This window comes from Callospermophilus lateralis, chromosome Y (assembly GCF_048772815.1).
Source record: "Callospermophilus lateralis isolate mCalLat2 chromosome Y, mCalLat2.hap1, whole genome shotgun sequence".
Classification (NCBI taxonomy): domain Eukaryota; kingdom Metazoa; phylum Chordata; class Mammalia; order Rodentia; family Sciuridae; genus Callospermophilus; species Callospermophilus lateralis.
The window spans coordinates 11,286,881-11,358,969 of record NC_135326.1 but is presented as its reverse complement, the minus strand read 5'-3'; the positions used below and the strand labels follow the sequence as shown (position 1 = coordinate 11,358,969).

General features: G+C 40.7%; 1 protein-coding gene across 1 annotated transcript; it reads left to right on the top strand.

Moving 5' to 3' along the window:
- The first annotated feature begins 32,045 nt into the window (after positions 1 to 32,045).
- On the top strand, positions 32,046 to 70,729 carry LOC143639803 (uncharacterized). The gene is made up of 4 exons (XM_077107863.1): positions 32,046 to 32,119; positions 32,300 to 32,360; positions 68,896 to 68,931; positions 69,352 to 70,729. The coding sequence occupies exons 1-4, from the start codon at positions 32,086 to 32,088 to the stop codon at positions 70,727 to 70,729; spliced, it is 1,509 nt and encodes a 502-aa protein (XP_076963978.1). The 5' UTR covers positions 32,046 to 32,085.
- The last annotated feature ends 1,360 nt before the right edge of the window (positions 70,730 to 72,089 follow it).

The window sequence follows — 72,089 nt, the reverse complement described above, 5'->3', positions numbered from 1 at the left end:
TCATTCTTCTGGTTGCACATGTAGTAGAGTTACACCAATCCTGCCATTATATATGTACAGAGGGTAATAGTGTCTGATTTATGCTACTCTCAGTCCTACCCCTGTGCACCCTCCCCTCCTCCAACTCCCCTCTGTCTAATACACAGTACCTCTATTCTTCCCCAGCCCACTCTCTGTGCCTTCCTTGAATTTGCATCTGCACATCAGCGAAAACATTTGGCCTTTGATTTTTGGGAATGGCATATTTTGTGCAGCATTATATTTTTCATTTCCATCTATTTACTAGCAAAGACTATCATTTTATTTTTTATTAACTGAGTAATATTCCAGTGTGTGTGTGTTCCAATTTTCTTTATCCATTCATCTGTTAATGGTTGCTAGATTGATTCATTTTTTTAAATGCCATTGATTCAATGATAGATTATTGTAATAATACTCAATAAGGCTCATATTTTATTAAATCATCATGATTTTAATAATTGTTTTGTAAATGCAAAATAAAGATTTATGAATAGATTTTTAAATTTGAAAAAAAGAAAACTGTACACCTCAAGTTGATCTAAAAGTTCTCTGTAGTCTCCACACTTGCAGAGAAATGAGAAGCTCCCAATATTCCACATACATTTGTGAAAAAAACAAACAAACTGTGAACCACTCTTTAAAATGCCTGAAAAACTCTATGAACCAAATGAAATTCCATCCTTTTTAAGATTGGGAGTCACCTCATGAAAAAGTTAAGAAAAGTTCATTTCTGTTTTGCTAAAAAATACTAAGATTTCTATTTGGTCTGACAACCTGTTTAAACTTGTTTGAAATTCCTGCCTGGGCTTTGAACTCACCCATGCCTGGCTCTCCTTGACAAGGTAACAACACTCCCTAAAACCCCAGCAGAACCTCATAAATTCTGATGTTGGAATCTCAATTCACTCCCTACCTTGATATATTAAGCCATGTAGATTATTAACCTGCTATCTGCCTTTGTATTATGCTTGCCAGAATTTTAACTGTAAATTTCCAAAGCACTCCTACACCATTGTTACTTTTGGAGCTATAAAACCTTTCACCTGAAGAGCTGGGGTTCTGATCTTTATCCTAGCTTTGGGAGAGACAGCCTCTGGTGGACAGCTTTTGTGTACACAATACAAGCTTGCTTTAGTTTGATTTGAAATTGGAGTTGGAGATCTTTTTATTGCATCATGGTTCAGCATTAACGCAGTGACATTAATGTTCACTAAAAAACTGCAGTGATAAAGCCATGAAGCTGTAGCTTGAGAACAGGTTCCTATAAACAATGGAAAGATTTGAAGATTGGACCATGAACACATTTGTGAGTAATTCATTTTAGCAATCAGATTGCAATCATCAATGAGGAAAGAAGTGTTTTCTAAAATGTTTCTAGGAAAGTTAAATGTTCATCTGAAATAGGATGAACCTGGAGCCCCAGCACTAGTCACACATTAAACACTCAGTCATCTTTGATCAACAAATATGTGAATAAAAGTTTGCCATCTCTAGGAATTAGAGAAACACAAGTGAAAAATACACTGAGATTCTATCTCACTCCAGTCAGGATGACAATTATCAGGAACTCAAGTAAATATAAATAAGAATCCACATTCTCATAAATTGTTGGTCAGACTGAAAACTGGTGCAAGGACTCTGCAAAGCAGTAGGGAGATTCCTTAGAAAACTTAGAATGGAACTACCATTTGACCCAGTTATCCCACTCCTCAGCTTATACCCCTCAAAATTAAAATCAGCATAGTTCAGTGATGCAGGCACATCAATGTTTATAGCAGCTGAATTGACAATACCTAAAGTATAGAATCAGCCTAGATGACCTTGAACAGAATAATTCAGAGAAAACACACACACACACACACACACACACACACACACACACATTAGAATATTACTCAGCTCTAAATAAGAATAAAATATGGCCTTGACTTGTAAATGGATGAAAGTGGAGTCTATCATGCAAAGTGAAATAAGCCAATCCTCAAAAACCAAAGGCTGAATATTTCTACTTACATGTGGATGCTTACACACAACCAGGGAAGGTGGGGTCGCAAAAAAAAAAAAAAAATAGAAGTCTATTGCCTTAGACTAAAGGGGAAGAAGGGAAAGCAGAAGGGGAATAGTGAAGAAAGCAGCCTTAATGGATCATCAATTTTCTATGTTTCTTAATGAATACACGTCCAAGGTAACTCCACATCATGTTCATCCACAAGACTGGGATCCTACTTATAATAAGTTGTAGCCTATTTATGCATAAAGGGTCAAAATACACTCTACCGTCATGTGTATCAAAAGAGAACAAATTTAAAAAGTGAAAAAAGATACACTCATGGAGCATTCAGAAATGAATATACTGAATACACTAGAATTCTCAGGGAAAAATGAGAGGAAATTTTGATGCTCTTGAAAGAGAATAACATGCCTTAGAAATTGCATCAAACCAAATCAAGAAAAAAAAAATTTATGAATACTCTTTCTTTCTTTCTTTCTTTCTTTCTTTCTTTCTTTCTTTCTTTCTTTCTTTCTTTCTTTCTTTCTTAATGAAGATTAAGCCCATGGGCATTTAAGCACTAAGCCACATCTCCTGCTATTCTTTATATTTTATTTTATTCAAAGACAGAATCTCATGGTGTTGCTCAGGGCCTCACTAAGTTGCTGAGGCTGGCTTTGAACTCACAGTCTTCCTGGTCCAGCCTCCTGAGCCACTGAAATTATGGGCATGTACCACCTCACCAGTAAGAACAGAAATTTTTTTTAAAGAGAGAGAGAAAGAGAAGGGGGAGGAGAGATAAATTTTTTTTAATATTTATTTTTTAGTTATCAGCGGACACAACATCTTTGTTTATATGTGGTGCTGAGGATCGAACCCAGGCCGCCCGCATGCCAGGCGAGCGTGCTACCACTTGAGCCACATCCCCAGTCCCAGAACAGAAAATTTGACATAAAGAATACCTCCTCTAATTTTTAAAAGAACATGAGAATACTTTCTATATTTAACCATCCCAGAATGTATGTGTACATCAAAATATAATTAATACATAATTATAGTTATTATAATTATACATACAATTTTTGGGTGAAAAAAATTTTAATTTTTTATTTTTTAATTAGTAGTATATTACATTAGAGTGCATATATGCACTCTGATATATCATAGTTGGATGAGATATCATTTCTCATTTTTCTGAGTGTACATGTTGCAGAATCATATTAGTCATGTAGTGAAATATATACATACAGTAATGATGTCTGTTTCATTCTCCTACTATCTTTCCTATCCTCACATCCCTCTTTCCTTCCTCCATCACTTCCCTCAACCTAATCTAAGTAAAGCTATTCTGCCCTAGAGCTCCCTCCCTCCTGAATTAGCATCTGTATATTAGAGAAAACATTCCTCTTTGGTTTTGTGGGATTGGCTTATTTCACTTAGCATGATATTCTCCAACTCTAACCATTTACCAGCAAATGCCGTAATTTTAGTCTATTTTCACCTTGACTGATATTCCCTTCATTATATATACCACATTTTCTTTATCCATTCATCTTAGGAGGGGCATTTAGCTAGGTCCACAGTCTAGGCATTGTAGATTGACCTGCTGTAAACATTGTTGTGGCTGCTAAGGAGGTCATACATGTGAAAATATTTTTTAAAAAAACAAGTTGCTTATCAGGAGAAAACATTTCACATTACATATTTAATCATTTCCTAGTATTCAGACTATAGAAGGAACTCTAAAGACTCCATAATAAAATGACTGACAAATTAAAAAATGAATTCTGAATTGTGAACACCTCAGATATTTCTGCTACTCTTTAAGGTGTTTCCTGAGAATAATTTTCAAAAATGCTAATTGTTAATTTTTGCTGGTTGACTGACATCTAGGAAGGCCACACCCAAGGGCAGAGCAAGAGAAGGGGACACACAAAAGTCATATCCCAAATAGGGTACGGGGTAATATCACAAAGGAACAGGTGAGCATAGCTCGACCCACAGGGATGTAGGAGGGTTCTCCTATGCACGAGGACACAGCCACAGGACTCCAAAGACTGGCGCTATCATCTAGGTTAGTTAGTCAACCAGATCACAGAGTGAACAATGATGATGCCACACCAATCAGAAAGGGTGACAGAGTCACATGCTAATTTGGCCTCCCACACACTGGGTCTCACTGAGTCTGGCTCCAGGGGAACTGAGCTAACTGGGCTGTGCAAACTAACCACACAAGGGGCAGAAATACCTTTTTCTATGGGGGTGCTGTGAGAGCTCCTCTGACCTTAAGATGAGAGGGGGAGAGAGAGAGAGAGAGAGAGAGAGAGAGAGAGAGAGAGAGAGAGAGAGAGAGAATTTGCTGAACCATTTTATTGAGGAGAAGTCATTCAAATGAGGCAAAGGGTCAGGTTTTAGGGGTCTGAGTCTAGCTTCCTGATGTCTGTGTCAGCATGTTCACTGACATCCAGGAAGGACACAGCCAAGGGCAGAGCAAGAGAAGGGGACACACAAAAGGCATATCCATGGAACATTCTATCCCAAAGAGGGCAAGAGGTAATACTACAAAGGAACACATGGGCATAGCTTCACCCATGAGGATATAGGAAGGCACACCCATGCACGAGGACACTGTCACTCAACCCTAAAGATTGGTCATACTTTGGGTTACATAAGCAACCAGATCACAGGGTGATCAATGATGATGTCACACACATCAGAAGGGGAGACAGAGACAGTCACATGGTAGTTTGGCCTCCCACAGACTGGGTCTCACTGAGTCCGGCTGTGTTGTTTTATCTCCCCTGTTTTCCCGAGGTTATCCACATGCTCTATGCAAACACCCAGCACTTCTGAATCCTGTGCAATCTGGGGTCCCATCTCTGCTCCCTGCTCAGGTGACACAGTCTGAGGCTAACATGAATGCTGAGAGCAGAGCAGTCATGTGATCCCACAGGAGCCAGGCAGGGGGCGCCCTTCGCACACACTTCCCACTCTTCTTGCAGGATTTCCTAATGCAGGAGGAAGGATGGAGTCTGACTCTCATTTATGCTTCCACTGCAAGTGAGGTTACAGAACAACTCCAAAGCTCTAGAGGACATATTTTAGTATCATGTCCAACTACAGCATCAACTAGTTATGAAAATTAAAGGTTTCCCTGGCTCATCAGAATGAGAGGATCTGGGAAAGGGCTGTCAGGGATGAGCCCTCATCTTATTTTCAGACTCTTTATCCATTTGTATCCCAGCAGTGACCCCTGCACATAGCACAGAATTGGACCTTGTTTTCATTCTGTCTGATGATCTCTACCTTAGGATAGGATTGTTCAGTCAATTGCCATATAATGTCACTATTGATGTAGTTCGATTTATGTCTGCCCTTTTACACTCTTTTATTTTCTTATGTCTTTTTTTCCCTGTGTTCCTCTTCAGGGTATTATTTATTTTAACTGGTCATTGAGCCCAGTGGTGCTGTAACACTGAACTACATTCCCTGTCCCCTTTAAGTTGTATTTTGAGAGGGTGCAGCTATGTTTCAGAGGCTGGCCTAGAATTTTTGACCCTCCTGGCATGGTTTGCACCACCATCCCAGGATACTGCTCTAGTTTTGTTTTGTTGTTGTTGTTTTCTAAGAAAGAATGCATTCAGTAATTTTTTTTCAGTTTTTTAATGTATTAGCCTAGAGATATGATTAAGTGTGAGAAATATGCTCCCTTGGCCAAACCCAAAGATGGCCTTGTTAGAGACCTGGCACTGTAAAACCACAACACAAGGAAAAGACCACAGCCTCCAATTTGTATGAAATTAAAGCAAACTTATATTTATGTTCCCAGGAGCTGGCCATGTCTGTCTCTCCCCAACCCCAGGCTAAAGATACACCAGCTCTCTAGGAACACAATTTTATAGCACAAAAGTTGTAAAACGGGATGTCTTGAGAACTTACAGGTCACAGGATTGGACAAGCCTAATACAAAGGTAGATACTAATTTAATAATCAACATGTCTTAACATTTCAACGTAGGGAATAAATTCAGATCCCAACTTCAGAATATATGATTTGCCACTGAGGTTTCACAGAGATTTGGTATTTGTTCAGGAGGACGCAGGCTTTTTGAAGAACCACAAAGATTCTAGAGAGGATTGTTATCTGGTCAGGGAAAGCCAGGCATAGGTGAGTAGAAGCCCTGGGTAGGGATTCCAAACAAGTTTAGAAATTGCAGTAATTTATAGAAAAACAGAAATTAACTTTTCCTGAGTTGATGATGAGATGGCTCCTAATCTTAAAATGGAATTAGGCTGGGGTCATCAGAGTTTTATTCTCAAATTTATTACATTTATGCTCCCACCCACGTTATTTGTACCACAATAAAAAGGGGCTGGGAGTGTTCCTCAGGATTACTATGCTCCTGCCATGGATTCAATGCCCAGCCCAGAGGGTGAAAAAAAAAACATCTGGATTTGTGTCCTCAGCCTTCAAAAGGTATGTGGCCACTATTCCACATTTGTGAAAATATGACTGTGCATTTTTTATCCCCACCCCCACCCCTGACATTGTCCGTGTGACATTCCTAGGTAGAATGAATTGGGCCAGTGTGCAGGATGTGAAAGACTTCACCAAGTCCAAGTTAAGAGAAAAGAATACAATTGTATTTACTTTCCAGGAAGGGGTAGATACTGAAGCCAGAAATAGACAGGCAGTCCTGACAGATAGGTAAATAGAATCAGGTCAGATCAGGAGGCCAATTTTGAGTGAGTCTGGCAAGTCGGAGACTGTCCCTGAGGGATTGAAATGTAAATTGCTTCAGTCTTTCCTCCACCCTGATGAAGAACCTGCCCTTGTTCCAACCTGTGGCCAGGGTAGCCTCTCCCAGGAATTCCCCCTCCCTACAGGGAGCTGTAAGGTTGTTCCTGTGTCCTTGTCTACTCCACCCTGCCCTTCCTCCTTCAGCCCACCTTTGGGCCAATCCACAGAGCAGTCCTGGGTCCACTGAAGTATGCAGAAAGGAGAAAGATAAGCAGAAAAGGAATGGAGAACAAAGAAATCCCAGGACTCATTAAAAGACAAAACACCTGGTTTCTGGGGAAACCAGGTACCAGCTGTGGCCTCCTTCTCCCTTGTGGGAAAAGTCTATGTTACTTCTTTTTAAATAAACCTCCCCAGTGACCAGCGGTATCAACACCGCAGGCCATATGTGCCCCAAGTGGGGTTTTACACGCAGGCTTTATGGGCCCAGCTGAGCAGGGTTATTGTTTCTTTCTGGTGTAACTATCAGTTGAAACCCAGGAAGTGAGAGCCCTGGGTCAGCATCTAGGGATATGGTGCTTACCAGGCAGGAGCAGGTGGGCTTGTGGCTTTTCTTGAAAATGTTGGTGCCTCTGAACCACTGACAAGGGAGGGGGACGCTTCCTGAGAGGTCAATTCCGGCCAGCCTGTGCAGTGGAGTGAAGTGTGTCAAGAGGGCACGTGACCATGAGCTCACAGACATTTTATGAGACCCACAGATGCCTGAAGCCACAGATGACACCAAACCTACATACAGTTTTCCCTCTACACACATGCCTATGACTGATTACCCTTTCTATAAAACCTGAGAGTCCTAGACAGCACTGAAGAGAGGGCTAAGGACATGGTGCCCTTGTGTTCCTGGTGTAGCTTCACTGATCAAAGTTCCTTTCCTGCTTTTCATCATGACCTTTTCTGTTTGGATTTTGGGTAAAAAGATGACCTGATGTGTGGGGTCACCAGAGTCAGGTCGCTTCCTACAACTCCCCTAATAGTGGAATGTAGAATATAGACATTAAGCACAAGGCAGCCATTTTATTTCCAGTGCACATTCCTGCCTTAGAGGATCGACTCCCCTTTCCTTTTTCCCCTGTTCCGCTGGGGAGAGAACACTGGGCCAAATCACCAACACCAATTACTTTCTTCCTAGCTCAGACTATATCCCCAAGAGTTCAGTGCCAAGAGGTGATAAGAATTACTGAAAAAAATTGTCAAACTGTTTTTATTTTTAGATATCACACGTGTGTGATATATGTGATATCTTTTAATATTGTTTCAAAGATTTTGAGACTATGTCTTGCTAAGTTGCCTGAGGTCGCACCAGATGATACTATATATGTACGTACGTATCTTTTTCTTTAAGGCAATGTGGAATAATCCCTTTGGGGCTTGACCTCTGAGCTACATCCCCAACCCTCTTTATTTTATTTTTAGCTAGTCTCTCCCTGTTTGTGAAGCCAGATTTAAAGAAACAATTTCTCTCAATTGCCCATTTTTTCCACTAAAGACCTTAGCAAACAAATGATATTTTATGACTCTGGTCTCATAATTAAAAATAACTTTTTCCAGGTTATAAATAATATGATATTTTCTGTCTCCTCGTATATCTTATGACTCTTAGATACGTTGTGAAAAAATTTAAAAATGTGAGAAGTTTTGAATATAATTACCAGGGTCATAGAATTGAGGGCAAAAGAAAATAAAGATTACTATCATCATCATCATCACCACCACCACCACCACCACCACCACCATCATATCTGAGGTGCATAAGCCCTGATCCCATCCCTACCCCTTTTTATTTATTTCTTTGTTTTTTTTTGTTTTAATTTTGATTGAAGCATTTTAAAAATTCTTTCCAAGGGCCTCAGTATGTTGGTGAGGCTGGGTTTGAACTTGTGATTCTCATTCTATAGCCACTGGGATTACAGATGTGCTATCATGCCTAGCTCCTAGATGTTTCTTGAAACTTTGATGTAAATCAATATATGCCTGGTTTTTGTAGAGTTTCCAAGTCTTAATTGATTCAGAGGCAAGAATTCCTTTTTACTGTGTTTATGTATACTAATGCCCTTAAACCTCTAAGATTCTAGAATGATTCTGAGCATCACAAAGACATTAATTCACAGCTTATACTCCAAATTTTTATATTTCCAGTTGGACTAAACTGAAGTCCATTTTGAAAAATTTTATTTTAGATAATTTTTGTTGAAAAGAGGGTGGGAGAATTGTTTTAATATTTCAGGGAAAAAACTATTCATTTGTATTAAGATCTTATGATAAAATGAAATGTAAGTCATCAATATGAGTATTACAGAAATTTTTTAACAAACATTTTTTTGTTCCCTCTGTGCACCAGACACTAGATAATCAACTTTGCAGAGTCACAGAGACTATGGAACGTGCCCTGGTGCTCATGTGAGTGTTCTCTAGAGCACCAAGTGAAACTACAAAAGCAAACACCTGAGAGGGCTGAGTTGTGCCACCCACACATGCACACTCATACCCACGTGAACACGCATGTACAGGGTCAAGTCACCCTTTCTCTACATATTCTCCCAAGTGCAGTTCTTTCATCCTCTCTGTGTAATGCAACTATTGATTTCTTTGATTTTTGCACAACATTGCTGCCCACTATTTTTTTTTTCTCAAAAATCAATTATTACGTCATGACTTCTCAACTTATTCTTTTGTTTCTTTCTAAAGTTTGGTTACACATTGTGTATGTGAGTTGAGGCCTGTGCACTCCAGCATTCTGTGCAGGTTGGCTAAATATCTCTTTTTTTTCCTCCTTTGATCCCTTGTTTCCTTCAGATTTCACGCAGGAGTTCTCCACTACTGAGCTTCCCCCTAGCCCTTTTATTGTTATTTTTTGAGATGGGGTGATGCTGGCCTCAAATTTGTGGTCACCCTGCCTCAGCCTCCTAGCAGCTGGGACCATAGAGATGTGCCCTTTTGTGCCCTGCTACTGGCCTCTTCCTTTTCCTTGGTGCCTTATTGTCCTGTTGATGACTCTGGGACCACCACTCTGTCACTTGTGTTTGTTCTAAGTCTCATGTGTTGTGGTGTATGTAGGCACATTTAAGGGCATTATAAAAGTTGTAATTTGTATGTATTGTTTGGAGAGGCATCTTCTCAAAATATACTTTGCCCTGTACTTAATTGAGTTGCTTTCTACTTCTACTCATTCCCTGTTGCCAGGGAACCAATCTTGCCTTGTGCCTGCTAGACAGGTGCTCTAGCACTGAGCACTCCCCTAGCTCAGGTGGTGAGTTTGCTGCTGCTGTGTGTGTGGACCCCACTGATGACCACGTCAGTAGATGCAACGCTGCAGGTTTTCCTCCATGTTTTCATCTGGTCCCTTTCTTCTTGAACATCTTTAACAGCTGCTGAGAGCCATTGTCAAGTAGGAATGACACATGGCAATTTCTTTGTCAGCCTACCCAATGTTGCTCAGAGGAAGGACTCTCCATATTGGACCCAGGTCATTTGCAGTGACATTGCATGTAAGGTGATCTTGTTCAAAGACCAGGGCAGATCCGGGTTTAGGGCGGATCAGGGTTTAGGGCTCTCCTTGGGTTTAGGGCGGTTCCAGGTTTAAGGTGTACCCTGCTGGGAATAGGGCGTATCCTGCTCCCTCAGGCGTGCCCGCTCCTGGAGTTCCCCTTGAGTTCTCCGGGATTCAGAGAGTATTTGGGATTTTGCCCCAGAACGTGTTTGTAGAGGGCCGGTGTGATTTCAGGAATAAAGAATTGCTGTTTGAATCTACAAAGCTGTGAGTGGCTTGTGATTTTGGGCCCAACCAGACTGCGGCAAACAGCAGGAAATTTTAACCACTGACATCCAATTTAGCTTTTATCACCATGATTAATACTTAGGTGGAATATGCTGGAAAACCCAGGCTGGACTTCTCTCTGTGTTTGGGGAACCTCAGTAGCCCTGGAACCATCCTGTGATGATTTTCTTCATACACAGCATGTGATCAAAACTAGGTAAAAAGAGCCCCAGTTAAATGTCCCAATGTATTAGTGCCCCCTTCTGCACCTAAGAATCTTAAGTAAGCTTCTCCAGAGACCCTCACCATTATTTTCTTTAAAACAAATATCAGAAAAAAGTTTTGCAAAGAACTCAATATGCGTTAGAATGAAGATGTAAAGATGCTACTTCTTCTTTTCTAGTAAAGCTTGGAAGACACGTGAATAATCTCAAAAATGATTAAAAATTCACTTTCTTGAACAACAAACAAAATTTTATGTAGACTCCTACAAAAATAAAAAATAAAAAAAAAACCCTCCACCCCCCTCCCTGGGTGTAAAGATGATGAAATTCCAACATCAAGGTACAGAAAATTTTAGGTGATACCCTTCTGAGCCCTGCTGTCAATGAGTCTGCTCCCTGAATCTTCCCCAGGCATCCAGCCTCATACACCCCACATCACTAATAGAGCCTCAACTGGCAAAAAATTTTACATGGTAGCCCAGAATTTTTCTTTTAACATTAACAGCAGGGTCTCTGATGGGATTCTGGAGCACTAGTTTCAAGGCTCCCAGACACTTTAGAGCTTCCTTACCAGCAGTCATGACCCATTTGAAGTCCACAGTGGGTGTAGCATCCTGGAGGTGGTCAGCCTTCATGAAGGCAATACCCCTCTTGTCCCTACAGCCAATAAATTTCCAGGATCCAGCTTTCCAGTGCTTGCTCTGTACTGCAAGGGGTTTGCATGTTTATATAAACTTCTGGGTGTTCTTGCTGTGCTATGCTGGGGTCATTGTGCCCAAGAGGCCTGGACACTGCTGGTCCTGGGGTCTATTAATGACTATGGAGCAGGAGGCACTTGCATGGATGCCCAATTATTCCTGGGTCTGATGAACATCCTGGGCCATGACCACCCAGTCGTGCCTGAATCTGCTCTTCACTGTCGCCTTCTCCCCTGCACTGCCTGAGCTCAGAGTCCCCTCAGTTCTCCACACTCACATTCCTCTTTCCTGATGGCCTTGGTGGGCACCAGGAAACATATCCCCTCTTAGCCTCATGGGCTCCTTCCAGACCCCTCTCTGCATAGGTCAGCATGGTGTATGCTGCAGGTTTGGCATCTCCTCCTGATGTGGAGTCTTGGTACACTGGGCCCCAGGGTCAACCTGGTCTGTGCCACAGGGTGGACAATTCCCCCTGTCCTGTGGAACCCTGGTATACTCTGCCTGTACCCTGGGTATCCTGCCAGGAAGAGAGACGGGCTCCAGCAGAAAACCTGATCTGCTGTGATATTTTGATTTAAGGACCTCCATTGACCTGTCCTGTGCCCACCCTAGGGAAGAGTATGCAGGGCACCCTGGATGTATTATGCTCCCTGGATTATGCTCCCAGGGAGAACTGTGTTTGTGTCATTTGTGATTGGCTGTGATTTATAATTTGCTTTTACTTGTAGTCTGAGGTAAACACAAATTCATTCAGCCAAAAGTGAGTTGACCAAATGGGAAAAGGGGTTGAGACAGATTTTTTTTCTTGGAGAGCATATTTCTTTCTTTCTTTCTTTTTTTTTAAATTAATTTTTATTGTAGGTTGTTCAAAACATTACATAGTTCTTGATATATCATATTTCACACTTTGATTCAAGTGGGATATGAACTTCCATTTTTACCCCGTATACAGATTGCAGAATCACATCAGTTGCACAACCATTGATTTACATATTGCCATTCTGGTGTCTGTTGTATTCTGCTGCCTTTCCTATCCTCTACTATCCCCCCTCCCGCCTCCCCTCCCCTCTTCTCTCTCTACCCCCTCTACTGTAATTTATTTCTCCTCCTTATATTTTTTCCCCTTTCCCCTCACTTCCTCTTGTATGTAATTTTGTATTCCCCTGAGGGTCTCCTTCCATTTACATGCAATTTCCCTTCTCTCTCCCTTTCCCTCCCACCTCTCATCCCTGTTTAATGTTAATCTTCTTCTCATGCTCTTCGTCCCTACTCTATTCTTAGTTACTCTCCTTATATCAAAGAAGACATTTGGCATTTGTTTTTAAGGGATTGGCTAGCTTCACTTAGCATAATCTGCTCTAATGCCATCCATTTCCCTCCAAATTCTATGATTTTGTCATTTTTTAATGCAGAGTAATACTCCATTGTGTATAAATGCCACATTTTTTTTATCCATTCGTCTATTGAAGGGCATCTAGGTTGGTTCCACAGTCTTGCTATTGTGAATTGTGCTGCTATGAACATGGATGTAGCAGTGTCCCTATAGTGTGCTCTTTTTAGGTCTTTAGGGAATAGAGAGAGTAGGGGAATAGCTGGATCAAATGGTAGTTCCATTCCGAGCTTTCCAAGAAATCTCCATACTGCTTTCCAAATTGGCCGCACCATATTTCTTGATATTGTAAGTGCTGCTGGGATTGAGACTGCATGATTTGGAGGGAGTATAAGAAAAGCAAAGCAAGTAAAAACATTGTGACATGAGCTTCTGAAAAGGTACTTTCAGCTGCTTCAATGGATAAAAATGAAAGTGGACCATTGATCTCAATTTGATGTGTTTTTACATAAGTAAAAAGGTCCTCCCATATTGAAACAAATTCATAATAGTTAAGGCTGCTTCCTTGTGAGGTGCAGACTCTGTTTTATTAATATAACATTATAGGGCTGGGGATGTGGCTCAAGCGGTAGCGCGCTTGCCTGGCGTGTGTGCGGCCCGGGTTCGATCCTCAGCACCACATACAAACAAAGATGTTGTGTCCGCCAAAAACTAAAAAAAATATAACATTATAGATAGGTGTTACAATTTTAGAAGTGTGGAACACAGGTAATAAAGCAGATGCTGTGGTGGCATTTTTGACACCTAAGAAAACATATCTGATTTATGTGTCATTCATTATCTCTCTTCCCTCTCTTTTTCCAAAATTTTAAATCAGAATAATTATGTCCATCTCATGGTAGGTGAGTCATTGACAGTCCTACAGAAAAAGAAAATGATAGATATTATTGTAGTATTATTTGGTTGTAAACAGTGTGTTTTTACTTGCTAATAACTAAGTTACTGAAGCATCATGATACATGAGGTTATCAATCTGATCTTTTTTCATGTTGATTTGAAATTACATTTAAAAAATAATTTACTTTTCTCAATTTTTTTCTTTTACTAATTATCAAAATTCATGTTATCATAAAATATCAATTGCTTCATAAATACTCAGAATTTTACCTAAATTATTTTACAATAGAATTGTCTATCCAAATTTGAAATAACTGAAGTTCATTAAAAGTTTTGGCTTTTACATTAAGGTAAAGATATATATATATAGTGCATAATTTTGTGCTATTAAGAGCATTCACATTGATGAATGACCATCCCTGCCATGCATCTTCAGAGGTTTTTAATCTGTCCAAAGTAAAACTCATGAAACACTCTCTCCCCTTCCCTTAGTCCCAGGGAACTTTCTCTCCAATTCCTGTCGCTAGTTCATGACTGGCTTCTGTCATGAAGTATAATCTCTTCAATGTTCATTGTTATTGTGGCCTTTGTCTCTGTGTACATTTTTGTCTCCACAGTTAGTTTACCATTGTGTATATGTATCACATTTTGTCATTCACCTCAGGATGGATGTGGCACACAGATAACTGTTTTACCTTTATTTATTTATTATTAGAATTTGTGTGTGTGTGTGTGTGTGTGTGTGTGTGTGTGTGTGTGTACGCACTCCACTGGTGAAAATATAAATTATTTATTAAGTCAAGGATTATTGTTTTGAGGAATCACTATACTGCTCAACACATTGGCATCACGATTTCAAATTTCCAAAAAACCCAGCAAAGCTTCAAGTTCTACACACATTTTGTCATTTATTTTTGAATAAATTTTTTTCTTGGGGATGTGAAATGTTTTCTCATTGTGAATTTGATCGTCATTTCACTGATGAGTACGGGTGCAGGACATGTTTTAATCTGTTTCTTATGCATTTGGATATCCTCTTTGGAGAAATTTAGTCTTCAAGTTCTTTGTTCATTTTCTAGTAGCTCTTTCTCTTTCATGTGTGCACACATAATACCACTTGTGTGGATGTTAATGTTTCATGATATGAGCTTTCCTCAAGTCTAGTGAACTTTGGCTCTAATATAATATATAAGCCTAAAAAGCACAGAATTATTGGTGGTACTTCTCAAAATTGTCCATTGATGAACTTCATCAAGACTGGAATCTTCTATACTCTTCTGATCTGCATATTCTCAGGATGACAGCTCCTCCTTCCACTTCCACAAGATCCGAATGACAGACCTTGTGTTCAAATTCATTTTTTGAAGAGTTCATAAAGCTATGAGTTTGGTGCATAAGCATCCCAGAAGTACAGAGACATACCACAAATGCTGTTTGTGAAGAGTTTGGGCACAGCTGGGAAGCTGCAGTGAACATAGGAATAGATGTCAGATATGGAAATGACATTCTACTGAACTCTGGAGATTGGATGAAAACCAAAAAGAGACTGTGTGGAGGTGAATAGTGAAAATTTAGAGTATGAATTTCTGTGACTTCGTATGTGAGGTCTTGGCAATAAGAATTCACTGTGAATTTTAGAACAACAACAACAAAAAACGATGTTCCCTGAATTAAGATATGCCGCACCTGGGAATGTTATACAAAAAACATTAAAGAAGATTAAAAAAAAACCCAACATTTTCTTACATTACATAATAAAACATAGAAATTTTGGAAGTAAGCCATAAAAATAAATATAGAAGAAATAAATGATGCTGTGATGATTTTAAAACATTTTGTAATATGGACCTCTATTGAATAAATTTAAATGAATTTTCTATGCCTATATTCTGGAAAAATAATTCCTTATGCTAACTTTTAAATGCATTAGTGGATACAAGACTTTCATATCCTACTGAAGTTGTAACAAATGTTATGGTTTACTAAATTTCCAAGTTTCTTAGAAAACATTTTGGTCATAATTAGTCTCAGAAAAATATTAATTTTTAAAGAAGAACATGAGATTTCTTTTTGACAAGTAAAAAAACCTGGTACTTAATTTAAGATGCACATATTTAATGAATAACATACATCCTGATTGCAGAAAGAAATTTTCCAAATTGACTTAATAATCATTATTCAACACACTGATTCTTGTTTCTCATACCAAAGTGAACCCTAATAAAGCTCTGTGGGAAATTATGATCAAGTGTCCATTGATTTTATCTTGTTGGAATTTTTTCCATCATAGAGAGTTAGGCTTGTTGGGCACAGTGTCACACACTTATAACTCCAGTGGACCAGGAAGCTGAGGGAGGAGGATGACAAACTTTTCCTCATCACCTTAGTGAGGCCTTAAACAACATAGCCAGACCCAGTGTCAAAATAAAAATTAAAAGTTCTGGGAATGTTGCTCAGTGGTTGTGCACCCCTGGGCTTAATCCCCAGTACCAAATAATAAAAAATATAAAATGGATTTAGTCTTTCCTCTTCATTTGCATTGCTCTCATCTTCCTAATGGCTCTAATTGACAGCCTGTCCATGATCCTTCTCACCCTCCTGGAAATCCTCCTCCACAAGTTCCTCTATTTCCTGCTTAGTTGGCTGTCCCTCATTGATGTAATTTACATCTCCTCACGTGTCCCTAAGATGGCGTTTGCTTTCCTAGTTCAGTAAATGTGAAATTCAGAGTTGCTCCTTTCTTTCTTTAATAAGTGGAGATACACTATTCCTTATATCTGTGTTATTTGTTGGTTTGTTTGTTTTGGTACTGGGGATGGAACTCAGGGGCAGTTGTCCACTGAGCCACAACCCCAGCCCAATTTTATCTTTTAATGAGAGACAGAGTCTCAGTGAGTTTCTAAGTGCTCACTTTTGCCGAGGCTGACTGTGAACTTGTGATACTCCTGTCTCAGCAATATAGAATATAAATACACATTTCAGGTCTGTACAAAATTGTCTTATAAACATGTGTAATTTGAAATAAGACTTTAATTGTGTATTGTCCACTACATATAAATGTGTGTATTTTCTGCTAATGTACTATCATAGAGGATATTTTTTTTTCTTTCTCTTTCTGAAACAAGATTGGAAATTTTCTACCTGGATTGGCATTCAGCATAACAATTTCAATATATTCAATTTGTCTTCTAATATTGTTAATTTATTTTTATGTACATCCAAAACAGGAAAAGAAATTTTGTTGAGTAATGGATCTAATCAAAAGCAGTACATTTGTGTTTTCTTCCCCACATTGTATAATTTAATCATTATCAATTATCTTTCTTTTAATTTAGAGAAATCATTACAGAATTCAGCAGAGAACTCATTAGAAATATTAAACTCTTCATTTTTGATGTCATATTTCAAACTAATGTTTTTTTGTGAAGGCTGAATGCTAAGCAAATGAACATCAATGAGGACTCAGAGTTGCCAACAGAGTTCAAGGGTGAGGGCAGGTAAGATATAATATGGACAGGCCAGGGTTCAGTCTGATGAGCCACATTAGATACATAGAGGGCCTACTACCATCCTCCCCATGCTCAGCACAAAATCCAGTAACATTCCGCATATCCACTGCTTCTTGCATATCCACACTGTATGTCAAATGACGCTTTACATTCTACCTCCCACTTCTCATACATTTACTGAAATGAGTGAGGAAAAGTGAGCACTTATACACTAAAATTTTCAGTCACACTTAGCACATTTTACAAGATCATCTTAAAAATATTTAATTTGAGAAAAAAAAGATTATTTTACCAAGGTTTTCTAGAATATTTCTAACTAGAAAAGGTTTGGTATAAATTTCTGATGAATCGTTGAAAAATAAAAATTTTATTATGCAAAATTCAAAATTCTCCAAAAGTAATTTATATTCTAATAATATGTAATTCTTTTTATAAATGAAATTCATATCATGCAGGTTTTTAAACTTCAAAAAGAAGCAACACACACACACACATATTGATATTTGGCAGTATTGAGTATCCAAACCACAGATGTGCACCTATGAGGCAAATTTTTCACCTCTAAGGTATACTCTTGGATGAAAATTTAAATACAAACTCATCAACAGTATTCATAGATTCTCACAGAGAAGTGTTCAGGAACTAGAGAGAAAACCAGCTTCTCACAAGTCTATTCTCACCTCTTGCACTGTTTTACACCGAAGAGAGGACTTTCCCAAATAAAACCAGACAATGGCTCGCATTTACCAGCAAGGCCTTTAAGGATTTCTGTGCAGAGAGGAATATTAAACATACCAGTGATATTCCTTACAGCTCTCAGCAGCAAGGAATAGTGAAAAGAGCCCACAAAGAGCTGAAGGCTGCCATATGAAAACAAAAGGAGGGAGACAGCACCTCCTCTCCGTCTCCCCATGGTATTCTTAAGACTATCCTCTTTACTCTGAATTTCTTAACAGTGCCTAAAAGTGATGACTTCCCACCTAGCTTCAAACATTGGCCTCTTGATAGGGCCTTCTCATTAACCCTTAGTACAATATAAAGACTCCTTTACCAATCAGTGGTAGGAGCCTTCACCACTCATGAAGTTAGATAGGGGGTTTGCTTGTGTCTCCCCAGAAAAAAATCCACAGCAAATCTGGGCCCCAGCCTGGCATATCTGACCCTAGATGCCTACCCAACATGATGGCCTGCTGCACAATATAAGAAGAGAGGATGCAAAAATGCAAGAGGGCATAAGGACCCCAGAAAGAGAACTATCACAGGATCACATGGGGGGATATAAAAGGACTAATTCACCAGGCCAAAAATATTGGAGAAAGCTGGGGTCATGGGGTCATTCTCCTGGGCAAGCCTTTTTTCTACTTTTATGCAGATCTGTAACCATGGAGAGTGCCATGGCCCAGGTAAATTGGGCCCCAGTCACTAGACCACCCCTTTTTGCTGTGGCTAATTGGGAAGGGGCTTTACCTAAGCTCTTTCTCTAAAAACTCCAAGCTTATTAACCCTGAGTTATCCATCCAGGAGGTGACTGTAACCTGGAATGCCAGCATTTCCAAACCTACTCTGCCCATTTGTATCTCTGTAGTAGACAAAGAAACCTATAATCCAATCGGAAGGGCTAAATCATCACAGTGAGGAAATATTCAAAAACACAAACTATAATCAGAAAAAAGTGAAAATAGAGGAAAAATTGATAAAGGAGATTGAACACTGAACAATAATATTAGTAGAAAACAGAGGAAATAAATTATTAATGGAATCAGTTCAAAGTGTTTACCATCTGAAATCAGGCATGACAACATTAAAGGACTTCTGAGACCATGGCAAGGTTGTCAAGATATTTTACTATTCATAATATGCAAGGAAAGACAATTTCTTCATGAGATTGTTGAGAGGCAAAAGTACCACAGGTACTGTGGATTTCAGGTTCTCACCAATAAACTGGAAGGATCAGGGAATTTTCAAAATAGAATATTGAAGCTAACTAGAATGTCATTTACACAGAGCCTAAAATAAATATTTTTAAAGCCTCTAAGTTTAAGTTCCCAGGACATTTTTCAAAATTATTTATTCATTCTGCTTTGTTATATATCACAGCAGAATGTATTTCAGTTCCTAGTACACATAGAGTACAATTTTTTATGACTCTGGTTGTACATAAAGTAGTGTCACACCATTTGTGTCTTTATACATGTCCTTAGGGTAATGATGCCCATTTCATTTCACCATTTTTTTTACCCCCATGCCCCTCCATTTCCTTGTATCTCCTTTGCCCTATCTAAAGTTCTGCCATTCCTCCCATGCTCTCCACCATCCCCATTGTGGATCAGCATCCTTATATAAGAAAAATAATCTGACTTTTGTTTTTTGGGAAATTGGCTTACTTCATTTAGCATAATATTCTCCATCTGCACCCGTCTATCTGCAAATGTCCTAATTTTATTCTCTTTTTATGCTGAATAATATTCCATTGTGTATATATACCACAGTTTCTTAATCCACTCATCTATTGAAGAGCAACTAGCCTGGTTTCACAAATTAGCTCTTATAAATTTTGCTGCTATAAACATTGATATGGCTGTGTCACTCTAATATAATGTTTTAAAATCCTTTGTGTATAAACCCAGGAGTGGAATAGCTGGGTCAAATGGTGGTTCCATTCCCAGTTTGACAAGGAATCTCCATAGAGTTTTCCATATTGGTTGCCCCAACCTGTTCTCCCTCCGGCAATATATGAGTGTCTCATTTTCCCCAGATCCTTGCCAGCACATAATGTGTTTTGTGTTTTTAAAAGCTGCCATTTTGACTGGAGTGAAAGAAAATTTTAAACTAATTTTGATCTCTAAGAATCTTTTAAAAATAAGCTGTGTTTCTCTAGAAAGAGAATAGTGAAGGAAGAAGATGTGAGCTAAAGGGACTCGGTGTCCACCAGGAGCCAGACAGGGCTGGGACCTGATTGGCTGCGCCTTTTATGTGAAGGGGCACCAAGGCAGAGCAGGCTTCTTAGACAGACATTATTCCAGGCTAGGGTACGTCCTGATGGGTGGCTTTTCCTTTCTGAGGTGAAGATCGTCAGGCAGTAGCTGCTCTCTGGATGTTACACTCTCAGGTCTCATTGTAGTGAAATGTGTCTGTGTGGGATCTAATTGGAGGCCACATTCTCTCTTCTCTGTAGAAGAACAGGATATTTTCCACCCACACATGGGCCACCGCCCCTAGTCCTGTTCACCTCCTGATGACACATGGCTGACTCCCGCTGTTGTCCTAAGTCATCTCTCTATGATCCTTGTCCCTCCTGTGGAACATGCATTTCCTGACCCTGATCTTTGTGCCAGAGGGCGCCTGAGCCTGCCAAGGGGGAGGGGTCTGCTGTGGTTTGAGGTCCAGTGGTCCAGCTTGACCCGCCTTTGCTCTTTTTTTTTTAAAGAGAGAGCAAGAGAGAGAGAGAGAGAGAGAGAGGGAGAGAGAGAGAGAATTTTTAAAATATTTATTTTTTAGTTATCAGCGGACACAACATCTTTGTTTGTATGTGGTGCTGAGGATCCATCCTGGGCTGCATGCATGCCAGGCAAGTGCGCTACCCCTTGAGCCACATCCCCAACCCCCGCCTTTGCTCTTTGTTTTCTGAAGAGTCCCTTGGGAGACCCTCATCCTTACAACCAATTCAGAGCCCTGGTTCCACAAGGTGATGGGCAGAGGCCAGCAGGCCATGGAGGAGCATCAGTGGTTGCTGAGCCCTTTCTCAAGTAGCTGGGCATCCTGCACAACCTGTGGCAGACATTGCTGCAGCCTTGCCATGGCCCTTTCACCCTGCGCAGGTACAACACAGAAGACCAAGGGCAGTGACCAACTGTGTGGAAAGAGCTGGAGCTTGGTCCAAACAGCTCCTTACTCTGTCCTCAGGCATTCTTTGCATGATGACGAGTGATTCCCCACATCAGCACTTAAAGTCACAATGCACAAACCACACTGAATGAAATGCACCCTCAGGGGCCACTCTGAGCACCCAGCAAAGAGACCAGAACTTCCTGCAATTAGAGGCTGAGACAAGACTCTAATCAAGCCTAGAGGAGACCACTCTTCAAACAGAAGGAGCTTCCAAATTGCACAGACTTGAAAGAGTAGAAGAGGAAAGCCCCACAGGACCAAGGTGACTCTGATAAGACATGGCACGTGACAAGAAATCAAATCCTTGCTTATGGCTTTCAGAAGCAACAAAGGCTCCACCCTCTGAACCCCATCCCTTCCCCAAAGCCCTTAATTCTTAACACCATCACCTTTGGGGTAAAGATTTCCATATAAGAATTTTGGGGGGAGTCCCATACTCAGGTCATTGCAGTGGTCAGAGGGCTGGTGTGTCACTGTATTAGTCTTCCTGGACTGCTGTAACAAAACAGCCAAGCCGGGGCTTGTAGAACACAGAACCTGACTGCTTATCAATGACCTCATGTCAGTCACCACCTGTAGCCACCTCCACATTTGCCTGATGGCCAAATCCAACTTCAATTCAGTGGATCTTGGGATAAAAAAGAAATGGCAGCTGGTCACCCCTAGGAGCCCTACTTCCTTACCAACTCCCATGCTTTGTGGACCAGAAAGCCAGCATATTGGCCAGTTCTTTCCCCTGTCACCAGCCCACCTCATCACTTCTAAGATCTTCAGCATCCTCTGGGCTGGGTCATCCCCTCCAGGTCCAACCACACACTTGACACTGTTGGCTTTGTAGCCCAAGTCCCCACAGAGGCTCCAAGTTCTTACCCCATAAGTGTCAAGGTATCAATTCTGCAAATGTATCAACAAAACTATATTTTAAAAATTATTATTATTATTATTATTATTATTATTATTATTAATAGAGGTAGTATTACCAGGGATTGAACCAAGGGCGCTTTAGCACTGAGCTGCATACGCATTTTTAGATTTATTTTGAGACAGACTCTAAGTTGTTTAGGGCCTTGCTAAGTTGCTGAGCCTGACTCCCAAGTTGCAATCCTCTTTCTTCAGCCTCCTGAGTCACTAGAATTATCGGTGTGCACCACTACACCTGACTTCAACATGATTATTGACATTGTGCATTAAAATAGGCTGGAAATCATAATGTAGAGCTTATGTTTTATTACATTATGATTTAACTGTTATTAGATAACAATGTTCTCTGTTTTGTGCTGTTTTGAACTTTCTCACCTTCTCCTATCTAAGCAACCTCCCTTAAGTACTTCTCCACAAGAAAGCAGCTCCCTCTGACCCTAGAGCATTTGTAACCCAGGATAATGCTCAGTACATTTGATAGTCTACCTAGCAGCACCCAACATACTTACTTACTGAGGTTCTATGACATCTCTGCTCAGAGGAACCAAGGTCTCCTTGATAAACATAGTCTTGTCTGCCGCAGTGGTGTACGCCTATAATCCGAGCTGCTTGGGAGGCTGTGACAGGCAGATTGTAATTTGGAGGCCAGTCTCAGCAATTTAGTGAGGCTCTGAACAACTCAGCAAAACCTTGTCTCTATGTACGATATTAAAAAGGCTGGGCATGTTACTCTGTGGTTTAGCACACTGAGTTGAATCTCTAGTACCAAAAAACACAAATAAATTTAAAAAATTGAATAAAAATGAAGTGGAAACAACCCATACAATGCACTGGGCTGTTAATCTAGGATGTTCGCAGGTGAGATTTGTGAAATGCATTCTGAACGTACAGTATTTGGGATTTCTGGATGTAACCCCATCTGTAAGTCCAGCGCCTATGGAAACGTGAATATTCAAATTTCCAAATTAAAACAAAGACCTTTTCTCCACCTCCAGCACCCTCTTGTGATTCCAACTCTGAATTGAGGCGGGTGAGCCTCCTGCATGCATTTTCAATCAATACTCATTCCCCAAGGATTTAGGGGAGCCTGGCAATACAGGAAGCTCTAGTTTTCTTTGGTAAAAATACAGAACTGATTTGGAATAGTGAAAACAGATTATCTGTCACAGCAGAAGAACCAGGGTCCTGCTGAGAGCACCATCACACAGGTCTCCAGTAAGAAGACACTTGGCCTCGGGTTTCTTTGGCTTAGCATGCAGATACCCCAGGCCCTGAGTGCATCCATGGAGGCTGGAGTCCAGCACCCTAGAGATTGCAAAGGCGGAGCCTGGTGGAGCAGAACACTCACTGATTCTCTGAGGCGGGTTATGCTATCCCAAGACTCTTGGTGGTGAGAAACTGATGTGACTCCATTTTTTAAAAAAAAATAGCCTCTACCTCAGAGCAGGACCTGTCCAAGGGAGGGGTGACTCTTGATCTTGGAAAACCCACAGAGCATTCCTAGGCAGGGAGAGAGCTATGTGCTGAGTTGTTTGTCTATTAATAATAGAGATCTGCAGTGCCAGGTGTCTCTGACTCAGCAATGCTACTTCCTGGAAAGACCAAACCGTGTTTTTGGCCTACACCTTGACCCTGAGACCCATAGAAAACCACTAGCAACTGCCAATCAGCAAAATACAGGGAAAATAACTGGAATGCCAGGTGACCCCCCTCCCCCAGTAGTCTCAGTGATCCAAAACATGTAAGGAAACCATGTAGTTTGGCGGGGCACACTCTTGCAACTCCTCTTGGCCCCACCTCTTGAACTCACCAATCACCCCTACTCAACTTGTTCTGGCCAGGGAATGTGCTAATCAATGTTAAGGGTTGTTGTTTGATTTTCCCATGGTGTGAAATGATTTGTGTGTGATTTTGTGACACGTAGAGTATCTCCCCAAAAACCTATAAAATCTCACTGAACAAAAAACCAGGACTCACTCCCTGGGACGGCTGTCTTGGAAATGGTTGTGAGTCCAGGCTCGAGCTTGCAGTAAAGACTCCTGTGTGATTGCATCAGATTCGGCTCGTGGAGGTGTATGGGGTCCCAGGAATCTGGTATAACAGTGGGAATAAAAAATGGTCCCCTCCACCGTACTCAAGCCCCACCCAGTTAAAAAGCTCCAGAAGCCACAAACTCACTAGGCCGCCAGAAAGGAGAACCTGTCCCCAAGGGCACCGCCCAGGTCAGAGTTTACAGGTTAATTGGATTTAGCCAGCAGGGCGGGCGGGACCAGGACTGAGATGCCAGCAGAGGTTGGGGTGGATTGTGGACCCTGGTTGGGGGACAAGATCCTGCAGCAGCGCAACCGGAGCCTTGGGATCCCCAGAGCAGAGGGGCGCTTGGCAACTCAGGCCTCACTCAGGCTGGGGGAGGGGTCTAGCGACGGCCCCTGGGGATGAAGTGGTGGTGTCCTGAGACCCAGAATCACCTAAACACAGCCCCAGGCGCCTTCTCCGCTTGGCCAGGAGAGCAGTGCTGGGGTGGGGCACAGATGGAGGTGGAGGGCCAAGCAGGAGGAGGGGGCTCAGCCCGAGCAGAAGGGGGAACTGGGTCGAGCTGCGGAAACTGCGCCTGAGGGTATGTTCTTTCTAGGGCTTGTGGCTTTGCTTGAAAATGTTGGTGCATCTGAAACCTTGACATGGAAACAATACACTGGAGGGGACTTCCTCCTGAGAGACAAAATGAGGTCAGTCTGTGCAGTAGAGGGACATGTGTCAATGGGGCAAGTGAGTGTGAGCTCACAGACATGAGACCCACAGATGCCTGAAGCCTAAATTCTAGAGATGATACTAAATCCTACATACACTTTTTCCCTTTATTTACATGCCTATGATTATCCTTCTACAAAACCTCAAAGTCCTTGTCAGCACCTGAAGACAGCATAAGGACAGGGTTTCCTTGGCTTCCTGGTGTAGCTGCACTGGTCAAAGTTTCTTTCCTGCTTTGCATCATGACCTTTTCTGTTTGATATTGGGGCAAACACCTGACCAGACCTGTGGGATCCCCAGAGTCAGGTCTCTGCATGAGACTTCCTAACAGTCGAAGTAGAACATCTACACTAAGCACGAGGCACCCATTTTATTTCCACCGCACATTGCTGCCCTAGAGGACTGCCTTCCTTCCTCCCCCACCCTCTCTGCTGGGGATGGAACCCTGAGCATCAGAGCCAACCCCAAATTCTTCCTTTCATAGCTCAGGCTGCCTCCTCAAAGCAACAGAGGCCAGGAGGTGATGAGAATTACTAAAATAGTTTTCAACTTGTTCTCATTTGTAGATAGTATGTATGGGTCATACATATGATATCTTTAAATAGTGTTTCAAAAATGTGGAGACTGTGTCTTTCTACGTTGCTTGAGGTCGCATCAGCTGGACCAAACAATATATATGTTCTATAGTTCTTTCTTTTTCTTTGAGGTACTGGGGAATAAACCCAGTGGGGCTTGACCTGGACCTCTGAGCTACAACCCCACCTTTTTCATTTTATTTTAAGAGAAGGTCTCACTGACCTTGGGCTCCTCCAGCCTCAGCCTCCCCCAGAAGCTATGGTTTGTTTTTGTGTTGAGGTTAAACCCAGGGCCCCACCATGCTGGGAGAGCACTCTATGGCTGTTGCACACATACAGCAGAGCCACATGGCACCTCCATCCCAGAGGCTAACCCAAGGCTTCCCACCTGGATTAGTTCCCAGCACAGCGGGGAAGCTCCGCCTGAAAAGGGCTGGTGCCAAGAATCTGCCATTAACCCAATTTCAGCCAGTGATTGGATGACGTTAGCTGTCAGTCACGATGCAGAGGCGGGTCTGGCGGCCATCCATCCGGGATGCTGGGGGGAACTGTCCAATCAGTGCGCAGAGGGAGGGGAAGGGCGGGCTTCTGCAATCTCTCGGGCTTTTCTTCCTCAGCGACTGGGCTACTCCTTCTCTGGCGCCTGAGTTCTCTCCTCAGTGAACCAGGTGATTCTCGCTCCCTGTGAACCCCAGGATCTTGGGTAATTGGAGGTTCCTCAGAGAACCCCGGTTCACCACGGAAGCCAAAAATGGTGAGTATGTGACCAGGGCTGAAGGTGCCGGGTGAGCACCTGCCTTGGGGCCCAGCACGCGGGTGAGCTAACAGAGGGTGGTGGAGTCCGCTTTGGCGGGTGGCCCTGTCCCCTGGTTCCCTGGGTTTGGAAGGGCGGCTCAGGTCCCTGGTGTCCCCTTTGCTCCCTACTGGTGGCCCACACCGACTCTTCCCAACGTGGAGGAAGCAGGGCCACAAATGCACCTTCCTTCTCCCAGGGGAGCTCCTCCGGAGGCTGCTGTTTGTCCTCCAAATTGCAGGCGCCTCCTGCCTTCTAAAACCCACCTTCCCCCCACCTCACAGCTCGGCCAGACGTTCGTTCTTCCCACTCGGTTCAAATGGACACCTTCTGCTAATTTTCATTATCACTTAGTGAAATATTGGAAAGAATCTTCCTTCCTTCCTCCCTCCGTCCCTCCCTCCCTCCCTTTCTCCCTCCCTCCGCAGCCTTAACTTGTGATCCTCCTGCTTCAGCCTCCCACATATCTGGAATGACAGCCTGTGCCACTGTCCTGGCAAGAAGGACAATTTTGAAAGCATTTGTTTTCTATTTGTGAATATTATACTTGAGGGGAAAGAATAATCACTTAACACTTCCTTGTGTTTGGTCCAAATAACTGCCTTAAAGGGAATAAGGAGGTTGTTTATAGATCCCAGGGATATGGAATCGTGGGCTTCATCAATAGAGTATAACTGCTCCCTTTTCTGATAGTCCATGATGTAGAGTCACCCCAGTCATGTAGTCACGTAAGCACACAGGGTAATAATGATGCAGGAACAAAGGAGGCAAGGCACTGAAGATAGCCAGAAACAGTTTTATCTGGCTGCAGCCAGTCTCAGAGGGCCCAGCTTTTGCTGTAATCAATCAATCAATCAATGCCCTGAACCCTGAGTTCAGGTGGTTTTAGGATTTTATACTCATCATGTAAGAGGAGTTGCTCAGAAGTTCACATTGTAATACTGAGACTCTCAAATAACTCTCAGACCACACAGTCTCATTCCAGTTAAGCCTTAATTGCTGGCTCTTGGCAGACACTCTGCTTTCAAAAGAATGAGATGGTCAGAGTGGTGCCCCTGCCTTCAGTTGGCTCCATATTTAAGCACAAAACCACAAAAGGGACATTTGGGGTTCAGGCAATGCAAGCAAGGCTGAAAGTTGTGGCCAGTTAGTCTCCAGTTGGCACCATAGATCATTCTGTGTTCTTGGGGGATTTTCATGAATAAAAGAATACAAACTTCCCCAGTCATAACTTTTTTGTGTGTCATGGCTAAGTTCAGAAAATGGAGTCACCATAGTCAAGTTGTCACATCACACACATAAAAGCAGCTTTTTCTTTCTCTGTTCTGACCAAGATAACCCTTCAAGGACAGTACCTGATAAGGGGAGAGCTTCTTCTCCCCTTTCTTTTCTCCCTCACCAGCTGTTTCCGTGAAGCCTAGTTGGTAAGTTCTTTGTGAAGCCAAGCTCAAGGCCAGAGGCCTTGTTTGCACATTTCTACAAACTACTATACTGGATACAAGTGTGTAAAAAACTAGTAAGGGGAGTTCGAGTCCAGCACTTGGAGTGCTAATTTTCTTCAGACTAGTGGCCCAGTCAAATTGGGCAACAGAAAAATAGGAAGTTTGTCTACACTGAACTTTTTTGTGGACACTGTTTTGTTGACAGTCCTAAAATTAGCCATGGTGAAGATTTCTGGAGAAACCCAGTTAACATTTTCTGTGAAAAAGGGAATGCCACTACAATAATGTCTGATTCATTTACTGTCCTTCATCCCCAGCTCTTTTCAATATGATTTTCAGAAAGGATCTGGGTAATTTGCCCAGCCTGGCCTGAAAGTTGTGATCCTGCTGCCTCAGCTTCCAAAGCTGTTGAGATTAAAGGCATTTACAACCCCAGCTACAGAAAATAGTTTATTTTAACCCAAATATTAATGACTATACTAAGGTACATGGATTCATATTACCCTGAATGATGTGTGTGTCCCTCCCTGGAAGAGATTACATAATTACAAAATTCTTTCTTTCTTTCTTTCTTTCTTTCTTTCTTTCTTTCTTTCTTTCTTTCTTTCTTTCTTTCTTCTTTTCTTTTTTTTTTAATATACCAGGGATTGAGCACAGGGACACTTAAACACTGAGCTACATCCCCAGCCTTTTTTATATTGTATTTTCACATATGATCTCACTAAGTTCCTTATGGTCTCACTAAGTTGCTGAGGCTGCCTTTGAATTTAGCAATCCTCCTACCTTAGCCTCTCAAGCTGCTGGGATTACAGTTGTGTGCCACTGTGTCTGGCCTACATGAACTTTTATAAAAGAAACTGTGTATCACTGAATTAACCAATTGCATTGGTAGGAACATCAGATTGTTGGGGTACAGAAAAAAATAACGAAAATTTCTTCTGTATGTCTGTTATTGCATTCTGAGCTTTGGTAGATTTTGGAGACGTCTGGTAAGGTTAGTGGTACATTCTGAGAAATTTTGAGATTGTGGTCTGATACTGAAATTAAATTAAATTAAGATGATTGGCTATTGAAGGGCTTAAGATAGCCAAAGATAATTTTGTTCTGTTCTCCATACAGAACCTGGTCTTTCTACCCTCATGGTGGTCTAGTTAGCTAAAATCAAGTACTCTGAAGGTTCTTTGATGTAGACGCAACTGTATAGAGAACTTGAGTTCACAGCTATAAAAATCTTGTGCTTCTCCTTTTACCTTCCTTAGGTGTAGACACCATATCAGATTTCTTGGGCAGAGTTTCCCTTTGGACACTTCACAGGGTCCCATGTCCTCAGCCACTATCCTCTCCTGGAGCTGCCACAAAGTGCCCACAGCTGCCCTGTGCCCTGCAGGGTGAACAGAACTTCAGGCCCTGGGCCAGCTCCTCCTAGGGGACAGCCTGAAATGTCGGGTGCTCCCTGAGTCCCTGCTAGTGCATCTATAATGTTGTCTTTTTTAATATGTTCTTGACTTGGAATCTTACTGCACTTGGACATTTCAAACTGGCTTCTCTCTCTTACCAGTCTGCCTTTAAGGGTGCTGTATCTTTCCAGAGTGCAGAGGTCATTTTCTGGGTGATGTTCTTTGGTGTGGGTATACTGCAGCTTGTCCGTTCAGTATTGCAAGGTGCATCTTCCTGTGTCTAGCTTTGGCCAGTTCTGGATATGGCTGCTGTGTCACTGTAGTGAGGGTTCCTGTGCCAATAATTTCCCAACCATTTGCATAGACACCTGGAGTGTGATGACTTAATTGTACAGTTTTTTACATTTATGAATATGAGCATCATTCATAGTTTTGTTTTCTATTTAACACTTTTCTTTATCTATTTAATTTGGATAATATGGTAACTTATGCCTCAGAAAGAATTAGGAGGTGTTAACTCAGCTTCTATGTTCTGGAAAAAAAAGTAGAAAATTGGTGGCAGTTCTTAAGTGTCTCATGGAAGCCTGTTTGAGATGTCAGGCCCTTGCCTTGCCTTTTTGGGTAGTAATTAGTTATTGAGTCTATTTTTCTCAGTAGCCATGGGCTTATCTGTTTTGTGTATTTCCCCTTGTGTGTAACTTGTATGAGATTGTCTCTCTCAAAGAAATGGTCCAGTTTTTGCAAGTTGTCTAATTTGTATCAAGCATGTTTATGATAATCTTGAAGTCCCAATGCATTGTTGACAATGATACTTTTAAATGTGTTACTAGGTTTTCAGTCTTCTTTGCTTTTTTCTTTAATGTTATTGTATATTTTACACTTTTTTTCTTTTTATGTGTCAGTGAGGATTGAACCCAGTTTCTCCCAAGCAGTAGGCAAGCACTCTTCCACTGAGCCATAACCCCAGTCCCTGTTCTTTGTATTCTTAGCCTTATGTCAGTTTATCAGTGATGCTGATGTTCATGAAGAGCTTGATATTGTAGACTGCAGATTTCCTGGTTGTGGTTTTAACCACACCTTCACTTACCTTCCTGTGGTTAATTTCGGTTTACCTTGCTCTTCTTTCTCTGTTTTTCTGAAGTGGCAGTTTCAATGATTGTTTTTAGCTCTTCTTTTCTGAAATGTGTGTTGGATGAACAACGAACATTTTCTGTATTAGAAAGCAATACAGCACCACCTCTGGTGTTCTCTAAGAATTTCCTATGATGGCCTTTTACATTTTTTTTTAAATGGTCACCTTTTCTCTTGAGTCCCCTCTTTGTCCTGTGTCTGTTTAGAGTCTTGTGTTTCACGTCCCCTTCCCTGGAGGCTTTTCATCTGCTTCTGATCTGATTTCTGCTTTAGCTCTCATGTTCTTTGAGCATACATGTGATTTCACTGGAGGTGTACTTGTAGGGGTGTGGTTTATGTCTTGTGCAGTGTTGCTGTGACCTTGAGACCTCAGTGTGCTTCCCATTTGCTTGAAGACCCATGAAACCCTCCTGCCTGCATTATTGTCCTGACAGAGTTGGGCTGATGTCTCTGAGTGTAATTGTGGATTCCTCATTGTTTTGGGGTACTTCTGTATGTTTTCAGTCCTTGAGTATGGTTCTGTGTCAGTGGCAGGGACATTTTCTTTTTGCCTTTCCGTCACTGTGCAGACATCATAACATGCTTCAGTTGTGAATGGTGGCCTTTTTCACACCTAGATTGTGTGGGGTAGTTCAGGATTCTGGGCTGCAAATTTGTTACTTTACCACATTCTGGAAGAGCTTTTGCTTTACTTTTGTTTGCACCACCTTTGCTACAGGCACCATGAATTTCTTTCACAACAGACAACCATTGCACATGTGGCCCAACCTTGATCAAAATGTCCTTGAGCGGAGTATTGGTATGTGTCTCATGACTGTACATTATGGTAGTGAACTGGCTGCTGTTAAGAACAGTTTGACAATCATTGGACACTTATTTTTACTATGAGACTTAGAAATGTAGTGCCTGCTGTTTATTAAAAAATTTTTTTGAGAGATATAAAACTTTGTAAGATTGTTGTTTGGACAAGGTGACATTTTTGGGTCATTGAGTTATTTCTAAGACACGTGCCATCATTGCGCTTACCCCATTCTGCTTTGACAGTAACCACAGGAAATTATCAAATTGTTGTGTTTATTAATAAATAAATTAATTAATAAATTAATAAAATAGAGAACTTTTGTTTGTTTTTGTCACTTAATAGTAAGCTAGTTGACTAAATTTGTTCTGGAGGAAAGCACTTGCAAAGTTCTAATTGTTCTCTGTATAATCACACAGGATGAACTCAATCTCCAGTTACCACATTGTGACAACCTGTGTGAAAGGTTGTCTAAATGTTGTCTATGAAGGAATCTCCTTATTGACCCCATTCCCAGAGGGCATGGGTGTGGGCTGGTTCTAGGCATTTCTTTAAGTCTGGAATGATAGACTTTCAGAGGAAACAAGACATCAGTAAATACCATGTTGTCTATATTAAACTTGTAGGTACAGGGAGTCAGTGTAGTTTGCAGAATCTCTCTCAAAAGCTTAGTTTTATGATTCCTGCTATTTCCTACTCATCACCTTTCTTTTCTAAAGATAAGCACTATCAGAATTGCGTATATTAGCTCTGTACCACGCAGGATGTTTCTAAGACATGTAATAGAGGTGCAACCAATAAAGAAGTTAGGAGTGATCTGGAAGCCTGTCTCACTTCCTGTGAACTCACCAAAGGAAGGGTATAAAGCACTAAAAAAGAATGTTTGCCTTCTGAATAGCCAATTTTTAGTGTTGGTATGGGTGTAAAAAATTGAGTACAGTAATGATTTGATGGATCAAATCATGGAATTAATTAAGAGGTCAGGGAATCATGTGAACATCATACATGTTGAGTATTGATTTCTCATGCTGTCAATCTCTCCTGGCCTCCACTATACATTTGTGGGACATTTCAGATCTCAGTGACCTTGGAGGATGTGGCGGTGAACTTCACCCAGGAGGAGTGGGCTTTTCTGGATCCTTTCCAGAAAAACCTTTACAAAGATGTGATGCTGGAGGTCCTCAGAAACCTGGCTTCTATAGGTAATGATGATGTTTTTAAAATTAATCAAATAGAGAATTCATGTTTATTTTGGTCATTTATGTAGAAGGTGAAAAGGGAATAAGTTGGTGAACTATTGCAGCATAAATGGCACCTAGGATTTGGCAAAACATTTCTAGCTCCTCAATATTCATAAAGTTTGTTCTGTTCTCTCATTTAAGGAAACAGGTGGGAAGACAAGACCACTGAATATCAGATTGAAAACTCTGGGAGCAATGTAAGGTAACTGTACTCACAAGAGGAATTCGTGAGGGAATCTGAGAACTGTCATATAATTTTTAAAGCAAACCAACTGAAAAAGTATGCATAATATAAAATGTATTTATTCTTATAATATATTTTACCAGAAATATATACTTAGCTGTAACCGATATTCAGTCTTTTCAACGTATTTGAAATGCAAAAAGTACTATAAAATTGCATATGTGAATATCACTATTTGGATAATAGCCATAGAGAAGCTGTGTTACAAAGGATTGTTTCCTTTCAATCTCTTTATTTTCAGGCAAGTGAACAAGTCAGAAAACCTAGCCTTTACCTGATATTGGTAGTAATGTAAGGATCTATAAATACATACAAAATTGTGAATGAATCAAGCATTGGTTATGTGCTGGTCACTTCTTCTTCTTTAAAGAAGTCATATGATAAACTCAAAGGCACAGAATAGTGTGGGAAAACCTTCAAATTGATTCCAATTCTTAATTGAACAAAGAAAAATTTTAATAGAGTAAATCCATGTCACTTCATTATGTGTGCAAAAGACTTCATATGACCTTCATTCCCTCATAGGCAGATCACATCATACTCTGGACACAAATACTACAAGCATGAGGAATGTGAAGAGAAGCCATGTGAATTGAAACAATATTGGAAATCTCTGGATTCTCTCAAAAGTGTTCACACACAAATGTTAATACAGACGGTAGATGGATCTTATGAAAATACAGTATGTGGGAAAGTCATCAGTTGTTCCAATGACATTGAAAGACATGAAGAAACTCATAGTGGGGGGCAATCCAATGAATATCAACAATGTGATGAAGCCTCTTCTTATCCCACCGGTGTTCAAAGACACATGATAACACACAGTGGAGGTAAACTTTTTCAATGGGACATATGTGGGAAAGCCTTTCATTTCTCCTCTTTATTTAGAAGACATGAAGGAACTCATTCTGGAAAGAAACTGTATGAATGTCAACAAGGTGTTCAGACCTGTATTTCACACACAAGTCTTCAAAGGCACTGGATCACACACACAGGGGATGCACATTTCAAATGTAAGATATGTGAGAAAGACTTTGATTATCCCAGTTTACTTCAAATACATCAGAGAATTCATACTGGGGAGAAGCCCTATGCATGTAAGCAGTGTGGCAAAGTCTTTTCTACATCCAGTCACCTTCACAGACATGGAATAATACATACTGGAGAGAAGCCCTATGCATGTAGGCAGTGTGGCAAAGCCTTTTCTACATCCAGTTCCCGTCATGTTCATGAAAGAATGCACACTGGAGAGAAGCCCTATGAATGTAAGCAGTGTGGCAAAGCCTTTGCTACATCCAGTTCCCTTCAGGTTCATGGAAGAAGGCATACTGGAGTGAAGCCCTATGAATGTAAGCAGTGTGGAAAAGCCTTTGCTAGGTCCTGTGACCTTCACAGACATAGAATAATACATACTGGAGAGAAGCCCTATGCATGTAAGCACTGTGGCAAAGCCTTTGCTAGATCCAGTCACCTTCACTCACATGAAAAAACTCATACTGGACAGAAGCCTTATGATTGTAAGCAGTGTGGCAAAGCCTTTTCTACATTGAGTTACCTTCAGATTCATGGAAGAATGCACACTGGAGAGAAGCCCTATGAATGTAAGCAGTGTAGCAAAACCTTTGCTAGATCCTCTAGGCTACACAGACATTTAAGAATACATACCAGAGAAAAGACCTATGAATGGCAACAATGAGGAAAAGCTTTTGCAGCATCCTGTCTGCTTCATACACATTAAAGAACAGATACTGGGCTAGGGATGTGGCTCAAGCGGTAGCGCGCTCACCTGGCATGCGAGTGGCCGGGGTTCCATCCTCAGCACCACATACAAACAAAGATGTTGTATCCACTGAAAACTAGAGAATAAATATTAAAATTCTCCCTCTCTCAAAAAAAGAACAGATCCTGCAGAGAAATTGTATGCATGAAAACAATTGGTAGACTTTTCTGTTATTACAATTACACTCATATACATGTAGAACGTTATTGGAGAAAAATCCTTTTGATGTAAAATCTGGTAAATCAATATTTCATGTCATCCTCAAAGACAAGAAAATCCTCACACTGCTGAAAATTGTGTGTGTGTGTGTGTGTGTGTGTGTGTGTGTGTGTGTGTGAGACAAAGACAGAGAGAGAGAGAGAGAGAGACTGGGGATTATGATGTCTGGTTGTGCTCTACACTGAGCTACATTCCAGTTAGTTTTAATTTTTAGACAGGGACTTTCGAATTTCTTAGGGTCTTCCTAAGTTGCTGAGGCTAGCCTCCAACATGGATCCTTCAGAATCCACCTCTCAAGTCTCAGTAATTAAAGGCAAACACCACCACATCCAACTGAATAATTCTTTAAATGTAAAAAATATCACAAATCATTCCATTTTCCCTGTTGTCTTCAAAGCCATTTTATTCACATTGAAAAAAAATACTCTGTAGGGGATTTTCTACATCCTGTCAACTTCCTATCCAGCCCTGTTTTCATTTTTATATATGAAAACCCTCACAGAGAGAAGCCCTGTGAGTGTGAGAAATGTGGGAAATCTTCTAGTTTTCTCAGTATTTTACTAAGGACTGGGAAGATTCTTTTGGAATAAAAAGTATAAATCCTATGCAAGTAAGAAATAAAAAGGGTTCAGCTGTTCTAGTTTTGTTCAGTTGTATGAAAGGACGCATAGTGTAGAAAATAGTGAGGATAAGCCATGTGGGGCAGTATTCAGCTTTCAGACTTTTCCTCAAAGATGTAGAGAATTCACATCTGGGAAGATCCTTTTACTCTCTTTAAAAATTGTAGTAAGACTTTCAACTTTCCAGGTCCCTTTGAACAGCATTTAAGAAATCACACTAGAGAAAAGCCCTGTACATAGAAATGTGGTAGGACCTTTGCTTGTTTCAGATCCATTTGAACTTGTTCAGACTTGAGGAAATTTTTATTTTTTTTCATTTTATTTATTTCTTTTGAGAAAACCACTGTAGGTGTGAGAAAAAGTGTGTGCCCTCATTTCTTTTTGTTATCTATTCAGAGGTAACAAAAATGCACGCTGGGTTGGAGAGGAGCATTGCATCAGCATGAAGATTTGAAAGCAACAAGTTTTTCTGGGTTAAATCTCTCTTATTGTTAGATTCCATTTTCCTGTATTTTAAGTATTTTGTGTCTCATGTTTCATTACATATTGTGTATGTTAGTTTAGGCCTCTCCACTCCAGCCTTTGGTACAGATTGGTGAAATGTTTATTCTGAACTTCTTTCCTCTCTTTCTTTGTTCAGATTTCACCCAGGAGTGCTCCACCACTGAGTTTGTCCACAGTGTTTTTAATTGTTATTTTTTGAGATGGGGTGAGGCTGGGAGCTGGGACCATAGGGATGTGTCTGTTTACCCTGCAGCTGGCCTCTTTCTTTTCACTGATTGCTTATTGATCTTTTGATGACTCTGGGACCCCACTCTTGTCACTTGTGCTTGTTCTAAGTCTCATGTATTGTGCTATATGTAGGCACATTAAAAGCACTATGATATCATGTCATTTGTGTATATTATTTGGAGAGGCACTTTCTCAAAACATATTTTGCCCTATGCTTGAGTTGCTTTCTCTTTTCTTTTCCCAGTTCTGTGGACACAATCCTGCCTTGTGCATGCTAGGCAGGCATCCTAGCACTGAGCACTCCTGTAGCTAAGGTAATGAGTTTGCTGTTGCTGTGTGTGTGGACCCCACTGATTACCATATCAGCAGATGCAGCTCTGCAGCTGTTTCTTCAACAATTGGAGATGGTCTCTTTCTTCTTAAAGATCTTTTGTACCAGTGAATTTTTTAAAAAACTTCATCCAACTTAACTTTTCTCCCCATGAATAATACTTAGGTGGAATATTCCAGAAAACCCAGGCTTGATTTCTCTCTATGTTTAGAGTAGTTCAGTAGCCCTGGGAAAATGAGTGCTGATTTTCTTAATACACACCACATGACCAATGGCTTGGTAAGGAATATTACAGTCTGATATCCTAATATAGTTGCCCTCCTTTCTCCACCAAAGAATCTTAAATAAGGTTCTTGAGAGATCTTCACCATAATCTTTCAACAGAATATCAGGAAAACAATTTTGCAAAGATCTCAATGTGGGTTATAATACAGACTTCTGTTTTTGTGTTAAAGCTTAGAAGAACTCTGAACAATCTTACAATTTGTACACAAACACTTTCTGTGAACTAAACAAAACAAAACAAAAAACACCTTTATGTATACCCCTACAAAAAATATAAACTTCCATCCCTGTCACACTGGGTGTAAATGAAGATCAATGAAATTCTAAGCAGTGATCTAAGTTTTTAGGTGATATCCCTTAGAACTCTGCATCTAATAGTCTGCCCCTGGAACATTCCTTGGGTGTCTAGCCTCATGTGCCCTACATCACTGATGGAGCTACAGCCTCCAACCAGGTGATGTTGTGCAGTACATGATGTGGAGAGGGCTATTTCTGCTCAGGCTAAAGAATTCAATGACCTGTCCTAAGGACTCAAAGCATCCTGAACAAAACCTCACCCACAACCTATTCAGGAATCCTGGATCTTCTGTTATCATTGTTAATAGTTCCTTACATACTTGTGTTCAAATTTTTAAGGTAACCAACATGCCAACGATAGGATGATTGTCACTGCTATCTCTCTTGCTGGCCTTTTGCTGTGTCTCAGTGTTCATTTGGAAAGGAAGGCCAAAGGAGTGTGCTGTGACACTTCTGTTTTTAATAAATACAGCTTAAGCCATCCAGAATTACTGTAAACTGTCTTTCCACCTACTGAGACAGTGTGGCAATTTCCTAGTTTTACATCTTTGATTTAGTAGGAATATTGCATACTGGTGTATGAGTACTTGATGCAATCTGGACTTCTTTGTAATAAATTCATTTGCCAAAGGCAGAAGTTGCAGGCTTGCTCCTGGGCAGTGTGAGGAACTGGAGTGAATGCAACTGTCCTAGGGTGCCGGCATTCTTTGTAGGAATTCAGTCTTGGTGAGTACATCAGTGCATTAATCAGACTCCTAGGAGGGCTATAGAATCTTCTGACAGGATCTGCCTACCCCTTTTGTTAATAGTGATGGCATGTGGACTGGCATGTGGATGGCCACCTTATGATCGGTTTGGGTTTTTAGGAGAGCAAGTAGTGAGAATATATAATGATTAAATGACAATTAAAATATTCTGTGTCATACTGAAGACATGATTTGGGGCCAAACACGATAACAAGTCACCTCTTGGACCTTGAATCACATATTTTCCCTTCATATATGCACTTTGTCACAAACTTTTGTAGTGTGATGCTTATGTGAAACAAACTGAGATGAATATGGAGAGGTTTATTTAATGGTACAGTATACTAGAAATTTTAAAGACTTGCAGCAGACTTAAATTCCACACCTGTTAAAATTTTATGAAAGACCTGAAATCCTCAAAATTCTTGTGATTCCCCCGGTTCTGTGGTATACACCTGAAATTGCAGTTGCTCAAGATTCTTAGGCAGGAGGATTTTGCTTTCTTTTCATTTTTTTTAAAGAGAGAATTATTACTTATTTTTTTAGTTTTCGGTGGACACAACATCTTCAATTTATTTTTATGTTGTGCTGAGGATTGAATCCAGTGCCCTATGCATGCCAGGTGAGCACACTACAATTTGAGGCCATGTCCCTAGCCCATTTATTCATTTTTTAAAAAATTATTTCTTACTTGTCAGTGAACATTTACTTATTTAATTATATGTCATCCTAAGAATCAAACCCAGTGCCTCACACATGCTAGGCATGTTGTCAACTACTGAACCATAATCTTAGCCCAAGTGTTGTGATTTGTAAGGTGACTTACCTGGATTACAAAGAGTAAAGAACTCAGTGTGATGCTGTCTCTAAAAACCTAACTCAAATAATAAATTAAAAAGAAGGCTGGGAGGTGGCTCAGTGGTTGTGTCCCTGAGTTCAATTCCCAGTACCTCCAAGAAAAATACATTAGGAACCAAGATTTAATAGACTGTATTATGGATGGATGGGCTTGTCCATTATACTGTTTTCTTCTTTAGATTCTCAGGCATGGTTTGCTAATTTAGGAACTCTGTAAAATTTACCAATTCAATAAAAAGCAAGTCTATGGTTTAAAAAAAATAATATAGCATGGTCCATAAGGGGCAGCTTCCTGCTCTAGGAACCCTCAGTAATTGGTAGTCATCACAAGTGGCCATAATGTCCTTATCATAAAGAATTTGTGGAAGCTTCTGTTGTGCAGGAGTTTCTGAAGGTGCTAAAAGTGCCTGTGTTTTCAGACAGTTGGTGGAGGAATTCCATATGGAGGTCTCTGATTTATAGATGATGTCATTGGGGAGCTCAAGTGAAACTGATAAGTGAAGAACACATTGCCACATGGTCCAGTGCAGTCTAAGAGGTGTCAGATATTCTTGTCTTTAAGAAGTGTGTCAAGGACCCTTGGAGGTGGAAGTCAGCAATTTAGGATGTGCTTTTGCAAAAACGTGATGTTGTGAGTCTCTGCTCAGGTCACTTGTGAATAGCTGATGAGTAGTCTGAAAATTTATTTGGTGCTGTTATTGATAAGGGCAATTTGCATTAGAATGCTATTGAAATAGAGAAAACAGAAAATATTGGCCAAATCTGAGGCCAAAATATATACCAGTTGTTAATTAGATAGGATTAGTAATTTTCATTATATTTGGTATTGAGCATGAATACTTAGACATGGAGCCACATCAAATTAGCAGTAATGTACCCCAGGAAAAAGTTGACATAGAGAATATCTGTGTTTCTGTAGTTGGCATTTCATTGTTTCTCTGTGATTGTCAGTGACTGTGTTTAAAGATTTCAGGATGCCTAGATATAATTCTGATTTTTCAATATTTAACAAATTGGAAAATATTAGACTATTAAATATTCTGAGAAGCACATCACATTTTATTGGAAATTTTCTTTTCCATACACCTTGTTTTAACGTATCAGAAAACATATGAAGTAATTTAATTGTAAATTGATGGTGTTTACTTTATTTATTTATTTTTGTTACTTGGTATTGCTGCGACCAATGTGGCCAAAGTAGTAGGTTCTGGCAAGGCTGATGGGAGATTGGAAGAAATATAGAGTAACACACACAGAACTTGAAGATAGAACAGCTGGGATCAGGTGGAGCACTCCTCTCTAATGGAGCAGCAGGTCTAAAGTATTACACCAGCAATCTTTATTATATATATCTCATTAATCAGATTAAAGACTATGCAAGCATTATTCTTTGTATTCATGAAAGTTACACAGTTAGCAACAGTATGCAGCTATTTCCTCAGTTACATTCCACAGTTGCAATGCACAATGTTATGAGCACTATGCAGGTCTCAAGAACGTCCATCATTTAAGGTTACTAATTTCTGGGCAGATCCAGGAGCAGTAGAACTGGTGAAACATTGTGGTTGTCTTAGCCAGGAAGTTCCTTTATTCCCAGGAACTGTGTGCCTGAGAATAAGTTCAAAGCTGAGAAGACCCTCACAACAGAGTTACCCCCATGGAGAGCATTGCCATAGCAACCAGGCATCCTATACTTTTGCATAGAAACCTTCCCAGTCACTGAGCATGGAACTGCCATGAAGTCATCAGAGACCCCAATCTCAGACACTGTCTCCCAATCACTGTCACTGGTCTCCACAGGGGATTGAACCCATGTCTGCTTTACCACTGAGCTACACCCTCACCAAAATTACCTTCATTTTTTTTCCCTAGACACAGTGTTGGACTCTGTTGCCCAAGCTGACCTCACACTAATCTACAACCGGAGCAATGTGGTCTCTGAACCTTTACCCCAATGGCAGTCACATTTGCAGGAAACTCAGTTGAAGTGATTAAGTTAAAGTAAATGACAGTTTAACTTAGTTATATAAGTTGTGACTACTGTTTCCAAACCCATTCTACCAAGCCTGGTAGAAATTTTCAAGTCCCTTTTTTTATGTCTCTAGATCATAAGAAAAAATATTTTGTTTTTCAAATTTTCACAGAAGTACCAATATCACACAGACCCTAAGTACTTGGTAATGAGTGTGGGGCCCATGAGGAACTTGTTGGAATTGTGTGAATACAATCTACTTTCTGATTTGTCTTTCTATTTTCTCTCTATCACTCTCTTTTTAGTACAACGGGATCTTTCTTAAAAAAGAAATATATATAAACAGAGAATTTTTAATATTTATTTTTTAGTTTTCAGTGGACACAACATCTTTATTTTTTAATTTTTTTATGTGGTGCTGAGGATCGAACCCAGCACCCCGCACATGCCAGGTGAGCGTTCTGCTGCTTGAGACACATCTGCAGCCCAGACAAGGGGTTCTTAATCACTAGGCCACATCCCCAGATGCACTGTTATATTTCATTTAGAGACAGGGTCTTGGTGAGTTGCTTAGGCCATCGCTTAATTCCTGAGATTGTATTTGAACCCATAATCCTCCTGTCTAAGCCTCTTGGGCCAATGGAGTTACAGATGCATTCCACTGCACCTGGTGCTTTTTCTTTTTTGATACAGGGTTTCACCAAATTGCTGGGGCTGACCTCAAACCAAAGATCTTCCTGACTCAGGCTCCTGAGTCTCTAGCATTATAGATGTGAGCCACAACAACTGACTTTTTTATGCATCTGTTTATTTGTTGCAGTACTGGGGATTGGGTGGATTGCCACTGAGCTGCATCCTCTCTCAGCCTTGCTACCTGTTTCAAGGTAAGCATTATTGTTTTTACTTTTGTTGAAAAAGGACTGAATCCACATCAGAATGTAGATAGACATGAACTGAGGGCACCCCTTCCTTTTCAATTCTTGAAGGCCAAACTTTACATGGACTCACATTCAAGCCTCAGCTTGATGAATGTTTATTTCTAACTGAATTATCAGTGCTCAAGACTAGGGAGAGTTAGGATGAAGCAATATGTTTCCAGCGAAATGGTAAGAGCATCACTACTCGGTCTTTTTTTTTTTTTTTTTTTTAAATCTTATTGTATATACTGGATGTTTTAGGATAAAAAATCATCAATTCAATGAATTGTGAAAGCTATGAACTTGTTTGTAAAAGACTTTAAAAACTTCCTGATGCATTTAAATTGAAATTGTTTTAGATTTTCTCATTTCAAACATTTTCTTAATGAAAATGACACTTCTGATAAGGCACACCAAGTCTTAGTGGCACTGGGGCACACACTCTAATTCTAGCTCCTCAAGAGGCTGAGGCAGGAAGATCATGAGCAAAGGTCAGACTGGAGAAGTGAGCAAGGTTCTATGTCAAGATCAGTACAAGGGACTGAATGGTAGAGTGCTTTCCCAGCATGTGTGACACACTGGGTGTGACCTCAGCCTGGGGTGGGTTGACATGCAGAATATCTGCTAATTAAGGACACTTTAGTCTTTGTGTGTGTTTTGAGTTTAAAGATACCTAAAAATATTTCAATTTTTAAATGCTTTTTACATTTTGTACCACAAAACTTTATTCATATATTGTATATATATAAAACTTAGTATGTGTTCATGTGTATTATACAACACATATGTTTATGTAATGATACATGTCTGAGATGATAATTGGGCACACTATCATTTTAGAGGAATCCAGATGAGATGTGGCAGCAGATTTCCCTTTTCTGTGTCTTCACCTTGAATTACTCTCAGCAGTGAAATAATATGATTAAATATGGATACATGTATCCCAGGCAGGGAGCATGAGGTCATAACTACAGAGTGATTCAGCTAACCAGAATCAGGTATTTTAGTGTTAGATGTACCCCGACAATACTTGAGGGGACTATCATTATTAGTGGGGCCCAAGCATAGGAAGGCCTCCTTGCTCATTGCAGGCTCAATAAAAGAATCAGTGTGATCATTTTGATATAAATTCACAGTTGTCATAGGTGTTCCTCCTGTTTTCTTTTTTTTTGCATTTTTTAAAATTTTTTTTCATCTTTCATACATTTGATTCAAGTGAGTTATGAACTTACATTTTTACCCCAAATACAAATTGCAGAATCACATCAGTTACACATTCACAATGTTTACATAATGCCATATTAGTGACTGTTGTATTCTGCTGCCTTTTCTATCCCCTAGTATCCCCACTCCCCTCCCCTCCCATCTTCCCTCTCTACCTCATTTGTTGTTGTTCAATTCTCTCCCTTTCCCCACCCCTTTCCCCTCACAACCTCTTATATGTGATTTCGTATAATGATGAGGGTTTTTTTCCATTTCCATGCAATTTCCCTTCTCTCTCCCTTTCCCTCCCACCACTCATCTCAGTTTAATGTTAATCTTTTCCTCATGCTCTTCCCCCCTGCTCAGTTCTTAGATGCTCTCCTTAAATCAAAGAAGACATTTGGCATTTGCTTTTTAAGGATTGGCTAGCTTCACTTAGCATAATCTGCTCTAATGCCATCATTTTCCCTGCAAATTCCATGATTTTGTCATTTTTTAGTGCTGCATAATACTCCATTGTGTATAGATGCCACATTTTTTTTTATCCATTCATCTATTGAAGGGCATCTAGGTTGGTTCCACAGTCTAGCTATTTTGAATTGTGCTGCTGTGATCATTGATGTGGCAGTATCCCTATAGTATGCTCTTTTAAGGTCGTCAGGGAATAGTCCGAGGAGGGCGATAGCTGGGTCAAATGGTGGTTCCATTCCCAGCTTTCCCAGGAATCTCCATACTGCTTTCCATATTGGCTGCACCAATTTGCAGTCCCACCAGCAATGTACAAGTGTACCCTTTTCCCCACATCCTCGCCAGCACTTATTGTTATTTGACTTCATAATGGCTGCCAATCTTACTGGAGTGAGATGGTATCGTAGGGTGGTTTTGATTTGCATTTCTCTGACTGCTAGAGATGGTGAGCATTTTTTCATGTACTTATTGATTGATTGTATGTCATCCTCTGAGAAGTGTCTGTTCAGGTCCTTGGCCCATTTGTTGATTGGTTTATTTGTTATCTTATTGTTTAATTTTTTGAGTTCTTTGTATATTCTGGAAATTAGGGCTCTATCTGAAGTGTGAGGAATAAAGATTTGTTCCCAGGATGTAGGTTCCCTATTTACTTCTCTTATTGTTTCTCTTGGTGAGAAACAACTTTTTAGTTTAAGTAAGTCCCATTTGTTTATTCTTGTTATTAACTCTTGGGCTATGGGCATCCTATTAAAGAATTTGGAGCCGGATCCCAAAATATGTAGATCAGAGCCAAGTTTTTCTTCTATCAGGTACAGGGTCTCTGATTTGATATCAAGCTCTTTGATCCACTTTAAGTTAACTTTTGTGCATGGCGAGAGAAGGGGATTCAGTTTCATTTTGTTGCATGTGGATTTCCAATTTTCCCAGCACCATTTGTTGAAGATGCTATCCTTCCTCCATTGCATGCTTTTAGCCCCTTTATCAAATATAAGAAAGTTGTAATTTTGTGGATTGGTTTCTGTGTCCTCTATTCTGTACCATTGATCCACCTGCCTGTTTTGGTACCAGTACCACACTGTTTTTGTTACTATTGCTTTGTAGTACAGTTTGAACTCTGGTATTGCTATACCTCCAGATTCACACTTCCTGCTTAGAATTGCTTTTGCTATTCTGGGTTTTTTGTTATTCCATATGAATTTCATGATTGCTTTATCTATTTCTACAAGAAATGCCATTGGGATTTTGATTGGCATCGCATTAAACCTGTAGAGACTTTGGGTAATATCGCCATTTTGATGATGTTAGTTCTGCCTATCCCTGAACAGGGTACATTTTTTCATCTTCTAAGATCTTCTTCTTCTCTCTCTCTTTAGGGTTCTGTAGTTTCATTGTATAAATCTTTCACCTCTTTTGTTAGGTTGATTCCCAAGTATCTTATTTTTTTTGAGGATATTGTGAATGGAGTGGTTTTCCTCATTTCCATTTCAGAAGTTTTGTTGCTGATATACAGGAAATACTTTGATTTATGCGTGTTGATTTTATTTTTTTTTTTTATTTTTATTTTTTTTTAAAGAGAGAATTTTAATATTTATTTTTTAGTTTTTGGTGGACACAACATCTTTGTTTGTATGTGGTGCTGAGGATCGAACCCGGGCCGCTTGCATGCCAGGCGAGCGTGCTACCAGCTTGAGCCACATCCCCAGCCCACGTGTTGATTTTATATCCTGCCACTTTGCTGAATTCATTTATTAACTCTAGCAGTTTCTTTGTAGACCCTTTTGGGTCTGTTAAATATATTATCATGTCATCTGCAAATAGCGATAATTTAAGTTCTTCTTTTCCTATTTTTATGCCTTTAATTTCTTTTGTCTGCCTAATTGCTCTGGCTAGTATTTCAAGAACTAAATTGAATAGAAGTGGTGAGAGAGGGCATCCCTGTCGAGCTCCAGATTTTAGAGGGAATGCCTTCAGTTTTTCTCCATTTAGAATGATGCTAGCCTGAGGCTTAGCATATATAGCTCTTATGATGTTGAGGTAAGTTCCTGTTATCCCTAGTTTTTCTAGTGTTTTGAACATAAAGGGATGCTGTACTTTGTCGAATGTTTTTTCTGCATCTATTGAGATGATCATATGGTTCTTGTCTTTAAGTCTATTGATGTGGTGAATAACATTTATTGATTTCCATATATTGAACCAGCCTTGCATCCCAGGGATGAATCCTACTTGATCATGGTGCACAATTTTTTTGATATGCTTTTGTATTCAATTTGCCAGGATTTTATTGAGAATTTTTGCATCTAGGTTCATTAGAGATATTGGTCTGTAGTTTTCTTTCTTTGAAGTGTCTTTGTCTGGTTTCGGGATCAGGGTGATGTTGGCCTCATAGAATGAATTTGGAAGAGCTCCTTCTCTTTCTATTTCTTGAAATAGCTTGAAAAGTATTGGTATTAATTCTTCTTTGAAGGTTTTGTAGAACTCTGCTGTATACCCATCCGGTCCAGGGCTTTTCTTGGTTGGTAGTCTTTTGATGGCCTCTTCTATTTCTTCCTTTGTTATTGGTCTGTTTAAATTGTGTGTGTCTTCCTGACTCAATCTGGTTCTTTGAAAAAATAAATAAGATCAACAGACTCTTAGCCATGCTAACGAAGAGAAGAAGAGAGAGAACTCAAATTACTAACATACGGGATGAAAAAGACAATATCACAACAGACACTACAGAAATACAGAAGATAATTAGAAAGTATTTTGAAACCCTATATTCCAATAAAATAGAAGATAGTGAAGATATCGAAAAATTTCTTAAGTCCTCCTGTTTTCTAAGAAGAGAAAACATATGTTTTTACCCAGGGTATGAATGTGTGGTCACTTAGCCACTGAGCATTTTTTTATATTTTATTAAGAGACAAGGTCTTGCTGAGTTGCTTAGGGTCTCTACAAGTTGATGAGCCTTGCTTTGAACTTACATTTTGACACATCATAAATAGATATAGTATAATTTCTTATTCTTGTGGTTGCACATGGTGTAGAGTTACACCAATCCTGTTATCATATATGTTCAGAGGGTAATAGGGTCTGCTTTATGCTATTCTCAGTCCTACCCCTGTGCACCATCCCCTCCTCCCACTCCCCTCTGTCTAACACACAGTACATCTATTCTTCCCCAGGCCACCCTCTGTGCCTTACTCTGAATTAGCATCTGCACATCAGAGAAAACATTTGGCCTTTGATTTTGGGGGACTGGCTTATTTTGTGCAGCATGATATTCTCCATTTCTATCTATTTACTAGCAAAGACTATCATTTTTTTATTAACTGAGAAATATTCCATTGTGTGTGTGTATCAATTTTGTTTATTTATTTGTCTGTTAATGGCATCTAGATTTGTTCTTTTTTTAAATGCCATTGATTTACTGATAGATTATTTTAATAATACTCACTAGTCTCACATGTTGTTAAATCTTCATGACTTAAAAAATTGTTTTGTAAAAGCAAAATAAAGATTTATGAATAGATTTTTAAATTTGAAATAAGAAAACTGTATGCCACAAATTGTTCTAAAAGTTCTCTGTAGTCTCCTCACTTGAGTAGAGATTGAGAAGCTCCCAAATTCCACATACATTTGTGATAAAAACCAAAACTGTGAACCACTCTTAAAATGCATGAGAAAATTCTGTGGTTTAATGATGAACTAAATGAAATTCCATCCATTTTAGGTTTGGGAGTCATCTCGTGAAAAAGTTAAGAAAAGTTCATTTCTGTTTTTTTCTAAAAAATACTAAGATTTCTATTTGGCCTGACAACGTGTTTAAACTTGTTTGAAATTCCTGCCTGGGCTTTGAACTCACTTATGCCAGTCTGTTTTTGACAAGGTATCAACCCTCCCTAAAACCCCAGGAGCACCTCATAAATTCTGATGTTGGAATCTCAATTTACTCCCTACCTTGAAATCTTAAGCCATGTGGATTTTTAACCTGCTATCTGCCTTCGTATTATGCTTGCCAGAATTCTATTAGCTGTAAATTCCCAAGGCACTCCTCCATTTTAAATTTGGAGCTATAAAACCTTTCACCTGAAGAGCTGGGGTGCTGATCTGTATCCTAGCTTTGAAAGAGACAGCCGCTTGTGGACTGCTTTGTGTACACAATACAAGCTTTCTTCAGTTTGACTTAAAATTGGAGTTGGGGATCTTTTCATTGCATCGTGGTTCAACATTAACTCTGTGACATCAATGTTCACTAAAAAACTACAGTCATCAAGCCATGAAGCTGTAGCATGAGAAAAAATTCCTATAAATGAATGGAAAGATTTGAAGATTGGATGATGAACACATTTGTGAGTAATTCATTTTAGTAATCGGATTGAAACCATCAATGAGGAAAGAAGTGTTTTCTCAGAGGTTTCTAGGAAAGTTAAATGTTCATCTGCAATAGGATGAACCTGGAGCCCCAGCATCAGTCACACATTAAACACACAGTCATCTATGATCAACAAATATGTGAATAGAAGTTTGCCATCTCTAGGAATTAGAGAAATACAAGTTAAAACTATACTGACTATCTCACTACAGTCCAGATGACAGTTATCAGGAACACAAAAAAATATAAATAAGAATGTGGAGGAAAAAGCAAACTCATAAATTGTTGGTCAGACTGAAAATTGGTGCCAGGACTCTGCAAAGCAGTAGGGAGATTCTTTAGAAAACTTGGAATGGAACTACCATTTGACCCAGTTATCCCATTCTCAGCTTATACCCCCCCCCCCAAATTAAAATCAGCATAGTTCAGTGATGCAGGCACATCAATATTTATAGCAACTGAATTGACAATTCCTAAAGTATGGAATCAGCCTAGATGCCCTTGAACAGAATAATGGGAACACACACACACACACACACACATTAGAATATTACTCAACTCTAAATAAGAATGAAATGTGGCCTTGACTGGTAAATGGATGAAAATGAAGACTATCATGCAAAGGGAAAGAAGCCAACCCTCAAAAACCAAAAGCTGAATGTTTCTATTTATAAGTGGATGCTGACACACAACCAGGGAAGTTGGGGACACAAAAAATAGAAGTCTACTGCTTTAGACTAAAGAGAAAGAAGGGAAGGCAGAAGGGGAAGAGTGAAGAAAGCAACCTTAATGAGTCATCAGTTTCCTATGTTTCTTTATGAATACACGTCCAAGGTAACTCCACATCATGTTCATCCACAAGACAGGGATCCTACTTAGAATAAGTTATAGCCTATTTATGCATAAAGGGTCAAAATACACTCCAATATCATGTGTATCAATAGAGAACAAATTTAAAAAGTGAAAAAAGATACACTCATGGAGCATTCAGAAATAAAAATACTGAATATACTAGAATTCTCAGGGCAAAAACAAGAGGAAATTTTGATGCTCTTGAAAGAGAATAACATGCCATGGAAATTGTATTAAACCCAATACAGAAAAATTTTATGAATACTAGTTCTTTCTTTCTTTCTTTCTTTCTTTCTTTCTTTCTTTCTTTCTTTCTTTCTTTCTTTCTTTCTTTTTCTCTCTTTTTTAATGAAGATTAAACCCATGAGCATTTAAGCACTAAGCCATATCTTCTACTATTCTTTATATTTTATTCAAAGACAGGGTCTCACGGTGTTGCTCAGGGCCTCACTAACTTGCAGAGACTGGCTTTGAACTCACAGTCTTCCTGGTCCAGCCTCCTGAGCCACTGGATTTATGGGCATGTACCACCTCACCAGTAAGAACAGAAAATTTGACATAAAGAATACCTCCTCCAATTTTTAGAAGAACATGAGAACAGTTTGTACATTTAACCATCCCAAAATGTATGTGTACATCACAATATAATATATAATTATAGTTATCATAATTATACATACAACTTTTGGGTGAAAAAATTATAATTTTTTATTTGTTTAATTAGTTGTACATGACATTAGAGTGCATATATGAACTTTGATATATCATACTTGGATGGGATATCATTTCTCATTATTCTGAGTGTACATGAAGCAGAATAATATTAGTCATGTAATCAAATATATAATACAGTAATGATGTCTGTTTCATTCTACTACTATGTTTTCTGTCCCCATATCCCTCTTCCCTTTCTCCCATCATTTCCCTCAACCTAATCTAAGGTAAAGCCATTCGGCCCTAGTGCCCCATCCCTCCTGAATTAGCATCTGCATATTAGAGAAAACATTCCTCTTTGGTTTGTGGGATTGGCATATTTCACTTAGCATGATATTCTCCAACTCCAACCGTTTACTAGAAAATGCCATAATTTTAGTCTACTTTCAACCTGACTGATATTCCATTAATTATATATACCACATTTTCTTTATCCATTCCTCTTTGGAGGGACACCTAGGTTGGTCCATAGTCTAGCTTATTGCAAATTGACCTGCTATAAACATTGTTGTGGCTGTTCAAAAGATCATACATGTGAAAATATTTCTTTTTAAAAAAAACAAGTTGCTGAGCAGGAGAAAACATTTCACATTACATATTTAATTATTTCCTAGTATCCAGACTATAAAAGGAATTCTAGTGTATCCATAATAAAATGATTGAAAAATTCAAATTGAATTCAGAATTGTGAACTCCTGAGATATTTCTGCTACTCTTTATGGTGTTTCCATGGTTTTAAAAATGCTAATTGTTAATTTTTGCAGGTTGACTGACATCTAGGAAGGCCACACAGAAGGGCAGAGCAAGAGAAGGGGACACGCAAAAGTCATATCCCAACGGGACAAGTGAGCATAGCCCGACCCACAGGGATGTAGGAAGGCTCGCCTGTGCAAGAGGACACAGTCACAGGACCCCAAAGATTGGGGCTATCATCTTGGTGACTTAGGCAACCAGATCACAGAGTGAATAATGATGATGCCACACCAATCAGAAAGGGAGACAGATAGAGTCACATGCTAGTTTGGCCTCCCACAGAATGGGTCTCACTGAGTCTGGCTGTGTTATTTTATCTCCCCTGTTTTCCCAAGGTTATCCACATGCTCTGTACAAACACCCAGCACCTCTGAAGCCTGGGGAATCTGAGGTCCCATCTCTACTCCCTGCTTAGGTGACACAGTCTAAGGTTAATATGAATGCTGAGAGCAGGGCAGCTGTGTGATCCCACAGGAGCCTGGCAGGGGGCGCCCTTCCCACACACTTCCCACTCCTCTTGCAGGATTTCTTTCTTTTTTTAGAGAGAGAGAGAGGAGAGAATTTCAATATTTATTTTTCTGCTGACACAACATCTTTGTTTGTATGTGGTGCAGAGGATCGAACCCAGGCCACACACATGCCAGGCGAGCGTGCTACCGCCTGAGCCATATCCCCAGCCCCGCAGGATTTGTTAATGCAGGAGGAATGATTGAGACTGACTCTCATTTATGCTTCCACTGCAAGTGAGGTTTCAGAACAACTCCAAAACTCTAGAGGACACATTTTAATATCATGTCCAACTACAGCATCAACTAGTTATGAAAATTACAGGTTTCCCTGGCTCATCAGAATGAGAAGATCTGGGAAAGGGCTGTCAGGGATGAGGAATGGGGACATGTGCTCTTTTCATAACCTTCCTGGGATCCCAGGAAGAGGCTCCCAGTTTTCCCATCTCATCAGAGCTGGAGGGACTCATTGGAGCTCCTTAGGCCCCAGCTTCACCTGCTGCTGAGGAAGAGGGTGCACCTGACCTTGTGTGAGGAGCTTCTTCAACTGACAGGGCTTTGACCTGCAGGCCAGGAGACTATGAGTGAGGTTGGGTGTTCACAGGGCCATCCTCAGAACCATGGGCTGGTCTCCTCACCCCCACAACTCACTGTGCTCCAGTTGTCATCATTCAACAGTGAGCACATGACCCTGTCTTGTGGAAAAGGGTCTCAAGCATCACCTGCCAACAAGTAGAAGAGGCCACAATTATTTAGCTTTAGGAAACCAGGAGGCCTGAGACTGAAGCCATCCAAGTCTCTCAGACCAAGCCCAAGGTAGGAGACAACCTTGAGCAGAGCATGGTCATTAGCACAATTCTGGTCTCTTCATCCAGAGCAGCACAGCATCACCTCATTCTCTGACCCCCCTTCACACAGAAGGAAACCAAGCCTCTTGAGACACACCCATCACAGGGGCCACAGATGGAGCCAGGATCCCTGTCCAGCTGTCTGACTTCTTAAACCCATGTGTAGTGTGAGCTTCCTCCAGATCAAGGCAATCCCCCTGCATTCAGTCTGTCTACCTTTCACTTTAAAACTAGAAAAAGTGGGCTAAGAGGATTCATCTGGGTGTTTTTCTGGCAGGCATCTAGTGTGGATGGGCTGGCACTGGGGTGGGCAGCAGAGTCTCAGTCCTCTCCTCCCACTCCAAATCCCCCTCCAGGGAAATTCCTGTGTCTAGGCTGTGGTGCTGCTCTTGGTGCCAGAGGACAGCCCCACCTCAACCCCAAGCCCTCTGTGGCTGTCCTGACATGGGAAAGCTGGTCATTTTGCAGGACTCCCGGACACCCATCTGAGTCTCACCTTCCTACTCGATTGTTTGAACAGGCCAGACCCCAAGGCTGTACGCACCCAAACAGCCAGAAAGAAGATCTGGAGCAGAGTTGGGTCTAATTCTCACTATATTGCTTGTTCTGGGCCACATGACCTGATGAAATATGGGGATGAGGGACTTAGGCAGGCCTGGAATTCTCACTGTCATGGAAACGGGTGTTGCAGAGGTCTGTGCAGAACCCCAGATCATATAGGCAACCCAGGTGGCCTAGTACCTGATCCCCAGTCCAAGACCTGTGTGTCACTCTTCCCTTGGCAGAAGCAGCCTCCAGATCTCAACCTTCACATGGGAGGACAATGTAGCACGTCTGTCATTCTGTCATTGCTTCCCCACTCATTGCCCTCCTGACTCCAGATTCTTCTGGTAGACATGAGGTCCTCTTCAGGTGCCATAGTCAGCTTGCATTTTCAGGTGACCCTGGAATGGTTCATATTGGTAAGAACGTGAAAGGAGGTAACATGTTGCTTTCATTTTCCAGGGAGGCTATGAGGGTGGATCATCTAACATTATGTGGACTCCACAGGCCTTTGCATGTCCTGGACTGTGTTTTGGGTTTCTGCAATAGCAAACCCAAACAAACACAGAACCAAATTCTAAACTCTATTTGACATCAAACTAAGGGCATACCATCTCATTAATGAAATATTTTGCTTTGTGCCAGGTGTGGTGGTGATGCCTCAATCCTAGCCACTAGGGAGGCTGAGGAAGGAGGATCAAAAGTGCACAGGCAGCCTCAGCGAAGTGTCGGAGACCAGCTCCAACAGGGGGTCTCAGGAGACGAACGGATGGTGAGGAGTCGGCGAAAGAGGGGTGGAGAAACAACACAGACACCAAAGTGCAGGTGTTGATCCCAATCTTTACTTGTGAACTTGATCATATATACTTTTCATTTTGGCAGGCTCACAGTACTTTGTGGTTACAAAACAGGAATCATTATTCAAAGAAACAAAATATTACCTAGCTACAATCAGAATAGAAGAATGTATCTTGGCTTATACATAAGCAAACATTTGTACTTTCAGTTCATGTTTTGCTTTGAGCTGTTTTTGCTTAGTTAACTTTTAATAATAATTACAAATGTCCCAAACTATTGGCCTATACCTTGACTATTCTTTCTTGACTTACTGACTGGAACCGGTGCCATGGTTATGGCAAGTGGTTGACTTGTTATTAGTTTTAATCAAACAAGAGTAAGAGCACAAACCATTGTGCACAGGAACAAGAACAAGTTGCCCAGTACTAAGCACTAATCTGTCTTCTTAACATTAATTTTTCTTCTCTAGATTTTAATTTAATTTCTCAAAAACTTCCTTGACAGGAATACAGGGAGTTTTTCATTAGACATTAACAATTTACACTCCACAGCTGAATCATTGCATTTAGAGCAAACAGATCTATTCTTTAGAAGTAGTTGTATTAATTGGGAAAGTCATGTTTTTTTCTTCATACTTAATGGTCATATGAGAAGTCACAACTATACTTATTAAAGGAATACAAAAACAAATTAGCCCATTCCCAGAAACATACTGCCCTCCTCCAGAGGATGGACGCCTTGCGCCATCCACCTCAGTAGGGCCTTGCCATTGCCTGAGTCAGGGGAGGGGCGCAGCAGCGAAGGCCAGGTGCTAAGCAACTCAGTGAGACCCAGGCTTTAAATAAAATATAAAATGGGGCTGGGGATGTGGCTCACAGATTGATGCCCCTGAGTTTATTCCTGGCACCAATGTGTCCCTCCAAAAAGAAAAGCCTACTCTTTTTTCCGATTAGCAGAATCACAGCCTCTGGGACAGTAGTCATTTTGCTGCTCCTTTGCTAGCAAACAAGTTTTTTTTTCCTTGTAATCTCACAGCTGTGTCCTCATTATTGGATTGGCATTGGGAAAGAGGATGGAGACTTCAAGAACACCTGTCTCTTGGCTGTTATCTCTCAATAAATTTTGGTTTTAAAATATTTTGCCTGATATTGGGGAGGTAGTATAGTAGAACTGTTTTCATAGTGTAGGACTCACATTCTCTTATTTTCAAATTTCTTTTATACATTTGTATCCCATCAGTGACCCCTGCACATAGCATGGAATTGGACCTTGTTTTCATTCTGTCTGCTGATCTCTACCTTAGGATAGGATTGTTCACTCCATTGCCATATAATGTCACTGTTGATGTAGTTCTATTTATGTCTGCCCTTTTACACTCTTCTCTTTTCTTATGTCTTTTTCCCCTCTATTCTTCTTCAAGGTGTTGTTTTTTAAAAACTGGTCATTGAGCTTAGGGGTGCTGTGACACTGAACTACATTCCCTGCCCCTTTTAAATTGTATTTTGAGAGAGGGTGAAGGTAAGTTGCAGAGGCTGGCCTAGAATTTTTGACCCTCCTGGCATGATTTTCAACACCATCCCAGGGTACGGCTCTATTTTTGTTGTTGTTGTTGTTTTCTAATAAATGATTTATTCAATGATTTTTTCATTTTTTAAATGTATTGGCCTAGTGATGTGTCATCATATGTAAAAAATATGCTCACTTGGCCTAACCTACAGATGGCCTTGTTAGAGACCTGGCACTCTTAAGCCACAACACAAGAAAAAGAGCACAGACTCCAATTTTGAATCAAACTAAATCAAAGTTATATTTACATATCCAAGAGCTGGCCATGTCTTCTCTCCCCAAACCCTGGGCTAGAGATACCCCAGCTCTCTAGGATCAAATTTTTATAGTACAAATGTTTGCAAAGAGGGGTGCCTTGAGAACTTACAGATACCAGGATTTGGACAAGCATAATACAAAGTCAGATAGTAGGTTAATGAACTACATGGCTTAACATTTCAAGGTAGGGAATAAATTCAGATCCCAACATTAGAATGTATGAGGTACCACTGAGGTTTCAGAGAGGGTTGTTATCTGGTCATGGGGAGCCAAGTATGGGTGACTTCAAGGCATGGGCAGGCATTCCAAGGAAGTTTAGAAATTGCAGTAATTTATAGTAAAACAAAAATTAGTTTTCATGAGTTTTGGAAAAGATGGCTCCCAATCTTAACAAGGAATTAGGCGGGGTTTCAGAGTTATATTCTCAAATCCATTATATTTATGGTTCCACGCACCTTCTTTGTACCACAATAGCAAAAGTGCTGTGGATGGAGCTCAGGGGTTCTATACCCCTGTCATGGAATCAATGCCCAGTACAGGAGTGGAGGAGCACCTAGATTTGAGTTCTCAGTCCTAGACGGGTATGTGGCCACTATTCCACACTTGTGGGAATATGACTGTTTATATGTAAGCCCCCCTCCCCATTGTCATTGATAATGTTGGTGGGAGACTGTTTTGGGGCCAGTGTGCAAGATGTGAAAGACTTCACCAATTCAAGTTAACAGTAAAAATGCAATTGTATTTACTTTCTGGGAAGGGGTAGATACTGAAGCCTTGTTAGAGACCTGGCAGTCAGTACAGACAGGTAAATAGAGTCAGGTCTGATCAAAGAGGCCAATTTTGAGTGAGTCTGGCAGGTTGGAGACTGTTCCCTGAGGGATCGAAATGTTAATTCCTCCAGAGCCCTCACTCCACCCTAATCAAGAACTGCCCTGGCTCCTTCCTGTTGCTGAGGTAGCCTCTCCCAGGAATTGCCCCTCCTTATAGAGAGCTATTAGGTTGTTAATGTGTCCTTGGCTGCTACATCCTGCCCTTCCCTTTACAGTCCCCCCTGTTTGTCACCTTTGTGCCAACTCACCAAGCATTCCTGGGCCTAGTCACCAAAGCAGGAAGGAGAAAGATAAGGGGGAAAGGAATGGAGAACAAAGGAAGCCTAGGACTCTTTAAAGGCTGAACACCTTGCTTCTGGTGATTCCAGGATACAAAGCTATGGTCCCCCCTCCCTCCTGGGGAAAAGTCTATGTGATTCCTTTAAAAATAAACCCTGCTTTGTGTACTTGCCTGGGATTGCTTCTCTAATGTTCAAATTTTAACATGTGAGGTGGCAGAACTCCTCACCAGTAACCAGTAACCTCAACAACACAGGCCATATGTGCCCCAAGTGGGGTTTTATATGCCGGCTTTATGGGCCGAGCTGAGCAGGGTTATTATTTCTTTCTGGTTTAACTATCAGTTGAAAGCCAGGAAGTGAGAGCACAGGGTCCGCATCTAGGGATATGGTGCTTACCAGGCAGGAGCAGGTGGGCTTGTGGCTTTTTTTGAAAATGTTGGTGCCTCTGAACCACTGATAAGGAAAGAACACAAGGGAGGGGACCCTTCCTGAGAGATCAATTAAGGTCAGCCTGTGCATGAAAAACCAGCCTCTACCTCAGAACAAAGTCTGTCCAAGGAAGGGGGTGTGACCCTTGTCCTTAGAAATACCCACAGAGCACTCCTAGGCACTTACCCACCCTGCTGAGTTGTTTATCTATAAATAACAGGAGAGATCTACTTTGCTAGGTGTCCCTGACTTAGTCAGGCTAGGTGGCTACCCATAGCAACCTCCTAGCAGCCACCTATCAGCATGAGACAGGGAAATACCTGGGATGCCAGATGACCCTCCCAGTAGTTTATGGAGGTTGATAACATTTTGGGAAACCCCAGAGTTCATCAGAAACACCCTTCTTGGCTTAAACCAATCAGTTCAAAGGAATGCCCCTCTTGTACTAGCCAATCACCCCTACCCAATTGTTCCCACCAGTGAATGTACTAATCATGATTTAGAGTTGTTTTATAATTTTCCTGTGGTGTGTGATGATTTGCTAAAAGATGCTATGATGCATGTGAAGTCCTTGCCTTCCCCAAAGAGTGTATAAAAGTGCTGCAAAATCTGGGTTCTGGGCCTCTCAAATTCACCAGTTGCTGAGTGCACATGGAGGACTGAGCTACCCTGCAATAAATACCTCTTTGCTGCTTACAGGGACCTTGACCTCTTGTGGTCTTTTGGGGGTCCTGAATTTGAGCATAACATGCAATGGGGTGAAGTGTGTCAAGGGGCACGTGATCATGAGCTCACAGAAATTTTATGAGACCCACAGATGCCTAAAGTCACAGATGTCAACAAAGGTACATAAAGTGTGCCCTCTACAAACATGCCTATGACTGATTACCCTTTCTATAAAATGTGAGAGTCCTGGACAGCCCCTGAAGAGAGAGCTAAGGACATGCTTCCCTTGTCTTCCTGGTGTAGCTTCACTGATCAAAGTTCCTTTCCTGCTTTTCATCATGACCTTTTCTGTTTGGTTTTGGGGTAAACAGATGACATGATGTGTGGGATCACCAGAGTCAGGTCACTTCCCAGAACTCCCCTAATCGTGGAATGTAGAACATGGACATTAAGTACAAAGCAGCCATTTTATTTCCAGTGCACATTGCTGCCTTAAAGGATTGACTCCCCTTCCCCGTTTTCCCTTGTTCTACTGGGGAGAGAACACTGAGCCAAATCACCAACACCAATTGCTTACTTTCTTAGCTCAGGCTATCTCCTCAAAAGATCAGTGGCCAGGAGGTGATGAGAATTACTGAAATGATTGTCAAACTTCTTTTATTTTTAGACATCACACATGTGTGATATATGTGACATCTTTAAATATTGTTTCAAAAATTTTGTGACTGTCTTGCTAAGTTGTCTGAGGTCGCACCGGATGATACTACATATGTATATAGGTATCTTTTTCTTTGAGGTTCTGTGGTATATTCCGTGTGGGGCCCAACCTCTGAGCTAGAATTCCAACCCTTTTATTTTATTTTCAGATAGGATTTTCCTGTTTGTGAAGCCAAATTTAAAGAGGAGAGTTTATGTAGCCAGGTTAATGCGGTGTAATAGGAACCAAAAAGAAAATGGAGTATAATCTGAGCCTGGGAAGCCAGAAAAACATCTGAGAAATTGAAATATTAATGCCCCATGACCCTGGGCAGGTCCTAAATAAGGGTTAATGAAGTAGCTCCCAGTAAAACAGGGAGATGCTAATCAAACCACCCTAGGCTGTTCCTGCCCAGATCTCTGCTCCCAGCCCCACCAGTCCACCAGTTTTTCACCCTTTGTCCTTCCACCTGCAGCCCCCATCACATGCACAATAAAGAGAAATAAAGGACAGGAATGTGGGAGGACAAAAGATGACCTTAGGTATAAAAGGGAGAAGACCTCCGTTTTCCAGGGATTTCTCTTTTCCAGTCCCCTTCTTCCTGGGGGTGGGGGTGAATCTTTTCTGCTCTCCCTTAATTAAGCCTTCCACTTTCCACTCTCTACGTGCTTCTCTGGTGTTATACTTCAGCATTTGGGGAAGCAGGGACGCGTCACAGTAAACACGGGTAACACTGTAGATCCTGACCTGAACCTTGGGCTCCTCCTGCCTCAGGCTCCTTAAGTGACTTTTTAAAAAATTGTTCTTTGTTTCTGTGGTGGAGTTCACACCCAGGGCATCACCCATGCTGGGAAGGCAGTCTCCCAGAGCCAGAGCTCAATCCCATCCTTACCAAGTTCCCAGCAAAGGCTTCTAACTGGGATTTTTTTCCAGCCCAGCAAAGACACTCCACCTGAAATGGGCTGGGACCAAGGAATCTGTCACTCTAGGGAATTTTAGGAAGTGATTGGATACCATTAGCTGTCAGTCATAAGGCAGAGGCGTTCCTGGAGGCGGCCCATTAGGGTGGAGCTGTCCAATCCGATTCCTGAACAGAGGGGAAGGGCGGGCTTTTGCAGTCTCTTGGGCTTTTCCTTTCTCACCGATTCCGCCCCTTCCTTTCCGGTCCCCACGTGCGCTACTCAGAAGGCTTAGGTTACTCTGATTCGCCTGTGTCCCCGAGATCTCTGGTGCCTGGAGCTTCCTCGAGAACACCAGGTCCCCAAGGAAGACAAAAATGGTGAGTTTGTGACAAGGACTGAAGTTCAAGGTCGTCAGCACCTGCCTTGGGGCCCCCGCAGACGGGTGAGCTGCAGAGCGTGGGGGAGTCGCCTCTGGAGGTTGCCCTGGGTCTCTGTCCCCTGGTCCTGGGGATTGGGTTGCACGGTAGAACCTTGAAGTCACCTCCTGGCGGCTGACCCTAAGCCTCTGTCCACTGGTCCCGCGGGTGAGCTGGGTGTTGCTTCAGAGGGTGCGGCCTAGTCCTGCATGGTGTTTGGCCCTGGGCTTCTGCTCCCTGGGCCTGAGGGGTGGGCTGGTCCCTGAGGTCAGCTCAGAGCAGGAGGCCCAATTCTCGCTGGCAGGTGGCCCTGGGCTCCATCCTGTGGCTTCCATTGTTGAATGGGCTGCTCAGGTCTCCAGCTTCCCCTCCCCTCCCCTCCCCTCCCTGCTGGTGGCCCGCCCCCACTCTTCCAAATGTGCAGGAAGCAGGATCCCAAATCCACTTTCCTTCTCCCTGTTCAGAGTCTCTGAAGGCTGCTGCAGGTGCTTCATTTGCAGTTGCCTGCTGCCTTCTAAAATGCCATGTTCCTCTCCACTTCCCATCACTCTCAAATGTCTGTTCGTCTTCCTGTGTTGTAAATGAACACAGTCTATTAAATTTCACTTTTCCTCTAGTGAAGTATTGCAAGGAATATTTTCTTTTTATATTGGGGATCAAAACTAGAGAAGCTTTATCAGTAAAATCCTCAGGGAACCCCCACACACCCTCTTTTTTTTTTTTTTTGTTTAAAAGAGGTGTATACCACTTGTTTTGGACACTGTCCTCCAACTTATGGTCATCCTGCCTCAGCCTCCTGAGTCTCTAGGATTACAGGCATGTGCCACTATCTCTGGCAAGCATAACACTTTTTTTTCTGTTTCTGAATATCATACTTGAGGTGAAAGAATCGTCTCTTAGCACATTTTGTGTTCTGGTAAGATAGCTGCTCTAAGTGAAATAAGGCAGTGGATTATTGGTACTAGGGATATTGAATCTTAAGCTACATCCTCAGCCCTTTTTTGTTTGTTTGTTTGTTTTTGGCAGAAGTTATTCATTTTACTTGCCTTTTATTGCTTCTACATGAGAGTAAAATGCATTTTGACACCTCATACATAAATAGAGTGTAACTTCCCCTTTTTCTGATTGTACCTAATGTCTGTTCACATGGGTCATGTAGTCAAATAGGATAATAATGTCTGATTTATTCTCTTGTCCTTCATCTCCAGCCCTTTAAAATTTTATTTTCAGATAGGATCTGGCTATGTTGTCTAGGCTCACCTGGAACTTCTGATCCTCCTGCCTCAGCTTCTCAAGCTGTTGGAATTAAAGGCACTGGCCACCAAACCTGAGGAAAATAGTTTATTTTGACCCAAATATTAATGTCCATCCTCAGGAACATGGATTTAATTTATCCTGAATGATATATGTGTCCTATTCTGGAAGAAATTACATCTTTTTAATCACAGGGATTGAACCCAGAAGTACTTAATCATTGAGCCAGATCCGCAACCCATTTTATGTATTATTTTGAGACATGATCTCACTAAGTTCCTTAGGGCCTCACTAAGTTGCCTAGGCTGGCTTTGAATTTAGCGGTCCTCCTGACCCACTCTCTCAAGCTGCTGGGATTAGAATTGTGCCCCAGTGTGCATGGCTGACAAGAATGTTTGTAAAAGAAACTTATGCATGAATACATTAACCAAGTGCATTGGTCGGATCATCAGATGGGTGGTACAGCAAAAAAAAAAAAAGTGAAATTTCTTTTGTAGGTCTGTTATTACATTGTTAGCTTTGGAAGATGGCGGTTATATGTCAGATAAGGTTGCTAATATATCCTGAGAAGTGCATTTGTTTGGAGAATTTTGGACTAATATAGAAATTAAGGTAATTGACTCTTAAAGGGCTTAAGATATCCCATGAGAATTTTTGCCATCCATCCAGAACCCCATTTTACTATCCTCATGATGGTCTAATTCCCCAAAATCAAGTGGTCTGAAGGTTCATTGATATAGAGCAAGTTCATAGAGAATTTCAGTTCACACCTGGGAAAATCCTGTGCTTCTCTTTTTATCGTTCTTAGGTATAGACAGCATATCAGATTTCTCTGGCGGGTTTTCTTGCATACCTCACAGAGTCTTATGTCCCCAGCCACTATCCTTTCCTGGGTTGCCACCATGTGCCCACAGCTGTCCTCTGCCCTGCATGGTACCAGGAATTTTATGCCCTGGATTAGCTCCTCTTAGAGGACAGCCTAAGTTGTGAGGTGCAGCCTCTTAGGGGCTCAGCTGAGGTCTTGGGGCTAAGGAATGTCCTGGAACATGCCTCATCTAGACAGCTCACTTCTTGGGATCTTGTTTTCCCCAAGCTCTGTTCCCATTCCTTGGATACAGTTGTACATTCAGCCTGTGCATGCTGGTGCTGAGGGGCCAGGTCACCAGTGATTCCTGACCCTTGCATTCTCTCACAGTGTGAAAGAGCAAAATCTCTCCCCAAGCATAAGGACCAGCCACCCCAGTGCAGTGCTGTGAAAATCTGAAAAGCTCATAGGGTGGAGTCATGGTCTAGGTCTCATGGGAGAGTGATCATGGAGTGTTTCAGTGAGCATGCCCAGGTGTGAGGATGTCCCAGCTGGCAGGGGGACCTTCCCTGCCTCTTGAGCCTGGTATATTTGCTCCTTCAGCCCCAGCCATCTGTGGTTATCACTGTGAAATGATCTGCTCACTTATCTGAGGCCCAAGTTGATTTATTCAGCACTAAAGATGATGAAATATGATGAAAGAGTGGAAAAAGAAGTGGACCAAAAAAAACCTACTTACATTTCCATTTAGAAAACATCCTAATTTATGGCAAGGTGCAGTGGTGCACAGTGGTACTCCTTACTTCTCCAGAGGCTGAGGCAGGAGGATTTAAAGTTTGAGGACAGCTTTAACAACTTAGTGAGACCCTTTGCAACTTGGTGAGACTTCAAATATTGGAGATGTGGTTCAGTGGTCAACTGCCTCTGGGTTCAATCCAAGGTATCAAAAAGAAAAAAAAAAAGGACTTATCCTTGGGCCACCCCTTTGGGAGCTGGACTGTTAGCTTATGAAATTTGGGAGTTACATGACTTCTCTCTGTCTACACTCACTATGATCACTACAAGATTTTCAATCATCTTAAACATGGTCTCCTTTTTCCATTATTAGAAGTAGGGGTTTTTTTCTTTTTAAGTTCACCAAGAAGCACAGCACACCTGGCCCTGGATTTCACAGAATTTTCTAAAATGCTCAGGGGTTTTCAGACAGTGTAGATCATGGGGAAGTTTAGTCTCCTTAATCTCCTTGGTAAGAAATTATATTGTCTTTCTATTAATTTCAATGTATTTTATGCCTCTCATTTTGTACCTTTCCTATTTTAATCGTTTTTTGTCATTCATGACAGGAAGTTTAGCAGAGTTATATATATATTTTTTTTGTGTGTGTGTGTGTGTGTGTGTGAGTGTGTTTGTGTGTGTGTTTGTGCCCTGCTTCAGATTGAACCCAGGGTCTTATGCATGCTTGGCTCTACTATTGAGCTATTTCCCAGCCCAAGAAAGTGGACTTTTATTGATTTATTTACTTATGCATTAAGTGGTGGGATTTAAGCAAGGGACTTGCTCATGCTGTTGTCATTCAAAAAATACTTTCAAGTTTGTAAAATCGTTTTTTGATAGTGGGTTTGTGTATCCCTAGGGATTTAACCCAGAGGCATTTGACCACTGAGCACCTCTCCAGCAGTTTTTATTTTTATTATTTTTAATTATTTTTAACTTTGTTATAGTTGTAAATGAACAGAATACCTTAATTGTATTGATTTTTTTTGTGGATCTAAGTTTCAAACCAAATACCTCAAACATGCTAGGAATGTGCTCTGTCATTGAGTGATAGCCTCTTTCCCTGATTGTAATTTTTGATTAAGACCAAGTCTGACTGTGTTTCTGATGGTTTTGCTCCATTTCTGAGACTGGCTTCAGTCTTGTCATCTTCCTGCCCTGACTTTCCTAGTTACAAAAATTTTAAGGGGACTCCACCAAACCAGGAGTTATAATGAGATAAGTCACCCCATTTCTCTCAAAATGTAAACAGTATTGAAAAGAGAATTTATTAGATTGTCTGAGATGATCAGAAGCTGGAGAGTCCTCTGTGGCAGTCTGCTGGCTGGGGAGCTGGAGAAGTAGTAGCTGTGCGGCCCAAGATGCTGAAGCCTCTGAACAAGAAGGATCAAAGGTGCTACCCTAGTCTGAGATCCAGTGCTTCTGGAAACTCCCTGGAGAATCATTGGGAGAATCGGCTTTGGAAGAGTGAAAAAGAAAAAGTCTAATATACTCAGGCAATCACAGCAGCAGTGGAAAACCCATCTATGTAGAATCGAGCTTGCATCTGCAGCTGCTACCATGGCGTTGCAACTTTTATCCCATGCAAGCCACCATCCTATTTGGATGACGTTACTCAGACTTGGGGAGGTTTTCCAGTTTGCGATTCTACATGCCAATAACTCTTAGACACAACCTCATGGACACACTGAAAGTGTGTCTCTTAATCCCATCAAGGTGACAATTCAAATGAACCATCACGCATACTATTTGCATTCAGTTAAGTAATGTTTGTGGAGGCATTTTACACTTATGATCATGAGAGTAATTCATAGCTTCCTCATTTTATCAATTTAATTTTGATAATATTGTAACATATGCCTCCAATAAAATTAGAAGGTGTTTCCTCTGCTTCTGCATTCTCAAAAGAAATGTAGACAGTTGGTAGCAGTTCTGGAGTGTCTAGTGGCAGCCTGTAGGATGTCTAAGAGCCCTACATTTCACTTTTTTGATGGTAATGAGTTATTGAGTCAGTTTCTTCAGTAGGCATGGGCTCATGTGTTTTGTGTATTTGGCCTTCTGTGTAAGTTGTAGGAGATGGTCTCTCTCAAAGTAGTGGGCCAGTTACTCTAAGTTATCTGATTTGTGTCAAGTGCATGTTCATGATATTGTTGAAGAGCCCATGGATGGTAATGGTGGCTATTTTAATTGTAATGGGTAGTTTCTGTGTCCTTGGTTTTCTTATTTGTTTAATGTTTAAGGTATTTTTCATACCTTTGTTCTATTTATTTACATTGATGTGGTAGTAAGAATTGAACCCAAAATCTCACTGGTGCTAGGCAAGCTCTGTACACTGGGCCATAACCTCACTCCTGTCCTCTGTTTTCTTAAACCAATATTAGTTTGTCAGTGATGCTGATATTCATGAAGAACTTGGTTTTGCAGACTGCTGATTTCTTGATTGGGGTTTCACCAACACCCTCTGTTACCCGCCTATGCTTAATTGACACTTACTTTGCTCTTTCTCTGCTTTCCTTAAATGCCAATTTTAGTGATTTTTTTCTCTTCTTTTCTGGAATGTGATTTGGATGCTCTAGAAACCCCCAATGCACCATTTGTGTGGTATTCCCATGTTGGACTTGTACATTTTATTTTTCTCACCATGGTCAAATTTTCCCTTGAATTACCTCTTCTTCCTGGGTCTGTTTAGAGCCCTGTGTTGCATCTCCCATTTCTTAGAGGTTTTCCAGCTGCTTCTGATCTGATTTCGGCTTTAACTCCCATGTTCTTTGAGCCTACTTGGGATTTCACTGACATTGTACACTTATTGAAGTGAGGTTTATGGCTCAGAATGTGGCCTGTTCTGGGGAGTTTTACTGTGATTCTGAGAAGGCTGTGTGTTTCACTATTAACCATTAGACCAGGGAAATCCTCCTGCCTGTTGCTCTGTTATATGGTCACAGAGCAACCAAGTTGTGGTGATGTCCCCAAATTTAGCCATGTATTCTTCATTGTCCTGGGAAGTTTTGTATGCCTCTGCCTGATGTATTTTGACTTTGTTTCAGGTGCATGCATACTAACAATTTAAGACAGTTAATGAAAGTTTAGCCTAGGGCCACCACAGTGCCACATCTCTTTGATCTCAGCACCTCAGGACTTTTAGGCAGGAGGATCCCAAGTTCAATGGTAGCCTCAACAACATACGTGCTGAACTACTTAGAGAATTCCTCTGTCAAAATAGAAATAATTAAAAATGAAAAAAGTGCAGTCAATGTGGCTTATTTGTTAAGCAACCCTTGGTTCAATCCTTGGTACAAAATATAAGCAAACACACAAGTAAATGAATAGAAAGAACATTTATCCTAGGGATTCTGGAGTCTTATCTTACTCAAGGATAGTCAATTCCATATGTTTTATTTTCCATTCATGAGTTATGTTTTTCTGTTCATCAGTATTCTTTGTATGATTTTTTTAAAGTGAAATGAAAATGTGTTTCTTGGGGCTGGGGTGGTGGCTCAATGGTAGAGCATTTGCCTAGCATGCAAGAGGCACTGGGTTTGATTTACAACACCATATACAAATAAATAAAGTTCCTTTAACAATGAAAAAATGTGTTTCTTTCTTTTCTCCTATAATGTGGCTCCTGTTTTTTGAAGGCTTCATGCCTTTGGCTAGAGACCATGTGTATGAGCTATGTTTAACAAATTATTTTGTGTTCAGCTCTTTTGAAAGATTTCCCTGAATGCTAGGGTCATTGGACAGAATGGAAACTTTAACAGATTTAGAGGTGACAGGCTCTGGATTTGCAGACTGACACCCAGCAGCTAATGTGTCTGAGCTGAGTCTTTAGGCCATTGGCAAGCTTATTTTCATATAAGAAATATATGAAAATAAGCTTGCCCCAACTCCCTTGCCTGGATGTCCTCAAAAGTTGTTTATGTATAAAAGTAAAAACCCTGCTGTGCACTGTGTTCAGGGCTCAGGCTTTGGAAATTATTTTTCTGGTCTGTGGTGCCACCAATAAACTGTTGCCACCAGATCTCAGTGTCCCCTGGCCTCATTTCTCCATACACCAGAAACTAGAGAAGAAGAGTAGAAACAGCAAAACCTCACTTGTCTGGTTTTTGTGGGTAGTTGTGCTGGGGCCTCTGCTTTAACACACAGTGGTGCTATTTAAAGCTCTGCTGTCCCTTTGCTCTGCAGAACCCAGCCTGTGCGCAACCACTGCTGAGCATGAGTGTCATAGGCCTCTCTGAATGGTTTCCTCCTGGACTGTGTGAGCTTCCTTCTTTCCTCAGAAATCTCCATGGTTTTATTTGGGGGAGCATACTGTGCAGTGAACCCTCAGGTGCTTAACCACTGAACCAAATCCCCAGCATCTTCCCCCTAAACTTTTATATTTATTAACTTTGATTCAGGCTTTTGCCAACTTTCTAAGGGCGTAACTATGGTGCTAAGGCTGGCATTGAACATGGAAGCCTCCTGCCTCAGCCTCCTGAAGGTGGGTGTATTTGAAACCTGATTTCCAAAAGAAACTCTGAAGTGTTCTTGGTCGAATTTTAGGTGATGGTTGAATGGGTAGACAATAATTTGCTGCTCTTGCCAGATGCTTGAATACTTCTAAGGAATTCCTGCTGATTTTTCACATAGTCATTTCTGACGTAGAAGAGTGGGAGTTTGTGTTAGACATTAAAATATTTCCATGGTGATTTTAGTAGGAATTGCCTAAATTTGGATAAGATGTACTGTGTGTAGTCTGGAGCCAATGACCAGGCTATCACAGTGAGCAACCAGGCCAGTGTTCTGCACCAGAGAAGGTCAGACTAACAGGTTAGTGAAGGTCACACCATGCTTGGTGCTGTGCACTCTTTCTTATGACTGCTTCATGGAGCTGTTGTGAACCTTTCAGGACTTTGGGGCATGATGACATTGTTTTTCTGTTGGTTTGGCTTGTGTTTCCACTTCTGTTCTATTTCATGGCAGTACAGAGATGGTTCCAGGCTCCCTGTTGTGTCATTTTGCTATGAGTGTTGAATTTTTCCCTTATTCTCATTAGTATATGAATGTATAACTTGTTCTTTTGCAAAACTAAATTTCCACACGTGCAATGGTGCATGAGTGTATTCTCCTTAGCTGGGGAGGCTGAGGCAGGAGAAACATAAATTTCAATGCTGGCCTCAGTCTCTCACAAGGCCCTGAGCAAGTTTTTTGAGTACTGTGCCAAAATGGCATATGTGGTGGGGATGTGGCTCAGTCATTAAGTGCCCTATGTTCAATCCCTGCTTATTTTTTCTAAATGTTTCTACCAAAAATAACATAAAATTTCTTGTGAGCTCATTAAAAGTATTTTAGTGTTTCACATTTGAACATATACTAAATGGATTTTGTCTACAGAATTGAGGATGTAGTGCATTTGGCCACCTGGATTCCAGTTAGCCTGGACCATCATGTGATCCATATCCAAGACATCTACTGTCACTCATCTTTCCCTCCTGTGAAGGCTGGCCCACTGAAGGCTTTTTCTTGGTCTCTTGCTCACCTCTGCTGATACTGTGCTGCGCAGGATGTGACATGTTTTAAGTCCTTGAGTGTGGTTGGGTGTCAGTGGCAGGGGCACCTTCTGGTAGGTGATCTTTTTGGCTGCTCCATCACAGTGCAGACATCTAGTATTATTATGGTTGTACATGCAGTGACCTGTTTCCCACCCGAATTGTGTTAGATAGGTGAGGATTCTGGGTTGCAACCTTGCTTCTTTACCACCCTGCAAATGCTTCTGTCTTAGGTTTGCACCACCATCCTTACAGGCAGGAGGAAACTCTTTCACAACAGACATCCAGTGCACACGTGGCCCAATCTTGATCAAAGTGTCTTGAGCAGAGCATGGCTATGGGGCACATGAACTTATAGCAGTGAAGTGACTGCTTTTCACTAGAGTTTTATAGTTGATGTACATTCATTGTTGCTATGAGATTTAGAAATTAGTGTCTGTAGTTAATTAATAAAATTGTGTTGAGAATTATAAAACTTTGCAAGGTTCTTGTTTGGATAAGGTGACATTTTTGGGTCATTGACTTATATCTAAGTCATGTTCCAACTTTTCATCTTAATACATTCTGCATTGACAGTAGTCATGAGAAATCATCAAATTTTTGTGTTTATTAATCATGTTGCTTGTTTACTATTTGACTATTTTTTTTCTGGAGAATAGCATGTGTAAACATATAGTTAGTTGTTCTGTTGGGGTAATCACAAAAGATGAGCTCAATCCCCAGTTCACAAATTGTGATAACCTGAGTGAAAAGTTGTCTAAATGCAGTCTGTAGGGGAAGCTTCTCAGTGATCCATTCTTGGAAGTTGAGGGTGGGGTGTTCTAGACATTTCTTTAAAGATGGAACAATAGACTTTGAGAAGGAATCAAGAGATCAGTCAATGCCATGTTGTTTATATTAACTTTGTAGGCACAATGAGCCACTGGGGTTGGCAGAATCTCTCTTAAAGGCTGAGTTTTGTTATTCCAGCAATTTTCTTCTCAGTCAGCTTTCTTTTTTTAAGGGTAAGTACTCTCAGAGTTGCTAATATTACCTCTGCACTGCACAGAAAGTTGTTAGGATTGTAATAGGAGTGCAATGAAGAAAGAAGTTAGGAGTGACCCAGGCACCTGTCTTACTTTCTGTGAACTCAACAAAGGAAGGGAGTACAACATTAAGTTGCTTGACTTTTGAGTGGCCCAATTCTAGTGTTGGAATGTCTGTGAAAGTTTGAGTGCAGGAAGCATTTGATGGACCACATCATACAATTAATCAGGGACTCAGAGATTCATGTGGACATCAAGCATGTTGACTATACATTTCTTCTGCTGTCAATCTCTCCTGACCTCCAGTATACATTTGTGGGATATTTTAGATCTCAGTGACCTTTGAGGATGTGGCTGTGAACTTCACCCAGGAGGAGTGGGCTTTGCTGGATCCTTCCCAGAAGAACCTTTACAGAGATGTGATGCTGGAAGTCCTCAGAAACCTGGCTTTTATAGGTAATAATGATGTTTTTTTTTTTTTCAAAATCTACTAGAGAACTCATGTTTATTTTGGTCATTTATATAGAACATGAAAATGGAATCAGTTGTTGAATTATTGGAGCATAAATGGCTCCTACTATTTGGCAAAGCATTCTGTCTCCTAAAGATTCATAAAGATTGTTCTGGTTTCTCATTTTAGGAAACAAATGTGATGAAAAGAAAATTGAAGATGAGATCAAAAATTCTGAGAGCGTTCTAAGGTAATTGTACTCACAAAACAAGTTTTTGAGAGAATCTGAGAAGGTCATATAATTTTTAAAACAGACCAACCCAAGAAGTATACACAATTTGAAATGTATTTATTCTTAAAGGATTTTTTCACCAGAAATATATACTTAGCTGTGACAGATATTCAGTTTTTTCAAAGTACTAGGCATGCATAAAGTAATGTAATTGAATGTGAATATCACTATTTGGATAATCTCAATAGAGCGGCTGCATTGCAAAGGATTGTTTCCTTTCAATCTCTTGATTTTCAAGAAATTTAAACAAATCAGAAAACCTAGCCTTTACCTGATGTTGGTAGTATTGTAAGCCTAGGACCTATAAATAAGAATAAAATCGTGGATGAATCCAGCATTGATAATGTGCTGGTCATTCTTCAAAGAAGCCATATATTAAACTTAAAAATCCAAGAAGATAGTGTGGAGAAACTTTCAGTGAGATTCCAGTTCTTAACTGGACAAAGAATAATTTTAATAGAGTAAGTCCATGTGGTTGTTATATGTGTGCCAAGGACTTCATATGCCCTTCATTCCTTCATAGGCAGATCACATCTCACTCTGAACACAAAAGCTACAAGCCTGAGGAATGTGAAGAGAAGCCATGTGAATTTAAACAGCACAGGCAATCCCTGGTTTTGCTGAAAAGTGTTCACACACAAATGTTAACACAAACTGGAGATGGACCTTATGAAAGTACAGTATGTGGGAAAGTCGCCAGTTGTTCCAGTGGCATTCAAAGGCATGAAGATACTCATACTGGGTGCCAACCCTATGAATATCAACAATGTGGTGAAGCCTCTTCTTCTCTCCCAGATGTCCAAAGACACACGAGAACACACAGTGGAGGTCAACCTTTTCAATGTGAGGTATGTGGGAAAGCCTTTAATTTCTCCTCTTTATTTAGAAGACATAAAATAATTCATTCTGCAGAGAAACTCTATCAACGTAAACAAGGTGGTCAAACCTTTATTTCACACACAAGTCTTCAAAGGCACAGGATCACACACACGGGGAATGCACGTTTCAAATGTAAGGTATGTGGGAAAGACTTTGCTTATCCCAGTTCACTTAGAATCCATCAGAGAACACATACTGGAGAGAACCTGTATAAATGTAAGCAGTGTCCCAAAGCCTTTACTACATCCAGTTACCTTCAGATTCATGGAAGAAAACATACTGGAGAGAAGCCCTTTGAATGTAAGCAGTGTGGAAAAGCCTTCAGTAGTTTCTCTGGCCTTCACTCACATAAAAAAATTCATACTGGAGAGAAGCCTTATGCTTGTAAGCAGTGTGGAAAAGCCTTTGGTAGGTCCAGTAGCCTTTACAGACATGAAAGAACACATACTGGGGAGAAGCCCTCTGAATGTAAGCCGTGTGGCAAAGCCTTTACTAGATCCAGTGAGCTTCACTTACATGAAAAAACTCATACTGGAGAAAAGCCCTATGAATGTAAGCAGTGTGGGAAAGCCTTTGCTACATCCAGTAACCTTCAGATTCATGAACGAACTCATACTGGAGAGAAGCCCTATGAGTGTAAGCAGTGTGGAAAAGCCTTTGCTACATCCAGTAACCTTCACTCTCATGAAAAAACTCACACTGGAGAGAAGCCCTATGAGTGTAAGCAGTGTGGAAAAGCCTTTGCTACATCCACTAATCTTCACAGACATGGAAGAACACATACTGGGGAGAAGCCGTATAAATGTGAGCACTGTGGAAAAGCCTTTTCTACATCTAGTTACCTTCAGATTCATGGAAGAACACATACTAGAGAGAAATGCTCTGAATGTCAACAATGTGGAAAAGTCTACACTACTGCCTCTGGCCTTCAGATACATGAACGATCTCATACTGGAGAGAAGCCCTATGAATGTAAGCAGTGTGGGAAAGCCTTTGCTACATCCAGTTCCCTTCAGTCACATAAAAAAACTCATACTGAGGAGAAGCCATATAAATGTAAGCAGTGTGGAAAAGCCTTCACTACTGCCTCTTTCCTTCAGATACATGAACGATCTCATACTGGAGAGAAACCCTATGAATGTAAGCAGTGTGGGAAAGCCTTTGCTACATCCAGTTACCTTCAGTCACATAAAAAAACTCATACTGAGGAGAAGCCATATAAATGTAAGCAGTGTGGCAAAGCCTTTGCTACATCCAGTTACCTTCGCAGACATGGAAGGACACATATTGGAGAGAAGCCCTATGAATGTAAGCAGTGTGGCAAAGCCTTTTCTACATCCAGTTACCTTCAGATTCATGGAAGAATACACACTGGAGAGAAGCCCTATGAATGTAAGCAGTGTGGCAAAGCCTTTGCTACATCCCCTGCACTTCACAGACATGGAAGAATACATACCAGAGAAAAGCGATATGAATAACGACATTGTGGAAAAGCTTTTGTCACACCCTGTCTGCTTCACACACGTTAAAGAACAGATACTGCACAGAAATCATATGCATGAAAACAATTGGTAAACTTTTCTGTTATTACTGTTTCACTCATGTAGGACGTTATTGATGAAAAATACATTGAATGTAAAATCTGGTAAATCAATATTTCATGTCATCCTCCAAGACAGGAAAGGGCTCACACTGCTGAAAGTGTGTGTGTGTGTGTGTGTGTGTGTGTGTGTGTGTGTGTGTGTTTTGTGAGAGAGAGACTGGGATTATGTCTGATTGTGCTCTACACTGAGCTACATTCCAGTTACTTTTTATTTTGAGACAGGGACTTGCTACATTTCTTAGGGTCTTCCTAAGGTGCTGAGGCTAGCCTCCAACATTGATCCTTCAGAATCCACCTCTCAAGTCTCAGTAATTAAAGACAAACACCACCACATCCAAATGAATAACTCTTTAAATGTAAAAAATATCACAAATCATTCCATTTTCCCTGTTGTCTTCAAAGCCATATTGTTCACATTGGGAAAAAAACACTCTGGGGGATTTTCTATATCCTGTCAGCTTCCCATCCAGCCCTGTTTTTATTTTCATATAGGAAAACCCTCAGGGAGAGAAGCCCTATGACTGTGAGAAATGTGGGAAATCTTCTAGTATTCTCAGTATTTTACTAAGGACTGGGAAGATTCTTTTGGAATAAAAAGTATAAATCCTATGCAAGTAAGAAATAAAAAGGGTTCAGCTGTTCTAGTTTTGTTCAGTTGTATGAAAGGACGCATGCTGTAGAAAATAATCTGGATAAGCCTTGTCGGGCAGTATTCAGCTTTCAGACTTTTCCTCAAAGATGTAGAGAATTCACATCTGGGAAGATTCTTTTTCTCTCTAAAAAATTGTAGTAAGACTTTCAACTTTCCAGGTCCCTTTGAACAGCATTTAAGAAATCACACTAGAGAAAAGCCCTGTATATAGAAATGTGGTAGGACCTTTGCTTGTTTCAGATCCATTTGAACTTGTTCAGACTTGAGGAAATTTTAATTTTATTTAATTTTATTTATTTCTTTTGAGAAAACCACTGTAGGTGTGTGAAAAGGTACGTGCCTTCATTTCTTTTCTTTTTTTTTTTTTTTTTAATCTATTCAGAGGTAACAAAAGTGCACCCTGGGATGGAAAGGAACATTGCATTAGCATGAAGATTTGAAAGCAACAAATTTTCTGGGTTAAATCTCTCTTATTGTTAGATTCCATTTTCCTGTATTTTAAGTATTTTGTGTCTAATGTTTTATTACATATTGTATATGTTAGTTTAGGCCTCTCCACTCCAGCCTTTGGTAGATTGGTGAA

Coding starts and splice junctions, on each gene's coding strand:
- LOC143639803 (XM_077107863.1), top strand. CDS start 32,086: ATGCTGGAGGTCCTCAGAAACCTGGCTTCTATAG. Junction 32,361..68,895: donor AACTCTGGGAGCAATGTAAG/GTAACTGTACTC, acceptor ATTCCTTCATAG/GCAGATCACATCTCACTCTG. Junction 68,932..69,351: donor TCTGAACACAAAAGCTACAA/GCCTGAGGAATG, acceptor TCAAAGGCACAG/GATCACACACACGGGGAATG.